This window comes from Neodiprion virginianus, chromosome 2, assembly GCF_021901495.1.
Source record: "Neodiprion virginianus isolate iyNeoVirg1 chromosome 2, iyNeoVirg1.1, whole genome shotgun sequence".
Classification (NCBI taxonomy): Eukaryota; Metazoa; Arthropoda; class Insecta; order Hymenoptera; family Diprionidae; genus Neodiprion; species Neodiprion virginianus.
Genome location: NC_060878.1, coordinates 20,806,359 through 20,878,447, shown reverse-complemented (window position 1 = coordinate 20,878,447; position 72,089 = coordinate 20,806,359). Strand labels below are relative to the sequence as shown.

Genomic DNA, 72,089 nt, shown 5'->3' with positions numbered 1-72,089 from the left:
CTGTGGTTTGATGGATATAAGTTCCTCATTCTTGAATGCATCAACGTACAATTTTTATATTGATAAAATACATGAGTGCGTCATAACTGTTGCCGAATCAATTTTGTTGTCTGCTGCAAATCAAGAAAAAAAATTAACGTGTGATGAAAATAATGTTGAAGATACGACAGATGTTACCGTGTCAGGTGATGGCACGTGGAAAAAACGTGGGTTTGCATCATTATACGGTGTAAGTACGATTATTTACATATTATTTGAATGTAAATCTTCAATCGCGTTTTTCTCGATACTACATTTTTGAAATCGGTAGTCACGATTTCTCGAAAACTTATGAACCGATCTCTTTCAAATTTTGCACACTTCTTCAAAATAACATTATCTCGTGCTTGAACGAAGGAATTTTTTTTTTATTCTAAGTAATTTTTCAAGGCCATGAAGGGTGCAAATTTGACTCAAAATAAGGGTTTTTTGTTTTCAACGCCGCCAAAAATGTAATTTTTGTTTTTTTTTTCCTTCGTCCAAGCACGAGTTTTAAACATCTACTAACATAAAATTTTTGGTTTTTGCATTTCAGACGAATCTGTCATGAGTTATCCTGACTACGCCGAGAGAACTTTTTTTTGAGGGGTCATAGCAGACGACGTGTCCACGACTTAATTTTCAATATTTTTCAATGAAAATTTCACAAACTACTTATAAAATATGTATCTTTTATGTGTTAAATTGATGGAATGAAATATTCTGTTGATTAAATGAAAAAAAATTTATAAAAATGTACCTATTTTGAGCTTTTGAAACCCACCTAACCCTTTAACGGTCATTGCTGGCCGCCATTGTCTCACTGCTCGCGTCTCCGCACGAACGGGCCTTTTGGCGTCTTTGTATCGCCTGACGCGTAACGAACACTTTTTGCGATATCTTGCTAATCGTTCCAATTATCACTGAATATTTTATTAGAAACTCATTCTCAATGAGTTCTTTTTCGCTGTTGGGCGCCAAAGTTATGATTGGGATGATGTACGCGGGATTTTTGATGGAAAATTAGAAGACTTTATTCTTGTTGAATCGTCCTTTTCACCATCTTGCTTTTCCAGGAATTTTCCTTACGAGGGCCGATTGACTCGCAGACAGGACCCTCAGGAACTCGGAAAACGCAGCAAAAAGAACGTGGGATCAACAGGAGATAAATGTGGGGCTCAATTCAACGATTTTCGGTTGCAACTTTCGATGCGTTGATCGCAGTGTATTAAAACTGCGCATAATCAATTTCTCTTTAAAATTACGTCGGAAAAGTGCGTGAAAGAACTTATTCCAGAACTTGTCGAAATCGCCAAAATATTCGCCAAAAATGCGAGGGTTTACCATACTTATTCCTCAGTTTTCAAACCGGAAAGTTTTCGTCTCAGATTCGATTTGAATGACCCTTTCCTGACCAATTGATCCCCCAGGAACTCAGAGAACGTAGTGATGAGAGCGTGTGATCAACAGGATCGAAATTGCGAGCAAGATTCTTCGTTTCTCGGCTGTAACTTGTAATGTGTTGATAGCAGCGTAGTGGGACTGTGCCCAATCGATTTTTCTTGCAGAGTTACGTCGAAATCAAGCATGACAGAATCTATTCAAGCACTTGTTCAAATCGCAGAATTTCTCGCTTGAAATCCGAAGGGGTTAGCCTTACTATTTCTTCAGATTTATAGCTGATAATTTTTGGAGTCAGGATCGATTCGAATAACCCTTGCAAGACTAATTAAACGCCCAGAAACTCAGTTAATGCAGCAAAGAGAGCGTGGGATCAACAGGAGAGAAAAAGCTAGCAACACTCAACGATTTTCGGCAGTGAATTGATTGCGTTGATCGGAGCGTATTGGAATTGCGCCCAATCAATTTCTTTCACAAAATTACCTGGAAATGCTCCACCAAAGAATCTATTCCAGCTTTTGTCCAAATCATGGATATTTTCGCCGGAAATTCATCACGGATCTTCAGTTTTGAAGCCGAAAATATTTAGTCTTAGATTCAATTCATATGACCCGTTTTTACGAATTGGACACCCAGAAACTCAGAAAACGTTTCGGAAAGTGCGTCAGATTGACAGAAAAGAAATGGTAATCAAAATTCTCCGTTTTTCGCTTGTAACTTTAGATGCGTTGGCCCCAGCATATTGAAATTGCGCCAAATCGACTTTTCTTGCAAAATTACGTCGTAATAGTGCATGAAGGAACCTATTCCAGCACTGGTCGAAATCGGAAAGATTTCGCCAAAGATGCCTTACCATTTCTTCCGTGTCAAAGGCGAGAAGTTTTTGTCTTAGATTCGATATAAATGACCCATTTCTGACTATTTGTACACCCAGGGACTCAGAAAACGCAGCTGGAAGAGTATGAAATAAACAGGAGAGGAATGGCGAGCGAAATTCTTTGTATTTCGGCTGTGAATTTTGATGTGTTCAACACAGCAGATTGGAATTGCGCCCAATCAATTTTTCTTGCAAATGTTACGTCCGTGATTAGAGTTACTCCTGAGTGGTAAGAGTAAACTGGTTGGCTTCGCTTTTAAGTTCCAGGACAACCGGAAATCAGGATGAGGATCGAATAACGTGGGGTTTGTTTGAGATATTACTAATATATTTATTTCGAGGAAGTTCAGATGACGGTAAAAACGAAGTGTGCTGTATGAAGCTATGTAAGAAGTTCAGATGTGACGTTGTTGAGAGTTAGAATAGAAGTGTCCCTCGAGACGTGAAACGTACGGGTGCAGAAAAGGTGTGACAATGCTAGGAGTAGGGAATGGAATTTGATGAGTAAGCGTGATAGTGAATAGCGTGAGACTACGTAAAGATAAGAGGATAGGACAGAGACCATGAGATTAATGTAAGAACTGTGGGAGAGTTAGCGAGTAGCAAAAATAGAGAGAAGTGGTATGTTGGACGTAAAACCCCCCCCCGTCAGAGGGAGCATAGCGGTAGGTATGGTCCCGAATATGGGAAGCAAGAAGGTGGAAATGTGAAACATGATTTTGAAGTATGTGCTTAAAATTAGTTTTACAATTTTTCTTATTACAGGTAGTGTATGGTTTATATTCTGGATTACGTATGAGCGTAAGGCATATAGTTATAATACTATGGTTACATGATGTTGTTTGAAGCAAGGCGCCTAGGGTTAATGCGCATGGAAGCGGGTTAGTACACTTAAGCCTAAACTACAATGATTTTTTTTTTTTGATTAGCTGGGTACTAAGTAATACTATATTTTTTTTTTTTCTTGATATATCGAGATACAGAGTTTGACCTATTTGTACAATGATATCGGTTATGAGTGTAGATATATTTTGGGCTAATTTTGAACTAAGGGTATAAGATCGTCACTACTATTATTTTAGTGCAGTAGTGTACACAAGTATTTATTTTATTTATGTCTGTTTGACAGCGCAACAGCAGATCTTGATAGCAATATAGTAATTGCCTATTTGTAATAAGGTTTTCGTAAGGTGGGTGGGTTTAAAGGAAGCGGAGGTGGTGTGTGAGGAACTGCATGATGGGTTTCTACTTCGTTGGGAATGGGTAGGACAGAAGAAGTAGGTGGGTGGGTAATATTGAGCTCGATTGGATTGTCATACCCTGTTTGTTGGTTGTACTGTGTTTGCTATTGAAGGGGTTAATGTGGGATTTTACTATGTATGTGCGATTTTCAGTTTATTAAGATGAACTATTTTTGTTTTGTTTAGCGTAAGGTATATTTCGGCGTTAACGTCATCTATTATTCGTTTGATGACATACGGGCCTTTATAATGATCTCGGAATTTTGACCTTGTTTCGTTTAATAGGTAGACAGTTTGTCCTACTTCAAATCGTTGTGGGTTAATCGTTCTGTCGTAGTGTTCTTTACTTTTCTGTTTAGCTTGTTTCAGGTTTAACGCGGCGCGTTTACGGATGTCTGTGAGATTCGCTATTAGATCGAGGAGGAATGTATCGTATGTATGCGTGGATGTGTTGCTTAGTATCGCATCTGTCGGTAGTTTAGCTTCCGAGCCGAAGATCAGCTGGTGAGGTAAATAATGTGTACTGTCGTGTTTTGCTGTATTATAGCAGAAAATGGCGAAACGTATGAATTCATCCCAGTCTTTACCTTCGTTGGTGTAATGTTTGATGTATTCGGTAATTACAAGGTGACTTCTTTCTAATGAGCCGTTTGATTGCGGTCTATAGGCGGTTGTTCGTAGTTGTTTAATTTTGAAGAGTTTACAAAGCTGTTTGATGACTGTGCTCATAAAATTCTGTCCTTGGTCTGTAAGTATTGCTGGAGGAGCACCGTAACGTGTAATGTATTCTTTTGCGAATGCTGCGCCTATAGTTTTGGCGGTGGCATCAGGTAAAGGGATGGCGTCCAAGAATTTTGTCAAATTGCATTGTATCGTCAAGAGATATTTGTTGTTCGATTTAGTAAGGGGTAGAGGTCCAACAATATCTAATGCCACTTTGTCAAAGGCCTCTGCGGGCGTGTCAGTGATTGCCATGGGTAATTTTGTTTTGATCCTGACTAGTTTTTTCCTCTGGCAACTGCCGCAAGATCTGATGATATTTTAAATTTGCTTTTTCATATTTGGCCATAAATATTTTTCTCTTATTTTATTGAAAATTTTTGTAACGCCTTGGTGTCCTCCGATCAGTGACTCGTGGTACTCTTTGATCATGTCTTCGCGTAGTCGTTCGTCTGGTATAATTGTAGTATTTCTACAAAGTGTTACTCGGATGTCTGCATCCGCAAAAATGTGATAAATGAGTTTTTTGAAGATAGATCGTAGAATATCATCAACTCCTGGTCCTGACATGGGGAATGATATGGACCGAATGTCTAGTCCGGACAAGATAATCCTCAAGTTAACTAACGTGTAGAAAATGTCGTCAAGTCTGCCCGGGTCTGATTGACGTGGTTTCACTACGAGGGTAAATATGTATTTGTTGTTTTTCAACAGAGTTTTAATTACGTCGGATATTTCTGGATTCTGGTTTTGAAAGGATTCCATGCTTATTAGATTTCCGTCTATCAACTGTTTTTCTAGTCCTTCTGTCCAACCACAATTAGCTGATACGAAATGAGCGTAATTGTCGCACAACATGAGAAGTCCGTCATTAGTTTCGGTTACGTTGGGTGTTGGTAATATGTCATTTTGATTTTGTATTAAGTAATCTAAGCAACAAAAGTTGTCATTGTCAATATGGGGGCGGTCCGATTTTCGCTCTTCGGGATTGTCGCGACGTTGTGAGCCTGAAGGTGGTAGCGTTGCCGTGGGTACAACGGAGGCATCGCTATCCGTGTCTTCAACAGCTGACTCCGGATCATATGTCACGAAGTCACTCTCCGAGATATCAGTTGGGTAGCGCGAGGAAGTAGAAGCCGGAGCATGTCTTGGAGCTGACCTAGTGCCGGTCCGACGCATAGGCCGACGAGTTACAGGGGGAGCAGGGATTCTGGGTGTTGATGCGTCTGCTTCAGATTCAGAAGATGTCGAGTCATAAGTCGGGTTTTGATAATTACAAACGGTGATCGTTATGTCGGAGTCTTTAAATATGTAATGGATCATCCGATTAACAAGGTTCCAGTCTAACTTATCTAAGCCGCAGCCTAGTCTTGGAATCGAGAGCGATTTGACTTTGTCTTGTTCTAAGCAATTCTTTAGATTTACTAGGGTGTTGAACAGTGTCTCTTCAGTTTGTTTCTGGTAGTGGTATTTTTTGGTTACTAGATTGTAAATGAGGCGGTTACCATGTGGCAGTGTCAATACGGTCGTTACTTCAGGGTCTAGTTGTCGTAGTTGATCTCGGGTGATTATTTTCCTATTGATTAGTTGTCCCGCGACTCCTCGTGATGTCTTGCAGTCTGCTGAGATGCAGTGGGCTAGGTTATCTTGTCCGTCGATGAGATTGGCGCGTATCTCTTGAATAAATTTACTATGCGTTGATGGTAGGTGGTTAAGATCTGTTACGAATTCCGTGAATCGAGGGGCGTAATTTCGTCCTTTACTGGTAGTGGCTTCGGGTGTCGGCTTATTCAGTGTGTCGGACTGTTCTTCACGTATTTTAACACTACGACCCTGGGGCTTACCGGAGTTTTGGTTTGATTCAGATGAGGTGAGTGGTTGAATTCGTTCCGTAGTTTGCTTGATCGTGTTATCGATTACGATCGGTGCCTCCGTTGCGCTGCTATTATCAGTCATACTGGCACTTGAGTCAGAGGTAACAGTAGAAGTCGAAGTGTCTTGTAATGCTTTGTTTCATCTTCGTGGGGAAGGGTTGGTGGATTCATGTGCAGATCCATGCGCTTGTATTGGGTCTTGGTCAACAGGTTTCATTCGCTTGTGAGCGCCGGTAGATGAAGATAGCGTATCCGGTTCGCGAGCACGTGTTGGGTGTTGGTGAGCTATTTTGGTGCGTTTGTTAGCGCTGGTAGACGAAGACAGCGTATCTGGTTCGCGAGCACGCGTTGGGTGTTGGTGAGCTACTTTGGCGCGCTTGTGGGCGTCAGTAGATGAGCATTCTGTATCGGGGCGTGGCCGTTTTGAGGTGATAGGTAGAATTCGGAAATTGTCGACAGGTGGATTTCTGGAAAGCGCGTCTGCGTTGGAGTTCGCTATTCTCTTTTTATGTTTAGTGACGTACGAATATTCTTCCAACTTCACTCTCCAGTGCATTAAACGAGAAGTCGGGTCCCGTACGTTTTTGATCCACTTTAGTGGTTCGTGGTCTGTTACCAGAGTAAAGGTTCTACCGTAAAGATAAGGACGAAAATGTTTGATGGCGTAAACGACTGCTAAGAATTGTTTTTCGGACACCGAGTAATTGATTTCGGCCTTTTGTAACACCCTAGATGCACACGCGATTGGTAAATCCTCGCCATCTTTGTCTTGACTAAGTATTGCTCCTATTGCATACTTTGAAGCGTCAGTTGTTAGGACAAAGGGTTTTTCGAAGTCTGGATACTGCAGTATCGGTTCTCGACACAGACTATCGCGTAGTGTTTCGAACGCAAATTGATGTTCTGCTGTCCATAGGAAAGGGCTATTCTTCTTTAGCAAATTATTAATAGGTCTAGCAATTTTTGGAAGGTTGGGAATGAATCTTCGGTAGTAGCCTATCAAGCCTGAAAATTGTTTGATCTGTTTAGGATTCTTGGGAACTGGGTAGTTTTTTATTGCTGATATCTTCTCCGGATTAGGTTTCAATCCATTTTGAGTGATGACGTGACCTAGGTATGCTACTTCTTTACGCAGAAATTCACATTTATCTGGCTGCAGGGTTAGTCCTGCATCAGACAATCTCTTCATGAGTTTCCGAAATTTGGTTTCGTGTTCCTCCAAGGATCGGGAGTAAATGACTATATCATCCAAATAGACAAACATATCTGTACCCTGTAATCCCGATAGAACCTGATCCATTAGACGTTGAAAGGTGGATGGGGCATTTTTGAAGCCAAAAGGCATTCTAGTATATTCGAAATGGCCGTGAGGAGTCGAAAAAGCGGTCTTTGCGCTGTGATCGGGATCCATTGGAATTTGGTGGAACCCGGAAGCCAGGTCGAACGTTGAGAAATATTTTGCGGAACCTAGCTGATCTAGGATATCGACGATATTTGGTAGCGGGTAAGCGTCGCCAATGGTTTTTTCGTTTAGTTTCCGGAAGTCAATGACCATTCACCACTTTTTTCCGCCGCTAGCATCTGATTTCTTGGGGATGATCCAGACCGGAGAATTGTAAGGAGATGAAGAATGTGTGATAATGTTCTGATCAAGGAGTTTGGTCACTTGTTTTTGTATTTCGTCTTTGTGTACTCTTGAGTGTCTGTATTGTTTGGTATGAATTGGTGCATCATTGGTAGTAGGGATCGTATGGCTGACTAAGTTTGTATGTCCCAGGGTGTCACCCGGGAGGAAAAATAAATGGTTGAATTCGATAGCAAGATTAACTATTAATTGTTTTTCTTCGTCGTTCAAATGATCCAATCGTAAGTTTTCTTTCAAAATCTCAAGGCGTCTCGAATCGTAATTTGGGGATGTGGGAAGAACGCGATTCTCGATCCTTCTTTGTTTTTCGTGTAAGACCTGTGCTAGTAAGACCTGTCCGCTGCTTGCAGTACTCGTATGCGTTAGGTGTGTTTTTGCACTGAGCGTGGCGGTGCTCGTGAGTTCATCGACTTCTTCTAGTGTTACGACTGGTCTTCTTATTTCCACAGCTGATTCGTTGGAATTTATTGCATAAACGTAAGCAAACCCTTGTTGGTTGGTAACCAGGGCCTGTCCCAGGAATATGTTAGCGCCTACTTCCAACTGTTCTATGAATCCCGTTTTTACAGAGGGATTCGAAATTTTTAGTGCAATCACCTGGGCCGTTCGTGGTGGTATCAATATGTAGTCTTCGTTTAGAAGTTTGAATGGTTTGCTAGTATTGTTCGGTATTATTTTTTCTGTATCGAAAGATATCGTTGCATTTTCGTTCCGTAAAAATATCGATCCTAAGATTCCGTCTTCTTGTATCGGAAACAGATCGTTGACTATATGGAATATATGAAGGTTGTCACCGATTCGAATGCTAGTTGTTCCTACTACTTTTATTGGCTCATGTATAGCACTGGTAACGTGGATCTGATCTTCGAGTAATTTACACGGAACATGCGGATGTATTGCTCCGAGTTTAATTACGTTTACATCAGCACCGGTGTCAACTATAAATGTGCTGGTTTGTCGTGTGAGTTCACCGGTGGTTATTCGAACCTTCGGTGTTTGTGTGACAGATGTTATGAGGATACGCGGTGGTGTTTTTGTGTTGGTTCTATGCTTGTTAAAGGGAATAACGCCGGTTTCACGAGAGATAAGGTAGTTGTTTTTGAAACAGATAGTCGCCTTTTCCGAACGTAAAAAGTCTGCACTCAGTATACCGTCTTCGATGATAGGGAAGGAGTTATCGACGAGATGGAATTCGTGGCGTGTATTAGCTAACTCGATGTAGAGACTTCCCATTGTTCTGATGGATTCTTCCGTTATCCCTGAAATCTGCCTAATGTCCATCTTTGTGACGTGGACTCTTGGGTCGATTTTATCAATTTTTAACAAATTAATATTAGCGCCAGTATCCATTATTAGTGTCACGTACCCATTCAAAGACTGCGGGCATTGTGTTCGAATCTGTGGAGGGCCAGATTCTAATTGTACGGAGCTGACGTTTGGTTTGGACGCTGCTCCGGTTTGAGGAAGGTCGATGCGTCCGCGCGGCCGTCCCTGAACCCGTTTAAATGGCTCGCGTTGCCTGAATATTCGCGATGTTGCTTTGCTTCGTATGAAACTTCCGGGTGGATGCCTGTATCGCAATTCTCGTTCGAGTAGTCTTGTGTTACGAAATTAACCCTGAAGTTCGATCGTGAAGGATTTGGTGTGTTATACTGTTGTGAGCGTTGACTGTCATCTCGCGTCTGGTCTAAAGGTTGGTTTGTCAGGTCTCTTGCTCGATATTGGGTATCGGGATTGTTCTGTTGTTGACGATTAGTGTTATTTTGGAAAACTCTTGAATTCTGGTAGAATTTTGGATTTCGGGGATATTGGGAACGATTTGAGCGGCAATTATCGTTTGAGTGGCCTTTGCCACCACACTGCGTGCAAGTTGTGTTGTTGCGCTGCCTCGTTCTGCACTCTTCTATACTATGACCTGCCTTCTTGCAGTATCTACACACCACTAATACGGAAGGTTGTTCAGGACAATATTTATCGATGTGATCGATTAATTTACATATACTACATTTTATATGGTTTTGTATTCCGTAGTTAGTATCACGGTATGAGGCTAGTTTAAGTCTATCTGATAATAGTTTTTCAGTCTTGGTGGCCGTGTCTATAGCCATTTGTAGGGTTTGTGGATTCTCATGAGCTACTCTTATTTCTAATTCGTCTAGTAACCCTTTGATAAATTTTAATCTTGTGGTTTCTTTGATATTTTTCTTTAGCACTTGAGCATCACTGATAGATTCTGAGGCATCTATTGATTCGCACGCTTGTCTTAACAGATGTTTCATTCTAGCACCGTAATCTAGAACGCTTTCGTTTCGCCTCTGTGCCGATTGTGCGAGGTCTAGCTGGATATCTGGGAGGTGTTGTTTAGACGCGTAGGCCTGTTTTAGGCAGTCTAGCAAATCTCGAAGAGAATCCGGATTATCTGACTCTATATATTTACTCGCGTCGCCTTCGATTTTCGTGCGAACGAGTGTGGAGAATAAATTCAGTTCTCTGGCTAAGACAGCTTGTTTTGCGCATTCTACTTTAGTTATGAATTCGGATACGGGCATATTAGTGCCATTGAACGTGGGAATCAGAGCTAATGCATCTTTAAAAGGCAGGTGCGGAAAAGTGCTTTCGGTAGCCATGTTGTAAATTTTAATCTAGGATTTGTCGACTTACAAGGTGAAGATGAAGAGGAGGAACGGAATAAAATGTTGCATTCTTCCGTGAGGATGTTGGTCCAGCGATTTCGTGTCTGTAGCCGGTGATGACGTCGGTGTGCGTTGTGTCGTACTAGAAGTCGTGAAGAATGAAGATGTCGTCGTAGTAGCAGCAGGAGATAGTCTTTCAGCAATATCGATTTGGAGATACGGATTTGTCTGTGACGTTCGTGTGAATCAGAGATCGTTGATAGCGTTAACGTAGAATATGGCTTTCAGAGTGTCTTCAACACTATCACACAGTGGTATTACTTTTGTATTAACATCACTGAGCTTGCACACTTCAGAACCGGTCTATCAGATGGCACTTCATGCGTAGCACACACGTGAAATTGTATCACTGGATTTCCGGAAAGCGAAGGCCACCGCTGCCACCAATGTTACGTCCGTGATTAGAGTTACTCCTGAGCGGTAAGAGTAAACTGGTTGGCTTCGCTTTTAAGTTCCAGGACAACCGGAAATCAGGATGAGGATCGAATAACGTAGGGTTTGCTTGAGATATTACTAATATATTTATTTCGAGGAAGTTCAGATGACGGTAAAAACGAAGTGTGCTGTATGAAGCTATGTAAGAAGTTCAGATGTGACGTTGTTGAGAGTTAGAATAGAAGTGTCCCTCGAGACGTGAAACGTACGGGTGCAGAAAAGGTGTGACAATGCTAGGAGTAGGGAATGGAATTTGATGAGTAAGCGTGATAGTGAATAGCGTGAGACTACGTAGAGATAAGAGGATAGGACAGAGACCATGAGATTAATGTAAGAACTGTGGGAGAGTTAGCGAGTAGGAAAAATACAGAGAAGTGGTATGTTGGACGTAACACAAAATTATTTCGGAATGCTGCATGCAAAAACCTATTCCAGCTTTAGTCAAAATCACGGAAATTTCCGCCACTAATGCCTTACAATTCCTTCAGTTCTAAAGCCGAAGAGTTCTGGACTCAGATTCGATTCAGATGAATCTTTGCTATCTAATTGAAAACTCAGGGGCTCAGAAATCGCAGACGAAAAAGTGTGAGATCAACAGGAGAGGAATGTCGAGCGAAATTCTTTGTTTTTGGGCTGTAAATTTCGATGCGTTGATCCCACTGTATGGAAATTGCGCCCGAACAACTTCTTCTGCAAAATTACGTCGGAGTGCTGCACGAAAAAATCTATTCCAGCTTCTGTCGGAGTCAAAAATATTTTCGCCAAAAATTAATCACGATTCTTCAGTTTTGAAGCCGAAAATGTTTGGTCTCAGATTCGGAATTATCACTCGCTCTAGCGTAGCGCGGGCGACACGGACTTCTTTCTCGCTCAAGTGCAGTGTGCGGTGACTTGGACTTCTCTCTCGCTTTCACAAGGTGCACGGTGACTAGATCTTCTTTCTCGGTCTCGTAGGGCGCAGGGCGACTCAGAGTTCTCTCTCGCTCTCGTCTGGCTTAAGACGACGCGGAATTCTCTCTCGCTCTCGTAAGGCGCAGGGCGAAATAGATATCTCTCTCGCTCTCGTGTGGAACACGGCGACTCCGACATTTCTCTTGTTCACGTGGCTTGCCTGGCGACTCGGTCTTCTCTCTTGGTCTCGTGAGGCGCAGGTCCACTTGGACATCTCTTTCGGTCTCGTGTAGCACAGGGTGACTAGAGCTTTCTTCTCGCTCCTGCAAAGTGCGTGGTGACTTGGTCTTTTCTTTCGGTCTCGTGAGGCGCAGGTCAACTCGGAGGTCTCTCTCGCTCTCATGTGACACTTAGCGATTCGAAATTCTGTCTTGCGATCGTTTGTAGGGGGCGACTGGTGGATCTAACTCGCTCTCGTAAGACGGGATGCGACTCGAACTTCATCTTGCTCTCGTGTGGTGCGCGGCGACTAGGACTTCTCACTCGTTCTCGTGTGGTTCGCTGCATCTCGGTGTTCTCTCTCGCTCGCGTGTGGAGCTCGGCGACTCGGTGTCCTCCTTCTCTCGCGTGTGCTGCACGGCGACTTGGATTTCTCTCTTGCTCTCGCAAGATGCGCGGAAAATCGGACTTCTCTCTCGCTCTCGTGTGGTGTGCGGCGAATTCGACATCTCTCTCGCTCACGTGTGGTGCCCGGTGACTCCGTCGCTTGTCTCGGTCTCGTGAGGCGCAGGGCGACCCATACAACTCTCTCGCTCTCGTGTAGTACACTGCGACTCGGAGTTCCATCTCGCTTGCGTGTAGTGCTCGGCGACTCGGTGTCTTCCTACTCCCTCGCGTGTTGCGCTGCGACTTGGACTTCTCTCTCGCGTTCATGTAGCACAGAGTGACTCGTGCTTTCTTCTCGCTGTCGCGAGGTGCATGGTGACTCGGAATTCTCTCTCGCTCTCGTGTGGTACACTGTGACTCGGAGTTTTCTCGCGCTCTCGTGTGGCGCGAGGCGACTCGGTCTTCTCTCTCGCTCTCATGTGACACTCGGTGACTCGAACCTTCCTCTCGCTCTCGTGTGGTACACCGTGACTGGGAGTTTTCTCGCGCTCTCGTGTGGTGCGGGGTGACTTGGTCTTCTCTCTTGCTCTCGTGTAACGCTCGCCGACTTGGACCTTTCTCTCGCTCTCGACTGGTGCGCGCCGACTCGGACTTTTGTCTCGTTCTTGTGCGGAGCTCGGTGACTCGGTGGCCCCCTCTTCTCTCGTTTGCTGCACGGGAGCTTGAACTTCGCTCTCGCTCTCGCGAAGTGCACGGAAAATCGGACTTCTCTTTCGTCCTCGTGTGGCACAGAGTCACTCGAGCTTTCTTCTCGCTTTCGCGGGGTGCGTGGCGGCTCGGACTTCTGTCTCGCTCTTGTGTGGTCCTCGAACACTCGGACCTTTCTCTCGCTCATATGTGATGCACAACGAGTCATACTGTTGTCGCGCTGTCGCGTAGATGCGTAGTGAATCGGACTCCTCGCTCGCTCGCGTGTAGCACAGGGTGAGTCGTGCTTTCTTCTCGCTCTCGTGAGGTGCGCAATGACTCGGACTTCTTTGTCGATCTTAGGTGGTTCGCTGCGACACGGAGTTCTGTCTTGTTCTTGTGTGGTACGGGGCGATTCGGTCTTCTCGCTCGCTCGCGTGTGGTACGCGGCGACTTGGACTTCTCTCTAGCTTTCGTGTGGTGCTCGGCGAATCGGACTATTCTCTCGCTCACATGCGATGCACAGCGACTCGAACTGTTGCGCTGTCGCGTAGATGCGTAGTGGATCGGACGTCTCGCTCGCTCGCGTGTTGTGCGTAGAAACTCAGATTTCTCTCTCGCTTTCGTGTGGTACGCTGCGCCTCGGAATTCTCACTCGCTCTCGTGTAGCGTGGGCGTCACGGACTTCTTTCTCGCTCGAGTTCAGTGTGCGGTGACTCGTACTTCTTTCTCGCATTTACGAGGTGCCTGGTGACGAGGTCCTTTCTCCCAGTCTCGTGAAGCACAGGGCGACTCGGAGTTCTCTCTCGCTCTCGTCTGGCTTAAGATGATGCGGACATCTCTCTCGCTCTCGTGCGGTGTGCGGCGTCTCCGACTTCACTCTCGCTTACTTCTGGGGCCCTGCATCTCGGTCTTCTCTCCCGTTCTCGTGAAGCGCAGCGGAAAATGGACTTCTCTCTCGCTCTCATGTGGCACATGGTAACTCGAGCCTTCTCGCCGGTTTTGCGAGGTGCGCGGGGACTCGGACTACTCTTTTGCTCTCGTGAGGTGCGCGGGGACTTGGACTTCTCTCTCGCTCTCGCGAGGTGCGCTGCGATTCGGACTCCTCACTCGCTTCCGTGTAACACCGGGTGACTCGTGCTTTCTTCTCGCTCTCGCGAGGTGCGTGGTGACTTGAACTTCTCTCTCGCTCTCGTGTGGTACACTGCGACTCGGACGTTCCTCTCGCTCTCGTCTGGTGCGCGCCGACTCGGACTTTTCTCTCGTTCTCGTGTGGTTCGCTGCAACTTGGTGTTTTCTCTCGCTCGCGTGTGGTGCCCGGCGACTCGGTGTCTTTCTTTTTCCTCGCGTGTGGCGCGGCGACCTTGACTGCTCTCTCGCTCTCGCGAGGTGCGCTGCGAATCGGACTCCTCACTCGCTTTTGTAAAGCACAGAGTGACTCGTGCTTTCTTCTCGCTCTCGCGAGGTGCGCGGTGCCTCGGACTTCTCTCTTGCTCTCGTGTGGTTCGCTGCGACTCGGTGCACTTTCTCGCTCTTGTGTAGTACGGGGCGACACGGTCTTCTCGCTCGCTCGCGTGTGGTACGTGGCGACTTGGACTTCTCTCCGGCTCTCGTGTGGTGCTCGGCGACTCGAACTTTTTTGTCGCTCGTAAGTGATGCACAGCGACTCGAACTGTTGTCGCGCAGTCGCGCAGAGGCGCAGTCGATCGGATTTCTCGCTCGCTTACGTGTGGTGCGTAGACACTCGGACTTCTCTCTCGCTTTCGTGTGGTACGCTGCGACTCGGAATTCTCACTCGCTCTCGTGTGGCGCCGGCGTCACGGACTTCTTTCTCGCTCGAGTGCAGTGTGCAGTGACTCGGACTTCTCTCTCGCATTCACGAGGTGCCTGGTGAACTTCTCTCTTGCTCTCGTGTGGCGCGGGACGACACGAACTTCTCTCTCGCTCTCGTGTAGCACATGGTAACTCAAGCTTCCTTTCCGCTTTTGCCAGGTGCGCGGGGACTCGGACTTTCCTCTGGCTCTCGTAAGGTGGGCGTGAACTCGGACTTCTCTGTCGTTCTCGTGTGGTTTGCTGCGACTTGGTGTCCTCTCTCGCTCTAGTGAGGTGCGCGATGAATCCGAATTCTGTCTCGCTCTCCTGTGGTGAGCGGTGACTCCGACTCCTCTCTCGCTCACGTGTGGTGCCCAGCAACTTGGTCTTATCTCCAGGTCTCATAAGGCACAGGATGACTCGGACATCTCTCTCGCTCCCGTGTGACACACGATGACTTGGACTTCTCTCTCGCTCTCGTGTGGCTTGAGCGACACGGACTTCCTCACATTCTCGTGTGGTGTGTTACGACTCTGACTTCTCTCTCGCTCACGTGTGGTGCCTGGCGACTCGGTCTTTTCTTGTGGTCTAGTAAGGTATATTGTGTATCTCGTGTATCAACATCTATACCTACAGTCAATATATGATGAGCTCATACTACAAATCCTTATAATCCGATTGTTATTATTGCATAAATTATTCCAAGAATTTCGAATGTTTCTTTTTTTCCTGATTCTTGTGAGATAATATGTCAAATTATTCCGAAAGCTGGTAAAATTAGAATATAAACTTCTGGGCGTCCAAAAAATCAGAATAAATGTTGATATAAGATTTGGTCTCCTCCGCCTGAAAAATCAAAAAAAGTTGTATTTATATTTCAATCTGTTAATAATATTGTAATTGCTCTCGCTAGTACTGGAAGGGATAATAAAATAAGAATAGCTGTTAATTTCACTGCTCGAACGGATGAAGGTATTTGTTCAAATCTTATTCCTCTTAGTCGTATATTAATTTTTGTCGAAATGAAGTTAATTGTTCCAAGGATGGATTAAATTGCAGCTATATGTGGAGAAAAAATTGAACAATCAACAGATGGTCCTGAGTGCCCGTGATTTCTTGAGAAAAGGAAGGTGAATTGTTCAACCGGTACCTGTTCCTGAATCTACTAATCTTCTTGAAATAAGTAAGATTAATTATAGTGAAAGTAGTCGAAATCTTATATTGTTTATTCGAGGGAAAGCTATATCTGGTGCTGCTGGTATGAAAGAAATTAATCAGTTTCCAAATCCTCCGATCATAATAGGTACAGATATAAATTTGATAAACTGGTGAATTCGAAAAATTAACGGCGGAGCCAGGAATCGAACCTGGTATCTAGAGATGCTTGACCGAAGCCTCACTCCACTAGACCACCTGACCGCCCTGACTATGATGTCGTTAATTCCTCTCATCACCAGTTAGTTCAAATTTGTTTTCTTGTTCTTTTGTGTGTGTGAATAGACAGTGTTCTTCCTCTTAAGCAGCAGATGTAAGAATGTATGTGAGGAATGTTTAAAATTTAGAATCTTACGCTTCTGATGGAAAGCCCGTAAGACAGTCAAAGACCGTCTAATAATTGAAATGCGGATATGCATTATCATTAATTACGAGAAAATTCATTGTTGAAGATATAAATTTGATGATTTTCAGAATTCACCAGTTTATTATACCGGACATTATAGGGTCCGTTCACGTCGACTATGCACTCGCGTGCTACTACTCCCAATGCAGGAAGTGTATGGAATAGAGAGGGATCGGTATTGAGGGAAGGTAAACGATTTAAGGTATATGATTGCTTATTAGTAGTCAATGCAACGGAGTCGGTCGAGGGAAAAGGGTATGGTCTTGGTTAAGAGGAAAAAGTGTCTTGCTTGAGCGCTAGGATGGATCTGCTTAGTTAAGGGCGTTGCCTAGCTAGAAAGCGCGGGCTACTCCGCTTCCCGCGTTAACCGTGGCGAGAGAGAGGGTAAAGAAACAAGTGAGACGGAGCAACCGAGCTGTCGCCGGAGTGGGGCGGGTGACGCGGGCTAGCCTCTTCCACCCGTCACGGGCATTCGGTTTCAAATACTTTTAAACAGCCCAGTGTATCGCGCTCGGCACGACGCAGCGCCTGATGAATAATAGAAAAAAAAGTAGACTCCTTTCAGATTCCACTTGAAAAATTTACTAGTAATACAGAATTTAATAAGGAACCCGAAGCTATTTTTTTTATAATTCAAAAACTTGTCATTAATGAGGTAAAAATCATCAAACATTTGAATTGTTTATAAAAATTGGGATTTTGAATGATGTTCAACATTGCATTTTTTTTATAAAAGTTTATTCGTTCACCTTCCGAATGCACTGTAAATGATGTCTTTACGTCGAATAGAACCGGATATATGCGAGCTCCTTTTGCATCAAAATTGAATGATTGTCTTGTAACTTTCGAAAACAAACATAATTCGGACGAACACCAAAATGCGTGTCGATTCTTTTTACCTTTATTTCATGTGGAAAAAAGTATGAATAGATTGAAAAATTACGAGGTCATTTTTTGATTGACGTGACGTAGAATTCCTTATACGTATGTTGATATAGATATACATTCTTCATATTTCAACGAAAATTATATTCACCGGCGTCCGTATTTCTACGCAATGCGATCACGTGACTGGTAAGAGTCTAATAGCCGGTATTCATAGTCAGGTTCGATTTGCAGGACTGTCTTGAGGCAGCTCAAAGCATAGCTTGATCGGCTGAGAGCTGTTCCTAATACAGTCTCGAAAATAATACGTAACTATTTACGAATACCGGCCAGACGTCGTCACAGGTCATTTGAAATTGAAAATGCAACGAATAGCTGTGAGCAAATTCATGATAAAACAACGAAAATATCATCAATCTCCCAGGTCTCACCACGTGGAGGTCGCTATCAAACAGAGACCCGCCTAACCCGTCCCTACCTCCCAACCATGATCGGGTTTGCACCAAACAAATACAAAATGATGAAAAATAATATAAAATGGTAAAAGTAAAATTGAACTCGTTTAAAATTAATAAACATAATCACGAAATCTGTATGAGAAGGATCTCATAGAAATTAAATTGAAACAGTATAAGTGAAACATGACAGTAATCTTGATAAAGAAAATTGATATAACAAAGCATCGAGCATTGTATACATTATATGGCTAAATAAATTCTATAGAAAGCGCAAGCTATGGAAAGTAGTACGTCACGAGTGCAGGTCACAGATAGTAATGAAAAAATAGGCTATAGAATATTTACATAATATATAGGTATACACGCAGTCTGGTCCGACTGCAGAAAGTATTCCTGGAATGAATAATCAGATATCTAATTATAACGATATGACTAGCAAATTTTTAGCACAGTAATACATATAACTAACTAAACATAAATCACACAAATATTGCACGTCAGCTATATACAAAGCTATTATATTTATGTACATATGTACATATATTTATATTACAGTCTTTTGTCATCTGTAGGTCGTGAATTTACTGTTTCTTACGCGCGGCCTTTTCTGGGCTTCGATGATTTGAGGGGGTTTGCGGATTGAGCGTTGTCGGGCGCGTCTAGAACCTACGATCTCGGGTTACAAACAAAAGTAAAAGAAATCTGCTCATTTATTCTCCATTTTTTCGGTCCAGAATTTATCGTCACGTTTTATTTTATCAAAAATCAATCCCTTTGGCGTCCAAACTATAAAATAGCACCACTTCCTATTTGTAATGTGTAGAAGACCTTGGACCTGATACATGTAATTATGAGAAAGCTCTAACTTGGCTTTTCCACCGATTATTGTCGTCTCAAATAATAATTCTGTATCCCAAAAATCTATCGAGCGAGCGCAGCGAGCGAGCAAAATTTTTAAATGTTCAAGCGAAATCCCACAAAAAGTACTGATATTTCCAAAAAGCACCTCTGGTGCAAAAACCTTTCGCCAAGTATATTAATGTGACAGCCACCCACATAACAGCCACCTACAAAACTGTCAACAAATTAGATACCGCTGCCAAGTATAATTTATTTAGAAGCTAATAATGATTTTGATATACTATAACTAATATGAAGACGAAAAAAAAAAATTGAAATCAAAATTGAAATTGAAAAAAAAAAATAATTTTTATTGAAATAAAAAAAATCGGAGATAGTGGTAAAAGGCGGGCTTTTTTAAAACAAGCACAAGAAAATACAAGTCGAGTTATATCAATGTTGTAATGGCAATATGAACATGGGCCCGCCAAGTACCAAGTACTCCAATTTTTTTTTTATCAAATTTTTTTTTTTTTTTTTGAATTTCAATTTTGATTTCAATTTTTTTTTTTTTTGTCATCATTAGTTATAGTATATCAAAATCATCATTAGTTTCTAAATAAATTATACTTGGCAGTAGTATCTGATTTGATGACAGTTTTGTAGGTGGCTGATTTGTAAGTAATGTGTGCATGTATGATTACCCCAGAATTACGTCAAGTTTATTTCTAAAAACAAAACGAGCGTATTTTAGTGGCCTAATACGTACGCGCCGTATTTACTTTGTATGAAAAATTCGGCCAGGTACATTGTAATTTTACCTTGGATACTTAGGTAGTCACAATAAGTGATAAGAATATTCCTTATGATCGACAAAGTGTAAACACTCATGCTAATTGCCGAATATCGATTTCGATCATTTAACCTGAACACGTAACAAATTGATGACATATTTTAGCGACTAATCCAAACCGGGCTAGTACCACACGTCACAATGCATTTTAGTTTATATTTTCGTATGTATGAAAAAACTAGAGAATGAATGTATACTGCTATTATGAACAGCACTATCGGCTCTTGAAAGTACCTTCTTAAATTAAAGCCCTGCGATTGTTCGTACTCAAGTGATTGAATCTCGAAGTCAGAGAGGATGCACCATCAATCATATAAATAATTCGATTTACCTCCTTTTTTCCCGAAATTTAGCCAAAATATTTATGCCGGGTCGTTTCTTCTTCTTCAAAGACACATTCCCTCTCTTCTTAGCCATCGCGGGAATAAATACTGATTCGAAATGATAAAAAACACTGTAGAAAAACACAAGCAAAAATAAAAGCGCGGAACACTATCCACCTGCCGAGCGACGAGGATTCGAAGGAGGGGAATTGTAGTGGGGGGTGTTGAGTCTACTCTCCTCGCCTGTAATTCGCATGGTCGTCGGCCAACGCAGTCGTGGCGCTAGCAGCCGCCCGCCTTTTGCGCGAAAAATTTGCTGTTTCATGCTTCGTGATTTTCCTTCTCATTTCCTCTTTTTTGAAGATACTTAGGTTCTTAGGGAGTCATTTTGAAGATAAAGACTAGATCTGTGTCGCCTTTTTCGCCGAATTGCGAAAAAAAATTCACTGTCCGCTGTGTTTCACTTCAAACATAACATACTTTCGTGTACGTTTTACGCAAATCTGAAAGCGAAATCGAAAATTCGGCAAAAAAGGCGACACAGATCTATCCTTTACCTTCAAAATGACCCCCTAAGAACCTAATTATCTTGAAAAATAAGGAAATGAGAAGGAAAATCGTGAGTCTCTGTTTGCGCGCGCTCTTCGAGGCATAGGCAACGCCCTTAAGCGGGATGTAGAAGGCAAGCTAGCCGCAAGTTACAGAAGAATCTGCTGACTCGCGGACGATAAGAGTAGACTACAGAGCGTAAGGTAACTAAGAGTGTGGGAAAGAAATGAGGAGTCTGGAGGAAGTAGCATGCCCCTCTTTGGGAAAGAACATTCGGTGAGGGTACGAAATAGGATGTTCAGAAGGAAGTGAAATGCCATGAAACGTACTGACTCACTTACAGAATATTACAAAAAAAAGTCTTAAAATCTAGCACCTAGATATTATTGCGCGTTTAAGTGGGTTAGTATACATATGAATGAAAAAAATTTCTGAATGACATCTTATCGTACTGACTCACTTACAGAATATTACAAAGAAGAGTCTTAAAATATAGCGCCTAGATGTAAGTGCGCGTTTAAGTGAGTTAGTATACATTTGGACAAAGTTTCTCTAAATGACATCTTATAAATGTAGTGCTATATATGATATATATTGTGTATATTACGAACGAAACTGATACAACATGCTGATGAATATATTATGGCTGGTGATTATTACGGGCAGGATAAGGCAATGAAAGAATATGATTGCTTGTAGCGGAGGGCTTAGCGCCAGACTTCGAGTGGTTCGGAGCTATCGATAAGGATTTGCTTGGGGAGCAATTGACGCGGCTGAGGTATGCCTAGTTTCGTCATTTCAATTTCCGATTGGGTCCGGAGCAGCGATGAAGAGCGAGGAGGGAGGTCATCGGGAAATGGTATTATTTCTAGGTGCGGGTGGTAGATGGCATGGCGCGTAGGAATTTGGGGTTTTGTACGACGCGGGTGAGGGATATGTTTGAGGCCGGAAATAATTTGTTGTGGTAATAGAATTTTAGGGTGGACGATGCCTTTTTGGCCGAAGGGGATAGCGTCTACGCAGCTGGACAGGTCAAGTTCGTATTCGTTCAAGCGTCGGTCCAGGTCAATTAGCCCGTTGAGTGTGCCAATTTCAATTTATTGAAATCGACGATTTCAGTTCTTCGGGGGGTAATCCAAATATCAGCGTCAATATTGTCAATTACACGTTCAATCGTATACACTCCTTCATAGTGGTCGTCGAATTTGGATCGGGTTTCATTTAGTAAATAGACCTTTGACCTGCTCTGAAATTTTGGCTGTTGACATTACGGTCGTAATACGTCTTGAAACGATGCTTTGCTTGTTGTAGGTTGGACGAGGCGTGTTTTCGTATGCTGGATAGGGTAGCGGTTAAGTCTAGAAGGAACGGATCGTAGGAACGAGTATACGCGCTGGCAGGGTTCGCATCTGTTGGGAGTCTGGCTTCAAAGCCAAAAATTAGTTGGTAAAGGGTGAAGTTAGTACCTTCGTGCTTCGCGGTGTTATAACAAAAAATTGCAAAGCGGATGTAATCGTCCCAGTCTTCATCAGCATCCGTGTAGTGTTTGATGTGCTCAGTCAGAACAAGGTGACTGCGTTCTAGCGATCCGTTAGACTGTGGGCGGTAAGCTGTAGTTCATATACGCTTAATTTTGGAAAGTTTACAAAGTTGATTGATGACTGTGCTCGTAGAATTTTGTCCTTGGTCTGTAAGTATTGCTCGAGGAGCACCGTAACGTGTAACGTATCATTTTGCGAATGCTGCGCCTATAATTTTGGCGGTGGCATCAGGTAAAGGGATGGCGTCCAGGATTTTTACGAATTGCATTGTATCGTCAAGCATTATTTGTTGTTCGATTTAGTAAGGGGTAGATGTCCAACAATATCTGATACCACTTTGTCGAATGCATCGACAGGCGTGTCCGTTATCATCAATGGCAATTTGGTTTTTACTCTGACCAATTTTTTTCTTTGGCAACTCTCGCAAGTTCTTATGGATTCTTGGATTTCTTCTTTCATACGAGGCCAAAAATACTTCTGTCTGATGCGGTTATATATTTTAGTGACACCTTGAGGACCGCCGACTAACGATTCGTGGCATTACCTGATTATTTCTTTTCGTAAACATTCTTCTATGATGACAGTCGTGTTTCGACAAAGCATGATTTGAATTTGAGTATGTGAAAATACGGGATAGAAGATTTCGGAAAACGCGGGGATCGAGAGCGTCTAAACTATCATCGGTTATCAGGAGGGCAAGAGACTTTAGGTTTGAATCGGCTGAAGCCGTTTTGAGTTTGGACAATAGCTAGAAGATATCGTATAGGTTGCTTTTACCTGAGCTTTTTGTTTTCAATACTAGGGTCAAAATACTTCGACTATTGTGCTTAGATTCAATGATGTCAAATTTTCGAAGACGAGGCCTCATTACTATTTTTGGGTCAACGATATTTTCGCTGGCAAGTTGGGCTGGTATACCCTTAATCCAAGCGCAGTCTGTCGATGTGAAGTGCGCATAGTTGGTTTTGAGCATCAAAAGTCGATCATTGATATCTTTGACATTGTCCGATACTGGTATGTCGTCCAAGTTGTCAATAAAATATGCGAAACCGTAAGGGTCATTATATTGATCGTCGTTAGTGTTGAAAGCACTGTCATGGTTATGGTCAGTAATTTTCATATAGGAGTCGCATTGTTGAGTGCAGCATATAGTATTCAGTGTCCGTGAGCAAGTCGGAATTGTCGTCGTCATCAGAGGTGGGCGGGGAAAAGGAGTGTAAGGGAGGGTTCGTCGGCCTGGAAGTAGCGGGGTGGTATCTCCTAGCGGGACGCGGTGGCCCGACAGGGGGGGGGGGGCATGATGACGTCAGTGGGTGGGGGTGAAGGTGGAATCGGACGAGGTGCTGCAGGTTTAGTCAGACGTTCCGATTCCTTTTGCAGATAGCGGCGGGGAGGTAACCCAGATGTGGAAGGGACAGGGTCAGGGGGGTGAGTATAAGCGGGTGTGGGTGTAATGCAGGGGCGCGCGGTAGCAGGAAGCGAAAAGTCGAGGCGGCAAACGGTGATTCTTACTTTCGAATTTTTGAAAACATAATGGATCATTTTGCGTACCACGCTCCATTCAATTTTGTCGAGTCCGCAACCTATCAATGGTATCGGGGAAGATGTTACGCCATCTTCATGCAAGGTTTTCCTAAAGTTAACCAAGGTGTCGAAAAAAACGTGGGGCAAAGGTTTGTCACTGTATTTGGGCTTTGTAACTAGGTTATAGATTTTCCGGTTTCCATGTACCACAGAAATAACGTCGGTCACAGTCGTGTCGAATTCTCTAAGTTGTTCGCGGTTTATGAATTTACGTTCTGTCAGTTCTGAAGCGATTCCTTCCGACATTTGGTAGTCAGCGGATATGCAATGAGCCAAGTTATCCTTTTGCTGTGATGGGTCAGCTTTTATTTCTTCAATACGTCTATTACGCATAAGAGGGGAAGTTTCGCTTTCTATGAGGAAATCGCTATAAAAAGGGCCCGGTAAATCGGTAGGTGGACCAAAGTCATCAGTTCCTAATTCAGTTTCTGGGGTCTGTGAGTCATCCGAGCCAAAGGAAGAATCTGAAGAATAGCTCAGGTATGGTCGTTTATGAGACCCAGAGTTTGTTGAAAAATTTGTTTCTCGATGGCGTTTAGGTTGGCGATGTACTGGGATCGGCGCCGGGGTAAAGCGAGGGGGTTTGAGGAGCAACAGGGTATCTTTATCGCTGAACTCATCGTCGGAGACATCAGAGGAATCAGAGGAATCAGAGGAGTATGTCATCTCACGGGGTCGTGAGATTTTGAAGTGTTTTAGCGGAGTTGGGTTCGTGGACTCGTCTGTGGTCTGTCTAGGGCGTCTGGGGTACTGATGAGTCTTTTTACTGCGTTTTTTTGATCTATCGCCAGGGGCTTCAGTCGTTGGACGGGGGCGTTTTGTATCGATAGGAAGCATTTGAGCGGTGTCGGGCGGTGCGTCCCTGTACAGAGCATCAGCGTTGATATTAGATTTTCCGGACTTGTATTCCGTATCGAAGTCGTACTCTGCCAGTTCTAAGCTCCACCGTAATAAACGTGAATGAGGTTTATTGACGCTTTTTACCCATTCGAGTGGCTCATGGTCTGTTATCAAAATAAACTTCTGACCATGGATGTAGGGGCGGAAGTGATCCATACTCCAGTGGGCGGCTAAAAATTCTTTATTAGGTACCGAGTAGTTTAATTCAGCGGGATTAAGGGCTCGGGACGCGTATGCTACCGGCAGGTCGGGACCGTCTTTATCTTGACTGAGAACTGCACCTATCGCAAATTTTCACGCGTCTGTAGTAAGAGCAAATGGTTTGCCGAAGTCCGGGTGTTGTAGAATTGGTGCTTTGCATAAACAATCGCGTAAGGTTCCGAAGGCGGATTGGTGTTTAGACGTCCAGATAAAAGGGGTATTTTTCTTTATTAAATTGTTAACGCATTCAGCAATTTTTCCAAAATTTGGATCAAATCTTTGGTAGTAACCTTAAAGGCCAAGGAATTGTCTAACATTTTTAGGATTTTTGGGGACAGGATACTCTTTCACAGCTATTAATTTACCAGGGTCAGGTTTTACTCCCGACTCGGTCATGAGGTGTCCGAGGTAAACGACTTCCTTGCGCAAGAATTCGCACTTGTCTGGTTGTAGAGTTAAACCAGCTGCGGTGAGTCGCTCTATTAATATCCGCAATTTTATTCCATGTTCTTGCAAGTTTCGAGCGTGAACAACTGTCATCTAAATGAACGAAGATCACGTTGCCTTGTAGGCCAAGGTGAACTTGGTCCATGAGCCTTTGAATGGTGGCGGGGGCGTTCTTTAGTCCGAAGGGCATACGAGAGAATTCATAATGGCCTCTCGGTGTCAAAAATGCAGTTTTCGTGCTGTGATCCGGATGCATGGGAATTTGGTGGAACCCAGAAGCAACGTGGAATGTGAAGAAGTATTTGGCTAAGTCAAGCTGATCAAGGATTTCCGTGATATCGGGAATGGGGTATGCGTCGCCGACTGTTTTTTCGTTAAGTTTTCTGTAGTCGATTACCATACGCCATCGTTTATTGCCGTCACTATCCGGTTTTTCGGAATCGATTCACACCGGGGAATTTATGGAGATGAGGAATGTTTAATAAAATTTTGCTTGAGTAATTTATCAATTTGGAATTCGATTTCGTTTTTGTGAATCTTGGGAAAACGGTATTGTTTGGTATGGATGAGCGTATTGTCCGTGGTAGGGATAGTGTGATAAGATAAATTGGTGTGGCCTAATCTATCACCTGGAAGATAAAAAAGATGGTTGAATTCTGTTACGAGCTGAATATCGATTGTTTTTCGGTGTCATTCAAGTGATCAAGATGTAAGCCGCTTTTCAGGACGTCCAATCTTTCTAACCTACTGTCAGTTAAGAGCACTGTTGCGGCCACGGGACAGGGTGTACTGTCGTCAGCGATAGGAGGATCGGATTGCAGTTGCGCAAGGTCAGTGGACTAGATAGGGGTGAAGGGGGGATTATTAGTCGGTCGCGATGTACGCCTGACGACAGAAAGAATTGATGAAGTGCTGAGGAGAGGGCCTGGGTGCGAAACGAGGGTTTTGGCGCGGGCATCGCTGTGGTGGTTACTCGGTGCAGTGGGCGTCACGTTGGGCATGACTGTACTGAGTGGCTCGTCGAAGTCGTCTAGGGTTACTGTTGGGAGTCCTATCTCTACGGCAGATTCGTTACAATTGAACGCGTACGAGTAAGCGATGCCGTTCTGGTTAACAACCAACGCTTCACGACATAGAACATCGTTGCCTAAATCGATGCGTTCAAGGAAACCTACTTTAGTGTCTGGGTTCGCAACTATTAGTGGGATGGCTTTCACGGTACGGGCCTGTATTGTAATTACGCGCGTTTTTCCGGGTGCGGACGAGGGTTCATCAAATTTATGAAAGTGGATTGGCGATGAGGATCCAAGCATCACCGAGTTGGAGTTAGAAGAAATAGTTGCTTTCTCTGTTCGTAGTAAGGGTTGGCCTAAGATACCGTCGTGCGGAATCGGAGAAAAGTCAGGGAATGAGTGAAAGGTATGGGATTTATTATCACAACGTATTCCAGATTTTGCGATAGTTTGAGTCTTTTTGTCTGTTATACCAGTCAGCGTCGAACTTTCGTCGGTTGTTCGTCGTACGAGGGGCCTAACGGAACTTTTTTTGAACAAGTTGACGTCTGCACCGGTGTCAATAATAAATGTAGATTTTTTCATTAGCTCGGGGGTGTCGATCGGAATCAGTGGAGGGTCAGCTGAAGCCATTATGAGGATATGACTCATAGATCGGAACGCTAGTTTTTTGCATTGCTCGCGGGCGCGTTCTCCCCGCGGGCGATGTTCCCGTTTAAATGTTCTTTGGAGCCTGCATTGCCTTGATTATTACGCGAAGAGGATCTACATCGGTCTACTGTGTGGCCTCTGTTATTACAATTGTTGCAGTCTAGTTCTTGGTTTATGTTGCATTCATTGTGGAAGTGGCCCATTCCGCGACATTTGGTACAATATCTTTTACTTTGCAGACGGTGACATTTCGTGATGGAGTGACCATGGTGGTTACAATATTGACAACTGCTGGGCAGAGCATTAACGTCGTCAGCAGAACAGGTGTTCGGATCAAGCGCTTGGGCGTAAGGTCTGGGTTCGGTACGAGGCGCTGGTTGATGAGCGTATCCAGGTGTAGGCAATGACATCAGGGGGGGGGGGGATAAAGGAGGCCGCGGCGGGCACCTGAGACGAAGGAGCAGTATGGGGGGGGGGGGGGGGGGTAACGGCAGGCACAAGGGTGTAGCGGGGGTGAAATATTGTGCAGAGAAGTGCATCTGACGGTTAATTAGCTCGGCTACTTCACCTTCGGCGATAGTAACGGCAGTTTCGAAGGTCGGTGATGGTCCGACAGTAGCGATTCTCCACTCTAATTCTGGCCGAAGCCCTCTCATAAACGATCTAGAGGTATCCCTCTTCTGATCATTCAAAAGAAGTGTTGCTAAGTCTGGTGGGTGCTTGGCTATGATCGCTGTGCTTATTTCTTTTGATATTGCTCGTATTCTGCAGGAATAATCTTCTATGCGCTTATATGGTTGTTATGTAATTCTATCCAATTGAGCAGATAACTTGCGTATCGGGATATCCGAATGGTATGCTCGACAGAGGGCAGTTATGAGGCCCTCGACGTCATTACAGTTAATGCCTATTAAATATTGAGAAGCGGGGCCTGTAACCTTTGATTGCGCAAATTTGGCGAAAGTTATTTCATCCGAATTTTTCGTAAGAGTCTCTACGTGACGTAATTGTTTTACAAATGAGTCAAAGGGCATGTTGTGGCCGTCGAAAGGGGGGATTGTCGGCCAGACATCTTTTACTGTCCATAAATTTAAACCGGTTTCGTTCGTTGGTGCCATGTTGAATTGAGCAGGGTATTGCAAGTAAAGGAATAAAAATATCAACTTAACACTAAAACTTAGAATAGACTTACAGGGCGAAGGTAAACGCAAAAACAGAATACAGCATGGTTGTAGGCAGTTGGACGCAGGTTAAACTAAAAGAGGCGATACACGTCATGCGTCGGCATGAGGAGGGTATAGATGAGGTACTCCGTGGCGTGTTGATAAATAATTGTGGTACTCCAGGTCTGCGGGCGATGCCACTTTTGGGTCCAGATTCTCGTCTGAACAGGGTTGCAGGAGTCCGAATGAGCGGGAAGGGTCCATTCAATATTTGTCGGTTCGAAAGGTGATGTGTTCAGATGCGGTGTGCGGCTTAACTTGGCTATCGCACTGGATTTCCACTCGATACACAGTTATTCGACGTCGTACGTATCGATGAATTTCAATAGTACCAAAATGTGACGGAGTTATTGAATTGGGGACTCTTTGTAGAGCCTATGTCCGTGGTGAGTTGAATAGGTTCTGCATGCCTATCGCAGTGCTTTGTGGGCTAGAGTTCGTTCGTAACACGGCTATCACTGATTGTTACGGTGTTAAAAATTTTGATTATCGAACACCTTCGTAGAAAACATGCAGCGCTGACGGGTAGGTAGGTCAACGGGCGAAACCGCTGCCACCACTCACTGACGTCATCATGGCCCCCCCTCCCCCTGCCGGGCCTCCGCGTCCCGCTCGGAGACACCCCCCCGCTACTTCCTTGCCGACAAACGCTTCCTTACACTCCTTTTTCCCTCCCCACTCGCATCTCCCGCCCACCTCTGATAACGACGACAGTTCCAACTTGCTCACGGACACTGAATTCTATACGTGCACTCAATAATTCGACTCATATATGGAAATGACTGACCATAATCATGACAGTGCTCTCAACTCTAACGATGATCAAATTATTGACCCTCACGGTTTCGCATGTTTTAATGAGAACTTGGACGACATTCCAGTATCAGACAATGTTAAAGATACCAATGATGGACTTTTGATGCTCAAAACCAACTATGCGCACGTCATACCAACAGACTGCGCTTGGATTAAGGGTCTACCAGCCCAACTTGCCGACGAGAATATCGTTGACCCACAAATAGTAATGAGGCCTCGTCTGCGAAAATTCAATATCACTGAATCTGAGCACTATAGTCGACGTATTTTCACCCTTGTATTGAAAACAAAAAGCTCAGATGAAAGCAACCTATACGATATCTTCAAGCTATTGTCCAAACTCAAACCGGCTTCAGCCGATTCAAACCTGAAGTCTCTTGCCCTTCCGATAACCGATGATAGTTTAGACGCTCTGGATTCCGGCGTTTTTCAAAAAGTTCTATCCTATATTTTCGCAGATTTAGAAATTCAAATCATGCTCTGTCGAAACATGACTGTCATCCCAGACGAATGTTTACGAAAAGAAATAATCAGATAATGCCACGAATCGTTAGTCGGCGGTCATCAAGGTGTCACTAAAATATATAACCGCATCAGACAAAAGTATTTTTGGCCCCGTATGGAAAAACAAATCCAAGAATCCATAAGAACTTGCGAGAGTTGCCAAAGAGAAAAATTGGTCAGAGTAAAAACCATATTGCCATTGATGATAACGGACACGCCTGTCGATGCATTCGACAAAGTGGCATTAGATATTGTTGGACCTCTACCCCTTACTAAATCGAACAACAAATATCTTTTGACGATACAATGCAATTTGACGTAATCCTGGACGCCATCCCTTTACCTGATGCCACCGCCAAAACTATAGGCGCCGCATTCGCAGAATAATACTTGACAGGTTACGGTGCTCCTCGAGCAATACTTACAGACCAAGGACAAAATTCTACGAGCACAGTCATCAATCAACTTTGTAAACTTTCCAAAATTAAGCGTATATGAACCACAGCTTACCGCCCACAGTCCAACGGATCGCTAGAACGCAGTCACCTTGTTCTGACTGAGCACATCAAACACTACACGGATGCTGGTGAAGACTGGGACGATTACATCCGCTTTGCAATTTTCTGTAATAACACCGCGAGGCACCATGGTACTAACTTCACCCCCCACCAACTAATCTTTGGCTCTCAAGCCAGACTCCCAACAGATGCGAACCCTGCCAGCTCGTATACTCGTTCTTACGATTCCTTCCTTCTAGACTCGATCGCTACCCTATCCAGCATACTAAAACACGCGGCGTTCAACCTACAACAAGCAAAGCATCGTTATAAGACGTATTACAACCGTAATGTCAACAGCCAAACTTTCGAAGCAGCTCAAAAGGTCTATCTACTGAATGAAACCCGATCCAAATTCGACGACCACTATAAAGGAGTGTATACGATTGAACGTATGATTGACGATATTAACGCTGATATTTGGATTACCCCCCGAAAAACGAAAATCGTCCATTTCAATGAATTGAAATTGGCACACTGAACCGACTAATTGACCTGGACTGACGCTTGAACGAATACGAACTTGACCCGTCCAGCTTTGTAGACGCTTTCCCCTTCGCCCAAAAAGGTATCGTTCAACCTAAGATTCTATCACCTGAACAAATTATTTCCGGCCTTGAACATATCCCTCACCCGCGTCGTACAAAACCCCAAATTCCTAAGCGCCATGCCATCCACCACCCGCACCTAGAAATAATACCATTTCCCGATGACCTGCGTCCTCGCTCTTCGTCGCTACTCCGGACCCAATCGGAAATTGAAATGATGGAACTAGGCATACCTAAGCCGCGTCAATTGCCCCCCGAGCAAAGCCTCAACGATAGCTCCGAACCACTCTGAGTCTGGCGCTAAGCCCTCTGCTATTAGCAATCATATTCTTTTATTGCCTTATTCTGCCCGTGATAATCTGCAGCTATAATATAATCATCAGCATGTTGCATAAGTTTCGTTTATAATATACACAATATCTATCATAGATACCACCACGTTTATAAGATGTCAGTCAGAGAAACATTGTTCAAATGTATACTAACTCACTTGAACGCGCACTCACATCTAGGCGCTATATTTTGAGACTCTTCTTTGTAATATTCTGTGAGTGAGTCAGTACAATAAGATGTCATTTCGAAATTTTTCCTATTCAAATGTATACTAACCCACTTAAACGCGCACTCATATCTGGGCGCTAGATTTCAAGACTTTTTTTGTAATATTCTGTAAGTCGGTCGGTACGTTTCATTGCATTCCACTTCCTTCTGAACATCCTATTCCGTACCCTCTCCGAATGTTCTTCACCAAGGGGGGCATGCTACGTCCGCCGGACTTCTTATTCCTTTCCCACACTCTTAGTTACCTTACGCTCTGTGGTCTACTCTGATCGTCCGCGAGTCAGCAGATTCTTCTGTTACTCGCGGCCAGCTTGCCTTCTACATCCCGCTCAACTAAGCAGATCCATCTCAGCGCTTGAGCAAGACACCAATCCCTCTGAACCAAGACCATACCCTTTTTCCCCGACTGACACCGTTGCATTGACTACTAATAAACAATCATATACTTTAAATCGTTTATCTTTAGTTAATACCGATCGCTTTCTATTCCATTCACTTCCTGCATTGGGAGTAGTAGCACGCGAGTGCATAGTCGATGTGACCGGACCCTATAATAGCCAAATAACACCTTCGCTGGACGTTGAGTAAGCTCCCATTACCGCTTATCGGAGCCTACGCAATCTACCCCGTAACAGATTGGTGTCAGCGGTTTTGCCCGTCCACCAACCCGTCAGTGGAGTGCTGCATGTTTTCTACGAAAGTGTTCAGTGCTCAAAATTTCTATCGCCGTACCAATCAGTGATAGCCGTGTTACGAACGAACTCTGGCCCACAAAGTACTGTGACAGGCATGCAGAACCTATTTAACTTGCCACGGACACAGGCTCTGCAAAGAGTCTTCAATTTCAATAACTCCGTCACATTTTGGTTCTACTGAAATTCATCGATACGTACGACGTCAAATAACTATGTAGCGAGTGAAAATTCAGTGCGATAGCCAAGTTGAGCCGCACACCGCATCTGAACACATCACTTTTCGAACCGACAAATATTGAATGGACCCTTCCCGGTTATTCGGACTCCTGCAACCCTGTTCAGACGAGAATCTGGACCTAAAAGTGGCATCGCCCGCAGACCTGGATTGCCAGACTTATTCATTAGCACGCCACGGAGTACCTTATCCATACCCTCCTCGTGCCGATGCATGACGTGTATCGCCTCTTAAGGTTTTACCCGAGTCCAGCTGCCTACAACCATGCTGTACTAAGTTTTTGCGTTTACCTTTGCCCTGTAAGTCTATTCTAGGTCTTAGTGTTGAGTTGATATTCTTATTCCTGTACTTGCAATACCCTGCTTGAATCAACATGGCACCAACTAACGAAACCGGTTTAAATTAGTGGTCAGTAAAAGATGTCTTGCCGACAATCCCCCCTTTCGACGGCGACAACATGCCCTTTGACTCATTTGTAAAACAATTACGTCACGTAGAGACTCTTACAAAAGTTTCGGATAAAATGACTTTCGCCAGATTTGCGCAATCAAAGGTTGCAGGCCCCGCTTCTCAATATGTAATAGGCATTGACTGTAATAACGTCAAGGACCTCATAACTGCCCTCAGCCGAGCATACCGCCCGGATATCCCTAAACGCCAGTTATCTGCTCAATTAGATAGAATTACACAACAACCACATGAGCGCATCGTAGATTACTTGTGCAGAATAAGAGCGATATCAAAAGAAATAAGCACAGCGATCATAGCCAAGCACCCACCAGACTTAGCAACGCTTCTTCTGAATGATCAGAAGAAGGATACCTCTAGATCGTTTATTGGAGGGCTTCGGCCAGAATTTGAGTGGAGAATCGCTACTATCAGACCATTACCGACCTTCGAAACTGCCGTCACCATTGCCAATGGTAAAGAAGCCGAGCTAATCAACCGTCAGATGCAATTCTCGGCACAATATTTCACCCTCGCTACACCCTTGTGCCTGCCGTTACCCCCCCATACTGCTCCTCCGTCGCAAGTGCCCGCCGCGGCCTCCTTTATCCCCCTTCTGATGTCATTGCCTGCACCTGGATACGCTCATCAACCAGCGCCTCGTACCGAGCCCAGACCTTACTGTCAATTTTGTAACCACTAGGGTCACTCTATCACGGAATGTCACCGTCTGCAAAGTAAAAGATATTGTACCAAATGTCGCAGAATGGGCCACTTCCACAATGAATGTATCATAAACCAAGAACTACACTGCAACAATTGTAATTGCAGAGGCCACACAGTAGACCAATGTGGATTTTCCCCGCGTATTAATCAAGGCAATGCAGGCTCTAATAAACATTTGAACGGGAACATCGCCCGCGGGGAGAACGCGCCCGCGAGTAAAGCAAACAACTAGCGTTCCGATCATCGGGTCATATCCTCATAACAGCTTCAGCTGACCCTTCACTAATTTTGATTGACACCCCCGAGCTAATAAAAATATCCACATTTATTATTGACACTGGTCCAGACGTCAACTTGTTCAAAGAAAGTTCCGTTAGGCCCCTCGTACGACGAACAACCGACGAAAGTTCGCCGCTGACTGGTATAACAGACAAAAAGACTCAAACTATCGCAAAATCTAGAATACGTTCTGATAATGAATCCCATACCTTTCACTTATTCCCTGACTTTTTTCCGATTCCGCACGACGGTATCTTAGGCCAGTCCGTCTTACGAAAAGAGAAAGCAACTATTTCTTTCGACTCAAATTCGGTGATGCTTGGATCCTCATCGCCAATCCACTTCCATAAATTTGATGAACCCTCGTCCGCACCCGAAAAAACGCACGTAATTACAATACAGGCCCGTACCGTGAAAGCCATTTCACTAACAGTTGCGAACCCAGACACTAAAGTAGGTTACCTTAAACGCATCGATTCGGGCAACAATGTTCCATGTGGTGAAGCGTTAGTTGAAAACCAGAACGGCATCGCTTACTCGTACGCGTTCAATTGTAACGAATCTGCCGTAGAGCTAAGGCTCCCAACACTAACCCTAGACGACTTCAACGAGCCACTGAGTACAGTCATGTCCAACGCTACGCCCACTGTACCGAGTAACCACCACAGCGATGCCCGCGCCAAAAACCCTCGTTTCGCACCCAGGCCCTTTCCTCAGCAACTCAATAATCCTTTCTGCCGCCAAGCGTACATCGCGACCGACTAATAATCTCCCCACCTCCCCTATCCAGTCCATTGACCTCACGCAACTGCAATCCGATCCTCCTATCGCTGACGACAGTACACCCTGTCCCGGTGCCGCAACAGTGCTCTTGACTAACAGTAGGTCAGAAAGATTGGACGTCCCAACGAGCAGCTTACATCTTGATCATTTGAATGACACCGAAAAACAATCCGTATTTCGCTCGTCACAGAATTGAACCATCTCTCTTATCTCCTAGGTGATAAATTAGGCCACACCAATTTATCTCATCACACTATCCCCACGACGGACAATACGCTTATTCATACTAAACGATACCGTTTTCCCAAGGTTCACAAAAACTAAATCGAACTCCAAGTTGATAAACTACTCAAGCAAAATCTTATTGAACATTCCTTATCTCCGTATAATTCCCCGGTGTAGATCGTTCCAAAAAAACCGGATAGTGACGGCAATAAACGATGGCGTACGGTAATCGATTACAGAAAACTTAACGAAAAAACAGTCGGCGACGCATACCCCATGCCTGATATCATAGAAATCCTTGACCAGCTTGACTCAGCCAAATACTTTTCCACATTCCACCTTGCTTCCGGGTTCCACCAAATTCCCATGCATCCGGATCACAGCACGAAAACTGCATTTTCGACACCCAGAGGCCATTATGAATTCTCTCGTATGCCCTTCGGACTAAAGAACGCCCCCACCACGTTTCAAAGGCTCATGGACCAAGTCCTCCTAGGCCTACAAGGCAACGAGATGTTCGTATATTCAGATGACATAGTTATTTACGCTCGAAACTTGCAAGAACATGTAATAAAATTTCGGAAATTAACAAAGCGACTAACCGCTGCTGGTTTCACTCTACAGCCAGACAAGTGCGAATTCTTGCGCAAGGAAGTCGTTTACCTCGGACACCTCATGACCGAGTCGGGAGTAAAACCTGACCCTGGTAAATTGATAGCTGTAAAAGAGTATCCTGTCCCCAAAAGTCCCAAAAATGTTAGACAGCTCCTTGGCCTTTGAGGTTACTACCGAAGATTTGATCCAAGTTTTGGAAAAATTGCTAAATGCCTTAACAATTTAACAAAGAAGGATACCCCTTTCATCTGGACGTCTGAACACCATTCCGCCTTCGAAACCCTACGCGATTGTTTATGCAAAGCACCAATTCTACAACACTCGGACTTCGGCAAACCATTTGCGCTCACTACAGACGCGTCAAAATTCGCGATAGGTGCAGTTTTCAGTCAAGATAAAGACGGTTCCGACCTACCGGTAGCATACGCGTCCCGAGCCCTCAAGCCCGCTAAATCAAACTACTCGGTACCTGATAAAGAATTCTTAGCCGCCTACTGGAGTATGAATCACTTCCGCCCCCACATCTATGGTCAGAAGTTCATTTTAATAACAGATCACGAGCCACTCAAATGGGTAAAAAGCGTTAAAAAACCTAATTCCCGTTTATTACGGTGGAGCTTAGAACTGGCAGAGGACGAATTCAGTACGAAATACAAGTCCGAAAAATCTAATATCAACGGTGATGCTCTGTGCAGGAACGCACCGCCCGACACCGCTCAAATTCTTTCTATAGATGCAAAACGCCCCCGTCCAACGACTGAAGCCTCTATCGATAAACCAAAAAAACGCACCAAAAACACTCATTAGTACTCCAGACGCCCTCGACAGACCACAGACGAGTTCAACAACCCAGCTTCGCTGAAACACCCTCAAATCTCACAACCCTCTAAGATGATATACTCCTCTGATTCCTCTGATTTCTCTGATCTCTCCGACGATGAGTTTAGCGATAAAGAAACTCCGTTACTCCTTAAACTCTCCCTCGTTACCCCGGCACCGATCCCAGTACATCGCCAAACTTAACGCCATCGCGATACAAATTCTTCACAAAATCCTGCGCCTCATAGAAGACTACAACTGACCTATTTTTCAAATTCTTCCCTTGGCTCGGATAAGTTACAGATCCCAGAAACTGAATCCGGAACTGATGACTTTTGTCCAGCCACTGATTTACCGTGCCCTTCTTATAGCGATTTCCTCATAGAAAGCGAAACTTTTCCTTTCATGCGTAATAGACATATCAAAGAAATAAAAGCTGACCTTTTACAGCAAAAGGATAACTTGGCTCATTGCATATCGGCTGACTGCCAAATGTCAAAAGGAATCGCTTCAAAGTGACAGAACGTAAATTCATAAACCGCGAACAACTTAGAGAATTTGACCCGACTATGACCCACGTTATTTCTGTGGCACATGGAAACCGAAAAATCTATAACCTAGTCACAAAGACCAAATACAGTGACAAACCTTTGCCCCACGTTTCTTTTAACACCTTGGTTAACTTTACGAAAACCTTGTAAGAAGATGGCGTAACATCCGTCTCGATACCATTGATGGGTTGCGGACTCGACAAATTAGAATGGAGCGCGGTACGCAGAATGATCCATCATGCTTTCAAAAATCCGAAAATAAGTATCACCGTTTGCCGCCTCGACCCTTCGCTTTCTGCCGCTGCGCGCCCCTGCATTACACCCCCACCCGTTCATACTAACCCCCCTGACCCTGTCCCTTCCACATCTGGATTACCCCCCCCCCCCCCTTACGTCATCTGCAAAAGAAATCGGAACGTCCGACTTAACCTGCAGCACCTCGTCCGATACCAGGAACATTGGAACATCTATACAATGGATTGAGACTTATTGAAAAGTTCAGAGAAAACATACAGATAAATTAATAATTAATTATATAATTTAATGTTTTCAATTTTTAAAAATAAATTACCCATTTATTGAGGAGAATGATATATTGAAATTGATAACTTTGTTTATCATCAAATTATTCAATTTAATTACTTCCATTTGTGTTCAACTATATTAATGTATAATTTATGTATTGTAACCAATATTAATAATTTTGTGTGTAAGGGTTGAAGAATAAGTGAGATTAGATTGGTTACCCTACGGCGCAGTTACCAACCTGAATAATGAGATATTTGGAGATAATAAGAGAAAAAGATATGATTGTTGGGCGCCAGACGCACATGCGTCAGAAAATAGATAATTAGAGAAAAAGACATAGATAAAGACATGATCAGGTTCTACGACGGTTTTGCACAGCTTGCTTAGTGTAGACAAGATAATAGTAGAGGGGAGGGGTTATATCCAATAGATAAAATAAGAAACAGGTGAAGTAGAAATAGTATCGAATATATTGGCTGAGAAACGATAAATCTTAATAACAAGCAAACAACTAAAGAGATTGAGATACAATTAAGACAGATGACATAATTAATTCACAGCCGGAGAAAAGTTAAGCGAGTGATTTTATAAATAACAGAACGATTTCAGAATAAACGAGAGATATGCGTAGGCTCGCGATACTATGATTCGAGATTATAATTAACACGGTTTTATAATGAATAGGCAGAACAGAGAAAGATATACGGTACTGAAATTAAGCATTGATCAAGCAAACCATAAAATATGAGAAGCGATTATGAGGAACATGCGAAATACAAAAAATGTAATAGTTATCACATTACCAGAATTATCAGAGATATGACAGAGGCAGGGAATCATTCCCAGGCAGCACACTTGCTTCATTCACGTAGCTGCCTGATCACAATGAAAAAGTCAATGATACATCTGGTTTTTTACATAACTGATATGTCATATGTGCCCTACAAGGTACGTTGACCTCACTGTAACGTAACTGCTACGTGAAAATTTGATGTAAAATCCACAGAACAGATGTTACGTAACATTTAGGTCTCTAAGCATTCGTCTTTGTGTGGTCCAAAGAATTGATATATCTGTTACGTAATGACGTGTACATAAATAAAATATATCGCCGTTAACATTACCGATATGTATCAACGGATCTATTCTAGTGTGTTTCAAAGTATTTGTATCCTCGTTACATAATTCGTTTTATGTAACGATTATAGACCATTGCGAACGTATTTCATATGTTCCAGCGGATCTTTTTTTGTGTGTTTCATAGAATTGATATCCTTATTACATAATTATGTTTACGTGAGCAAAATCTGCAACGTAATTATATATATGTATATATGCGCATGGTAGTAGTCTGAATGAAATTTCATACAGTCGGTAAACACTGACTACATAGGTATAACGCCTTTTAAGGTAGCTAAAAGGGAATCGCCTGTGGACACCGAGAACTATAACAGCATTCAGCATTCGAAAATTTTTGATTCCTGCTTGAATTTCGAGAGTTTCTGTCATACTGCGGCGTGCCTATCGAATCGCAATCTAAGGATGAAGAATGCAAAACAGTGACTGCAGTATTCGAAACCGTATACATATCGACGGGCCCTAATGAAAAAGAGCCAACTCGCTAGGCTGGTTAGAAAAGAGCCAACTCGCCGGGCTGGTTAGAAAACCTCGCCAGGCTGGTTAGAAAAGAGCCAACATTTCGGCGAGATAGCTATTTTCCAACCGCCCGACGAGTTGGCTCTTTTCTAACCAGCCCGGCGAGTTGGCTCTTTTTCATTAGGACCCGTCACCGGCGATACGTACGAGTATACCGGTGGTCCTAAAATGGTGTATAGTATAGTAAGTCCATAGCGGTGCGCTGTACATAAAAAATTGGACTGGAAAAGTACAAGTGAAATTGTCAGACGCATGGGAACGAAGTTGTAATGTAATATGAGGCCCCACCTTTATTTTTTACTTTACGTTATTTTTCATTGCTTTATTTTTATCACATTAGATTACAACTGCGTTATATGACTTCGTCCCTATATGTGTCTGAGAACAATTCCACTTGTTGCTTTCTATCCCAGCTTTTCGTGTGGAACACCGCTACGGGTTTACTATACTGTAATCGTATTTTTTACCACTCTAACCTCAAAATCGCGACTTCGTCTCGATCTCTATAATAGGCTTTCGTGATAAAACATACGAGTCGAAAGTCGTATGGATAAAGTTTTTTGACTCGTGCGTTACAGCACTCGCCTTCGGTTCGTGCCGAAAACCTCACGTCTCGTCAAACCCTACTGAAAATCGAATCTCGGCATGGGATCTAATGTGCGATTTTATATGAGATATCATACGAACCTAAATAAGATCTCATATTGTCTCACATAAGATCTCAATAACGAATTTGAACACAGGAACTGAGTGAGATCTCATATGAAATGTCGTGTGAATTTTATATCAGATATTCTCATATCACATCTCACCGTACGAAAAAAACCTATGTAATGTAAACCTGTGTATAATTGTCAAAGAAATTAATAAAAAAGGGGGTTATTGTATGGAGAATGTCAACTTTCTTGGCTTTCATGCTATTCTTGAAATGTAAAATTGGATCTGCTATGAAAGTTAGTCGTTCATTTACACAACCACACCGATTTAATTTATTTTTAATCCTCAGCAGCAATCATCCAATATGTACGTAAAATAACACATATCATACAAGCAGTGCCATAGCTGAGTGGCTAGGTAACAGATTGTGGAACTAGACGGCCCTGGGTTCAATTCCCGTGCGTGTGTAAATTTTTTTTTTTCAGCAAAATTGGGTGCAATCATGCATTACGTAGCACATAGTGAGGTCATTTTCTCCATATTTGACAATTATACGTAGGTTTATATTACACAGGTTTTTTCCGTACCGTGAGATGTGATATGAGATCTGATACAAAACTCACACGACGTTTCATCAGATTTCATTCGGTTCCTGTGTTCAAATTCGTTATTGAGATCTTATAAGAGCTGATATGAGATCTCATTTAAGCCAATATGAGGTCTTATGTGAGCTCGTATGATATCTCATATAAAATCGCACATTAGATCCCATGCCGAGATTTTCAGTAGGGAAAAGACTTATGCATACTCGTTATGTACTAATACGATAATATAATATTTGATATTGCGCGCCAAGCGGATATCGGAACCGAACGTAAGGATGAGAATGCAAAACAGTGACTGTATTAATATATGTAATCGTAATATATATCCGAGTATTTTTATTCTAGCAAAATTCTCGATGTAATATTTGGTCGCACATTTTCATACAGTGTTTCACCTATCAAACGAAACACAGGCATAGTATAATTAATAATACTAAAGCCATTATTGTATATAGTCGTAGTCAATAAGTGTGACTTCCGCTTCCGACAGCCATATTGTCATCATCAACTCGGCTTGCAGCATGGCTTGCAGGCATCATGGGAGACGTCTTCCCCGCGCCCGCCTTAGACGGTGTGATCCGCGGCCATCTGATGTCGTATCAAAATATAATTAACTAAATATGTATTATTCCACCCAGTGTCATACAAGTAACAACATACAAGTGAAGTAGTGTTATGTGTACAAGACTTGAGCCAGTATCAGGTAAGTGCACATTTTACCCAAATTCATTCAAACTTCTGCTGCGCGTCTTTGGCATGACTTGTTGCGTCACTGCCGTGCGAACTTCTTTACGAAACTGGTAGCCCGTGCATTGAACTTCTCCTGAGTAAGATAAAAAATGCAATTCTTTCCACAAAATTTGCTCTCGATTATTTTCTTTCGCCACCTCATGATTATCAGTGTAGCACGTTTCATTGCCAACTCCCGCTGCCCACTGCTACATTCGGTTTCATCATCCTAGCATCCAGCTATTCGATAAGGAGTTTTATGACCAGCCACGCAAATAGCTACCAACCAAAATAGAACAGTAACGGTAAAACAGTAAACATTTAAAAAAAATAGAGGTGACTAATATACTCATTTAGTTATTTTCGAATTTCTGGAAACAAGCACCCTCATTGAAACTCTAACACTTTGCCCTTGTCTTCACTTATCTGAATGACATGGCCAGCAAGTTTACATGAAGCTGAAGTTAGCGGCCACTTCTTTTGAAGAGAATAATACGGTACAGTTAAATATGTTTACGGTACTAGAAAAGTGTTAAATTTTCTTGAGATTTGCCTGGAAACCCCCTTGCGTAGGGGATTGGCGAATGGCGTGCACTACTTTCCACGCGGTAGTGGAATGACTGCGAGTTAGTGCATAGATATAATCTGCATGGCGTAGCGTCAACAGTTTTGAATCTAGTTGCAAATCGTCCTGTGAGTCAATGGCGTTGCAAGGCAACTGTCTTGAAGTAAGATAAAAACTGACGATGAGAATTATAGTGGAAATACACCAGCTTCCAGAGAGGGTTTAGTAATCAACATTAGTGCACTTGGTGGACTAACTTGGGCTACTAGCTTCAGCTTCATCAAGTTTACAAAGGTGCAAATTAAAAAAGGCTTTGCTTCTTTGGTTTATTGAGATCTGATTTATATTTAATGAAATATTTGTGCTTTCTCGATCCGAATATTTTGTACAAATAAGATAACAATTTTTGTTGCCACATTGCTGTGAATGCAAGGTATATTTGTGAACCATGGACTATGTCTGATCCACTAACTGCCTCTTATTTCCTTGATACGTAAATAAAAAGGATAAGGATTGCGAACTCAGGGTGTCTAGTGCTCAGGGAGTCTAGTGCTCAGGGAACATCTTTAAACAAGAAATTGATAGGCAATTTCATGTTCATGGAGGTTTCAGGAAATTCCCAGAAATTCGAGTTATTTCTGGAATTTCGGATTTTTTTCTCTATCTAATATGATTTTTTACCCTGGTTTTGTCAACACCATATAATGCAAACATTTAATTTTGATAGTATTTTATTTAGCCACTGTGGCAAATCTGCTCTTCTTAACTGATGGCATTATTGAATACAGTGCTATATTTGTGCGCCATGTGAGTTCGATTTACTCATCTACATTACACAATCTAGTCATTTAAGTAGTAGAAGTGGTGTTTTTATTCAGAAAAAACCCTTATAAATCAGTGAAAAATTTGGAATTTTCAGAGAATTTTATATTTCTCAGTCACTGGACACCCTGTACACTGGACCAGAGTCCTTAGTTCACAAGTATAACCTTAATAAATTGACCGATAGTAATGCCTGAATGTCACAAAGAACCCTTATCTTTTATTTACAGATTATATGTGTGTGTATATTGTATATACTCATTGAGATGCCTAAGGTATTGAAAGATTCTCGGTATGTGACGAGAAGGCAACGAAGACGTCAAATTAAAGAAGAGTATCGGAAACTCTGTAATACCAATGACAATTCATCGATTCCTCGCCATATCCCAGCAACAGTTTGTACTTGTACAGATACAAAGTCTAATACAGCTGAGTTCAACAATGGTGGCATTACTGCAGACGTACAGCTTGATCCAATAGATTCCAACAATATTGCCTTAAGTGAACCTATTCACGAAAACCTCAATGATAATGTCAACTTTAGTGACAGTAGTGGTGGTAGCTTGCCTCAAAAATGCAAGCCGGACCCTAACATTGATAAATCAGACTTACGGAATGATCTTCGAAACTGGGTTGTTAATTGTTGCATCAATCATAGCAATGTTAATGCTTTATTGAAAATTTTAGTTAAACATGGACACGACGTACCTCTAGATGCAAGAACTTTACTTCAAACTCCTCGAAAGCTGGAAATTATTGATATGAGTCCTGGGCATTATTATCATTTTGGTCTAGCGCAAGGTTTAGTAAGAAGTGTTGCCAAGTATTATTCAACTGAAAATTGTCCGAAAGAATTACAAATCAACATTAATGTCGATGGACTTCCCTTGACAAAAAGTTCAGGCAGCCAATTTTGGCCTATACTAGCATCTATCGAAACAGATTTTTACACCGAACCCTTCATCGTCGGTCTATATCATGGTAATGAGAAGCCTCATGATAGTAATGAATTTATGAAGTACTTCACCGAAGAGTGTGATAGGATCATTGATGCAGGTTTGAGTATAGGTAATAAAACAGTTCCCATTAAAATTAATGCATTTGTTTCCGATACACCTGCGAAATGTTTCATTACTGGAACCAAAGGGCATAACGCTTATTTTGGCTGTGGGAAATGTGTGCAGGAAGGAGAATTCATTGATAATCGAGTGACATACCCTGAGACAACAGCAAGATTACGAACTAACGAATCATTTAGACTGAAAACCAATGAAGAGCATCACAAAAAAACATCTATCCTTGAAAACTTATTTATCGACATGATATTAGATTTTCCAATAGATTATATGCACTTGGTCTGTTTAGGTGTAATGAAAAAACTGTTACAGTTTTGGATCAAAGGAAACAAAGATGTTAGAATGACAAATTTTCACCGTAAACGAGCGTCAGATCTATTACTATCATTAAATAAATCCATATCAAAGGAATTTTCGAGAAAGGCAAGACCTTTGGAGGAAGTAGATCGGTTCAAGGCTACTGAACTACGACAGTTGTTATTATATACTGGACCAATAGTATTTCTCGATAATTTGCCGAGTGACAAATACAATCATTTCCTATGCTTGAGCGTTGCGATTCGAATTTTAGCGAGCCCTGAATACCACATAAAATTGAACGATTATGCCAGACAACTGCTACAGTATTTTGTTGAATCTTTTCCATTACTCTATGGTCACCAGCATGTGTCATACAACGTGCATAATTTGATACACCTTTGTAATGATGTAAAGTTGAAAGGGCCTCTAGATAAATTTAGTGCGTTTAAATTTGAAAATTATATGCAAAAAATTAAAAAGTTATTAATAACATCCAGCAAGCCTTTAGCACAACTTATAAAACGTCATCAAGAAGAATGTAAAATCAACGTCCAATCTGAAAAATTTGAATATCCAATCATAAAATATGCAAACATTGAAGAGACCAGTAATGGCAAAAAAAACATTCAATCTATTCGGTATCGTGATTTTTTTATAAGTACAAAAATTCCTGACAATTGCTGTTGCTTAAAAGATGGTGCAATTATCGAAGTATCGAGAATTCATCTCGAAAATAAAATAATATATCTAACAGGTCAGAAATTTTTAAACCCGAAATCATTCTTCAAAATACCATGTGAATCTTCAAAAATTGGAATACAACTTGTTGATAGACAGCATCAACTTGTGAAAGTTTGCATTTCCAACATTAAATTGAAATGTCTAAAATTCAAATTAACCGATAGTGAAAATGTGGTCACTCCATTGTTGCATCATTCATAACACGTAAAGTAATTATAAATATCATAGTAAAAACACAACGTCATTCTTAAATTCACGATTTATCTATTTTAAATTTCCCGCTTAGTCCCGCGTGTCACAAATGTTCGCGCTCTCGCTTTTTCTACAGATTTCCGGGCTGGCTGGTGGCCATATTGTTTTATTACGCATTTCGGTCGTAGCTCCCACGTGTCCAAGTATTGAAGTTTCGCATTAAATAATTTAATTACTTGAAATACATAGATCGATTGATCTCGATTAGTGTTATTGCGTCCAGTGCAGTCAGTGCAGTTAGTGTTGTACGCAGTCATTACGTCATTCTCACGATATATTCGGACTTCAATAATCAACCGACTGATCAGAATTGGTTCTGCCGGTTACATCTACACAATCTATAGGTAATTTTATTTGAATATTTTCCTATATAAATCGAATATCTTTTTTCATCGATGCGTCTATTTACACGGTTCCGTGATCCTATTTAAGTCACGTAAACGGGCACGTAACCTAAGTAGAGTTACGCTAAATCTAACCTAAAAATTCACAAGTTATGCTTTGCGGGTGACAGACACCGGCATCGTGGCTTCTATCGCGCGCGCGTGTATTTTCGACATCAAAGATTTCGAACTCATTTTAACCTCTTCTGCATGATATTTTACTCAGATGTAAAACTTACACGTGAATTGCGCGACTGATTGTGAGTGTCCCTCAACCATGTGGATAGCCGCCTCGTTTTGGGATGCTCGAAATTTACGTATACAAATTTTTGCAATTCTGTACATAACCGTCCAACATGCGATAGCCAGACACAAGCCGCAAAATATACGTAGTTGGTGATCGCTTTATCGCTGTTAATTATGATTAGACGAACACGCTATGATAATTCATCAACTGTCCTCTTTTTCCATTCAAGAAACATGCCGTTGCCCTACGCTGTTGTATCTTTTTCAAATGATGATTCTGACGATGAACAAGTGACATCTGAGGTCCCGAGTTGTTGGTTAACTCCCAACAATACAAAATGCTGGTGGCCTAAGACAAAAAACATAAGTGCATTCATGGTTAAAAAAGTATTGCCCGATACTGAAGATCCTAAGTGGGAATTGTACGACGTCATATTCGAAAACTATTTTGGTAAAGTTTCTATTTATTTATTGTCTTGAGCAATGATCAAGATAGGCAAAAATCTGTCGATTAATTATATCACAGTCGATGTTTTAAATTATATCATCGTAAACTTGCTCGATTTAACAGTATTGTTGCGAATACAAGTCAAGGTTTTTTCATGGTGGATGTGCTCGAAAAACTTCTACTTTACTTATATGCTGGTTTTCTTTAGAAGGTATATACAGAAAATAGTTGCTTAAATGAAGCCTTGTATTCACAAAAATACAGATGATTATCAGGTCATGCGTAGTTGGGTAATAGTTAGAAAAATTTCCTGAATACCATACCAATAAACATTAATATTAATTTTAATGTATTATGTGTTTAGTATTTGCATTATTAGTACATATTTCCGATACCGTAGTTGTTTTACTACCTGAAGTTCTGAATCTTCATTTGAACGAAAATTTAAAGAATTTACCATGTTATTTTGTCAGCCAAAATTCGGGAAAAATTGAAACCTGATTTCAACAGTAGAGTTTAATTTTTTGACACTTCAAGTTTCAATTTATGGAAAATTTTAGTAAAAACCAGCCTAGTATATAAACCTGTTGCAATTTTCGTTTTAATAAAGGTTTGGAATTTCAGGCATGTAGCTTTTATTCCATGAGAGTATTAATATTGTATATTATTAGTCCAATGAATCTGAAGATATTGCCTTCAGGTCACACATTTGATTGGGTGAAGAGCTACAGCTTGTTAATTATAAACAGCAGGTGTCTATAAGACCTGGAAATCTGGAAAAGCTGGAAATGTCAGGGAATTTGTACTGTCTGGAAAACTCAGGGAATCTTGTCTCATTTCACTAAGTCGGGAATTTTTTTCGAGTCTTCCAACCTTTTAAATCTCAAATTCAACGCCTCAAACATCAAAATTTGTTATCACGCTTCCCAATGCATGTCTTCACAGTCATGGGAAATTGATAATATTATTATAAAAGTACAGCACTATTTTCAGATAGGTCTCTAACTGAAGTAGCACTGTCATGATCTACTAATACTTTCGATTGCCTGTGACTAAACAAATGTTACATGCAAAACAATGGTCAGGGAAAAAAATTAATTTGGTACTGAAACACCTAGAAAAGTCAGGCAATTTCTGATTTCAGATTTGATGGCAACCCTGATTAACAGCAGAGATAGTGGTATTTACATGATCAGATAAAGTAAACAAACATATAATTATTTGGACATTTACCAATAGCTTGAGAGTCCCAATAACCATATGTTTTTTATCAACTGGATTGGTCAAAAACGTCAAGTTACTAGGACTGTCCAGCATTAGGTTCATGTCTAATGATTGGTTCATTTACCTTATTTGCCGTGATTTTCAGACTCGTTTCTTTAAAGAGAATTAATGACCAATATATTTTCAATTTTCGTTTTGTTCTCAATTTATGAATATATTTTTTGTTTACATGCAGAGAGTTTGGAAAAAGCCAGAAAAAAAGCTGAGAGTATTTCATCAAGTGATGAACAAAATATACCAGATAGAAAACGGATTCAAAGAAAAAAGAAATCTATGTCACAAAAAAAAATTATTGGAAATTCAGACAGCGAACAAGAAATGTCATGCAGAAACATGCTTAAAAAAATTCCTGATCTACCACATAATTACGTCACTAACAACAGCATGCAGTTCGATATTGAAAATATTCCTGTTATTTATGAAGAGACCGATGAACCAAAAGGTATATAAATCCAAAGTCATGCAGACAAATATTCATCTTCGTACATACAATGAACACATGATCAGGACTAGTGTAATTTGTCCCATTCTACATTTGTTTTTCTAATCCATTTCAGGTTATCCATTAACACAAACTAACATGACTTTTGACTGTCAGGCACCCACATCAAAGAAATCAGGTACACATTTTTGTATACAACAATTATTCAACACGACTGTGGTTTATGAATGACGTGACAAACACGTAGAAAATGATCAAAATTTGGAGTGTTCTAAATAAAATCGCCACTTGTAATTTATAATGATCATTATATTGGTAGAAATTATTCTCATGTGCTTTTGAGCCTTTGATGATGTTCATGGGTACTCTACATTGAAATAGGCGAACCCATAATTTTGTCATTGAAAGATTTTGTTGCGTAAATCAGTTTTGAAGCTAAAAAGTTATATGAAAATTTATGTGCTGTTATATTAAAAGTCACAAACTGAAAGTCACGAGTTTTTTGTATTTTGATAATTATATACGTAGTTTATTATAACATCTTGTATTAATTTGCTCACAATGTTCAAAAAATTAATTCATAAGAAAAAAAGAATCTACATTTTTTTTTCTCATCATCTTTTCTGTGTCCTTCAATCTTTGTATAACAAAAATTTGAATAATTTATTGAAATTTGAAACTTTCCGGAATTGATTATTGCCCGCGAGAATATATGTTTATATGAGATATGTTTTCCAATAAAAATTTCCTGAATCAGAAGATACATAGCTAAAGTATCCAGCATCTTGGAAGCTCGAGAGCCCATGACTTTGATGCCTGAAATAGATTAGTCTCCTGGTATTTATATTTCGAAAATTACTAGTAAATGAGTATTCCAGAAATGGCTTTCTTAAATGAGCTAAGACCTGGTACACTATTGCATTTGAAAAGTGAACATACTGTTTAAACAGCAATTAATTAAAATCAAGATTGTACAAGTTTCTGGTAATAGTATAGCCCCCCCAGTGCACTTCCAATTTTTGGCATTATCATCTATCATATTACTGCAGTTTTACTATAATTAATGTAACCTGATGAGTAATCAAAATACTTCTGAGATACGTGTAGTGATTAAGTTGACTGATGACTTTCATTCTAGACTCCATTTCAATTAGAACACTGAATTGCAGTCCAGTAAAGACGTTTTGTGCGTTTACAATGACATCATCAACCGATAAGCCTCACGAAACATTAACACAAAATGGTAATTTCTTTCATTCTACTTACAATTATAGTGTTCGTTATCGATTTTGTAGAAGCAATAAGTTACGTATCAAGCTCAGTTGTGAGCAAATAATCGTGCATACACAATGCACTTTATACGTTTCTCACACTTGCGTATTCTCATGTTCATATATACTCTTTATTGTCAGATTCACTTAAAACCACACGCAACGTCCCAAAAGTGTTATCGCAGCAAGTACTTACCAAAGCTCCAATTGAAACAGGTGATGTCAACTACATAATATCATGGCATGATATTTCTTGGTCTAAAACACCTTTAAAAAAATCCCTGTAGTCTGTATTAGTTTGTCAATTCGAAAAAGTTTTTGGGGGTTCGAGGCATTTTGCGTTTATATAGTTAGATTGTACCTGTTGGGTACTTTTCAGGTCCTTTTCCTTCTCTTTACTTGGAACACGCCTAGAAGCCGTAGGCCTTGAATCACACAAAAACTTTTTCTTGCCCTTTTACGAAAATACTGCCTTTGTAGCATGTATTTCATAAAACTGCATAAAAATATCGATATTTTTATCTACAGAGCAGAGATTACTTGTAGCACCAAGTTCATCACTACCAGTATATGATGCAATAACTACCTCTTTGCCATTGTACACATCTAACAGATCAGATGCGTATACACAAGGTACCTACATTTGTGACCATCTCATTGTCAGTATAGCACCGAGACTGTAACTACAAAAGAAGAATTAATGTAGTTGTAAACTGTATGTGTATACGACTGTCAGTGCCACCAAACTTGTGATTCAGAACTAGTTTTGGAAAATTGGCATATCTGTTAACAATAACATGAGGTTGATTTCCCTGTAGTTAAATCTCGGTGCCATCATTCTGACATTTCTAAATTTGTTCTAATATTTCATTATGGTATTTTATAGATAGGTCCGAGTCTTTGGTACGAATTATTGAAGGTTTGTATTATCCTCTACGTAATGAATTAGTGGTCAGATATGACAGTCTTATTGAGTAGCAGAATAATCAATCGTATTTTCCTACAGATAATTTTAATAAATTATTCAAAAAAGTTGCTGAAATAGCAGTAGAGGTAAAATCTTTGACAGCAAGTTTGAATAAATTACAAACAAGATTTCATGATGACACCGACACCCCTGCAAGTGCTGAACTGCTCATGATCACAGATTCGTTACCATTTCCTACAATTGATAAACTGAAGGACTTTGAATACCAATTGGAAATAAATGCTACCCTAAAATCTAGTGTGGTGAGTACTTGAATAGTGTTACTCTTGTTAGCTCGAAAATTTGATATTGGAATGACAGTAGAACCCTTGAGTTTATGGTAGCTCAAATCGAGAACGATTCTTTAGGAAGGTCTTAGATTAGAAGACTCAATGTTTGAGAGAAACAATGTCAAGAAGCTAACCGTTTCTATTATGTATTAAATTTGTACAAACGTTATCAATGTGGTAGCAGTTATAAATCCCACTGGATTTAAGAACTCGCAGCCCATTACCCAAGAAACACAGAATAATATCAACTCATAAAGTGAAAGTCAGTACACAGCTTCAGCTGAACGAAAACGTTGTGAAGCCACAGACCGGACGTGAAATATCTGTCTGAAGTTTTGATGGATCGAACTTGATCCGCAATTCAAATTTTCGTTGACTTAAAATACCAAAAACAAACAGCTAATTCAGATTAATTGTTAATCCCAAGTCCACGGTTTCATTCCTGCAAACAATTGTCTAAATTAAGTTCTTTGCTTTTCGACATTTTGCATTAGCGAGAATTTGAGAATAATAAGTTTGATCGACCAAAATTTCGGAAACATGGTGAAATCATTTTTGCCTCCTAATTAGGTAATTGAAACAGCTCTTATTTGATTAAATCAATTGGCTTCTTGAAATTTTCTTACTGTATATTTTGATTTTCAATTTTCAGAAGAAAGCAACTATTATGACAAAGTACGGCCATTTTGGATCATGCTATGTATAAAATTACGTGTTATATGTATTCGTTGCACTTTTTGCTATTGATTTTCTCCCTACATTGAAGCGTAAAACAATTTGAGAAATTTCATGATAATTTCTTACGTCTGTTTAGAGGTTTTTTTTCTCAGAATATATGCGAAAATGAAATCCCAAAATTATATAAGTATGAAGAATGTACGAACTAATTTATTCTTCAATTTTCTTGAATTTTATGTCATAGAATTGATTTGTTGACCATTTTGAATAACCGTAGGGATCATATTTCAAACGAATTGGAGGTAGCGGAGCAAAAGATACTACATTGCGTATTCTTCGAAGAGTTTTCTCAAATGCAGTGGCTCAGAATTGTTCCTGGTTGGGCCTACGTGATAATTTTTCAGTCCAAAATTTGGCTATAATAAAGATCACCAAAGGTATTAATTATCAACAATCAAGTAATAATCAATTCATATGATAAGAATCTTAAGATTGAACCTCAGGCAATTTTTTTTGCCACTCATGTACACACATACAATTGAATTTTACGGACAGCATTCTTAGTTATTAGAACTTACATCAAAGTGAAGTACTCATAATCTTGTTGTAATGTTGCTGTGCATGAAGTAGCACTGGATAGCTAGTGAGTGCCGAAAATTATCACAGAGATGAAACGATATTACAAGTGTGTCAATAGCGGCCAATTGCACATTGCACTAGTTTTCAGATTTTTATGTCTCTATAAACAAATTTTTCTTTACATTCAGCAAGGTTAGAGATTGTGTTACGTTATTTCATTTCAATGCGATCTGGGAAGTAATTTCTGCACAAAAAATTCGGTAGAGAATTTAGTTCGCTAAATTACGTATATTGGGATAGTGGCAAGGGGCGAGAAAAAAATCGCATGATGTTGAGTCTTAATTATGTATGTAAGTACAATATATGCTAGCAATAGTTATTGCTATTGCAATTAATCTTTGCGATACCACTAAAGTCTTCTTCACTTTGTAATGCCATTGCAGAAAAATTTCACCGCGAAGTGGATTTATCCAATGTAATTCATCTGATTCAGACTCGGAATGTTCCTTTCCCTTATAAAAATTAGATCTATTTTTATTTCCTAGATGCAGTAATGGTGAATTATAACATGACGGACAAAGAATTTGAAGAAACTTGCAGTGAGTGGTTCCGTCAAGGAAAACAAAGATTTATCAGAGAAGAGAAGGCGAAGGCCAAAGCACGAGCATAGAGGAAGCACGAGCAATCGCACAAGTTCATACTGTAAATTAACCACAGTTCAACGAATTGGAGTCAATCTTATATTTAATTTCAATTTATTCTTGTTTTACAACTTACATCTGTACTGGCTCAAGTTAATTCATGATACTCACCTACAAACTGCAATTCATATAGATTTTTAAGTTCATTTGATAGCTTTCATACCTTCATATATCTTAATCTTAAATAGTTTGAAGCTAATTTCATACCTCGAATGTTTACGGTGCAGTAGTTTCACATCAAAACCACAATTGTATCATGTTTACCATGTACTTTGTGGTTTTGTAGTAAAACTCCATACTAACAGTATAAATATTGTCCCACTTTCCGGTGATGTGAGCAACATATTCGACATGGAGTTGGATAGAAAAATTATAAACAAACTACACGGAAAAATGATATAACGGTAGTTACCTTGCGAAGCCACTATATATAGCCTATACGTTCATTTTGAATTTACGTATTTTTGAAAGGATTCCAATTCTTGTTTTATCGCGAAATATAATACCATATAATACAGCCACAAGTTACATTACAGGCACATCAGTGTTGACTTGATTCCACATAGGTTATCTATGTACCTAAGTAATTTTTTGTTTAGTTCCGTATACGTTTCATAACGTAAAAGTCAGATACTGGTTGTAGTATTACTCTTTTTAAATGTTCATTATCATATGATATGTAAAGTACAAAATACCCTGGTGGGAATTTCTACGAATTTCTAGGGAAATTGGAACAGTTTTCATTGAAAATTATTGTTTTTTTTTTTTTGTAGTTTATCAACAAATTGTAGATCCCGTGGTTCATTTGAAAAATTGTAGATTTTTGTAGTGATTCAGAAAACCTCGTTTTTGTCAATCAAATTGGAAAGAACTATAATTTTTTTTATAAAAACCTAAACTTTAATTTTCCTTGAAATTCGGACTGATTAAATTTTCAGTTACGTTCTTATGGCAATTTTTTTATTTACTTTTTCCTATGGGCCGTTCGAGTCCTCAGCGCTTATTATAGATTGTGATTGATATCTACTATAGTACCTAAATATTGTTACTTATGTGATACTACGGGTGAAATTGTGAGATTCTTATGATCTCCAAGAACCATGTTAAGTAGTGTGTACTTATTTCTCGCTGTAACACGTTGAATTTTGATATTCTATTACCTGTATTATATTAAGCAAAATACGTATAACGGTATTGTATACCCGTTTCCCTATTGTCACTTGTATGACACTACATCTTGATTTTCTAGATTCTAGTACCTTTGTTATTTTGTTATATTACTCATTTCTAGCTGGTTACTTTTATGACACATGGTATTTCGATATTCTGGGTGGTAATAAATAATCTTTTCCATATATATCCTCGTATTTATGTGCTTTTTTTAAGCAGCGTGCACGTGCGCATAAAATGAATCGCCGGATGTTACACGGAGTAACAGATACGTATTAAGTACGTTTATTCAATGGCTCTGATTTGGATGTATTACGCAGCAGTTATGAATCTGAACTGTCACTACTATATACAACTGCGCTGGATGCAAAAAATAAGAACATAAATGATACATAACGGACTTGCAAGGGCATGAATCTCATCCATATCTGTGATATCTTTGATACGTATCTCTGTTCTGTACCTGTTACGTAGCTGCCATAATGGTTTGTGGCGGACATAATAGAGTACATGTACGGTACATGTAGAGCACATGTGATGTAGCTGTGATTTCGGAAGGAACAAGATTCAAGTATTTGTTACGTTACTGGTATATGAATGTGCTGCCTGGGTTAATAACGAAGTAAATTCAAGTAGAGAATGATTACAAATTATAGAAACTAACAGATAATACAAAGTCTCCAGTTTGCGGTGAGTGCGAGAAGGAAGGGAGATAATATTCGGTACGATGAAAGACAATTTCGGAATTAAGACAAATAATACTCAAGAGAATTGATACGCAACATACGATAAACCAAAGAGACTACAGACAACTACGATCAGCGGTACTAGCGGAGAAAATAATGAAAAAGATGTTATTGGATACGGCGCAATACTCCGAAGTCAAAAGAACGACGAGCGAGACCGCGCGGCGATGTAAGATCGCTCACGCGGTACACTCACTAAGATAAATTAATCAAAGATAATAGGTAAGGAAACAGTTATGAATTAATCAGAAAAAATATAACAAAACAGTAATGCTCAATAGCTAAGGTAAGAATTGATAACTCAACAGAACACGCTGCTATACAGCGATATTAGATATTTAGGTATTCTAGAAGATAGAGATAATAAAATAAAGCAATAGTCACTGACAATGCGTAAGTAAGAGTCAATCAGTCGCGAAGTTACTTGAAATAAGGAATAGAAATTGACAAGATAAGAAATAGTAGAGAATAAGGTACGAGCGCAGGTGGCTTACGCAGACGAACTGCATGAGAGAGAGAGAGAGCGAGAGAGAGAGAGAGAGAGAGGGGGAGGGGGAGGGGGAGGGGGAGGGGGAGGGGGAGGGGGAGGGGGAGGGGGAGGGGGAGGGGGAGGGGGAGGGGGAGGGGGAGGGGGAGGGGGAGGGGGAGGGGGAGGGGGAGGGGGAGGGGGAGGGGGAGGGGGAGGGGGAGGGGGAGGGGGAGGGGGAGGGGGAGGGGAGGGAGAGGGAGAGGGAGAGGGAGAGGGAGAGGGAGAGGGAGAGGGAGAGGGAGAGGGAGAGGGAGAGGGAGAGGGAGAGGGAGAGGGAGAGGGAGAGGGAGAGGGAGAGGGAGAGGGAGAGGGAGAGGGAGAGGGAGAGGGAGAGGGGGAGAGAGAGAGAGAGAGAGAGAGCGGTACGAGGAATTTTCATAGCGATAGCAACAACACGTCTGTTATTATTGAAAACTGAACGTTGAGTGTCAAGACGAGCGATGATCCTGATTTTCGTCGTGCTGCTATCACGTGATTCCGCCTCAAATTTGCGTTATTCTAATTGGGCCAGCAGGTCGTGTAGGTCTGGTCTACAGGTAGGCGGCGATAATCCCTCTCCGCTTGTTTGTCCTCTTCCTCGACGACAGGTATCGAGGTATCGGGACGTCGGAAGGTTGTCGGAGATGTTTACCCTAAGCTGTGCTGTATCGTTGGTGAGAGGGGAGGTCGTACCGCTCATCTGTTGCGATGTGAGGTATGCGATAATATTGCGTCACCGATCCCTTGGACTTGCGACCGATTGTACTTCACTTCTTGCTTTACTGGTACTCCCCGTTCTAGCTATTTCGTTTGCACTGCATCTCGGCCCTCGCTCATCGGAGCCCTCATGCCGGAACGATCTTGTGGTTATGGCCCTCGACCCGGATCCGCACACTATATCCACCAAATGCACGTGGTCAGCATAGTCTAGCCTATTCCACGTCACAGCCCTTCGATAGGACGGTTCGTGAAGAGAAAACCGTCCTCTATTTGATAGACAACGACTTAGTAGGTGTCATGGTCGGTTCAGCTCCAGGCTGATAAGTATCGTCGACGGGTAGTTTTGTTGTGTTTTTGACGCACAGCCCTATACACCGTCTGGCGATGCATCCGAGAGGTAAAAGCATTGATTCGTGGTTCGGCTCCTGGCCGATAAGTCTTAAATAGTTGGAAGTACTGTTTGTGCATCACGCACGACCCTGTTCACAACTGAGATAGGCATTCATCGGGAGTGGTTTCAGCGGTATTCGTTCGTCTGTAGTCAGTGGTGGTCGCTGTTGAGCTTGTACGTGACCCCTGTCAGGCAGTATCCTGTTATCTTGAAGCGGAAGTCTCGTAGATGGCTCTCGTAGCGCGTTACAAAATTAGGAAATAGAATAGAATTAGCTTAATAAAGAGAATTTCACTTGAAAATAACTAGTCGTTCCTTTTGGATTATTGGCCTTAGACGTGCTTCGGTTATTCTTAGCGATATTCGTACGTAGGTAAGTGCGATAATTAAACCATGTGACGGTGTATGAAATACCACGTTACAGTATATATGAATCAATTTCATCAAATAAGAGGATAAGGAAAAAATTGATCATTCATGTTTCATTCTGATATATATATATATATATATATATTTTATAATTTTTAATTCACTTTTGAAGACAGGAAAATTTTTGAAAAAAAAAATATTTCACATGATAAAATTTGCCAAAAATGAATATAATCATCAAGAAAATCTTATATATTTTCTGATTATTTGCTCACATGATAATTAGAATAAGAATATCATTTATTAAAAAGAAGCCATTCAATGTACTCCATGTATTGTTATTTGTAGCATCTATACAATGGATTAGAACCTATTGAGAAGTTTGAAGAAATCATACAGATAAATAAACAATCAATCATTCAATTATATATTTTGAATTTTCAAAAATTAAGTATCCATCAATTTAAGATAAAAAATTAATCGAGATTATTTGTTTTTTTTTCATCATAAATTATTCGATTCAATTGCCTCCATTTGTATTTAATTATATTAATGTATTATTTATATATATATTGTTACAAAGGGTGAAATCACCCCTTTGGCCCCTCTTTAATGATCTAGTAGTCGGCATAGATAAAAGACGTTTATAAACCTCTTATGTCTTTAAAAAGAATAAGGTTGCTGCGCCAACCAACATTATTGTAAAAACAGTCTTGTTTCAGACTTTAAACGAGAAACACGTATATTGCATTAAAAGCATTTATCACGATATTTTTGTTCCCGCCTTTGATTTGATAATAAGTAAACTCGCGGATCCATATTTATCAACGTAACGCCTAAAACGTTACAATTGGTGTCAGAAGCGGGATCTTGAGTTCTTATTAATCAAGTTGATTCAGTGCGTGAAATAGTGAAATAAACTATGAGTAGCGGTCGTTTAACACGCTCTCGTCGTCGGGAAAGTGGCGGTGAAGAACATTCTATCACCGAAAATCCGCGGCTTCCCGAGTCTATTTGTGCACCTTCAGTGGACTCTTTACCTGTCCCTACGATGGTCTCAGTTTCACAAATCGACCTACTAAAAATTATGAGCCAACAACAAGAAGCCGCCGAACGTTATCAACGGCAGCTTCTGGATTCGGCAAGACAACACCAACAACAACTTGTCCAGTTGCTTCAAGAGCAACGAGAACAGCGAGAAAGGGAGCTTGCCTCTCAGTTGGAGCAGCGGAGGCTAGACAGAGAAGCTCAAGAGCGTTCCGAGACTAGTCTACACGAATTGCTCCGGACGACTGTGGCGGCTCTTCAGTCCGTTCATCAGATGAGCGGCACTGAGGGACCAGCTGTTACACCGCAGGGTTCCAGAGTTGTTACTCCGCTTCCCTCTCCTGTTCCCTCTCCTGTTCCAGTTCCTACTGTTCAGGAGGTCCAACATCCAGGTCGAACCCAGGATGTTCCTGAATCAAGGTCTGTGCCTTTTATTAGGAGAGTAGATGAATCTCCAATTAGTAGAATGAGAGTAAATAATGAGGCTGGTTTTTCCGAGTCTTTGACTCAAGTTCGGCCTCAATGTTCTCATTTTAATCAATTAAATAATTCGAGATTTCCTGAGGTTGTTTCTCAGATTAATGAGAAACCTCTTTATCCTTTAAAACCGCCAATTTTTGACGGAAAAATTCCATGGGCGGATTATGAACGCCAGTTTAATACAATTGCTAAACATAATCAGTGGGACTCCGCCATGAGGGCCCACAGTCTTGCCTCCTGTCTTCGAACGCCGGCTTTGAATGTTTTAACGGCGTTGTCTGAGGAAGAAATTTCTGATTATGGAAAACTTAGTTCTGCATTAAAGTTGAGGTATGGAAATGACCACTTAACGAAACTGTACACGGCACAGTTACAGACAAGAAGACAAGGACGAGACGAAGACCTCGCGTCTCTTAGTCAGGACATTGAACGGCTTTCTCGTATAGCTTTGCCGGATCACGAACCGTCTCGAAATTTATTAGCAACGCAAGCTTTTTTGAATGCGATTAATGATCCAGAGATTAAAATGGCCGTTGGAACGTCAGGCCTCACTTCTCTGCGGGAGGCAACAGCCAAAGCCCTCGAGGTGGAGGCAATGAGAAGGCAATATTTTGGGCTAAACAAGCTTCGTCGGATTGAGGTGTCTGAAAACGCCTCAAGAAGGCGAAGTTTTGAACACTCGGAGGAGTCAAAACCTCAAAATTATAAAAATAGAAATAACAGTAACAATTTTAAATCAAGAAATCGAGGTTCTTTTCAAAACCAACAAAACCAGCGTATAAATAAAAACGTGGTCGTGACAAGTCAAACTAGCTTGACTTGTATATTTTGTAAAAAAACAGGTCACGACGCCAATCATTGTTTTCTAATTAAGAAAATTAGTGGAAAACCGATGCAAGGTTCGAATCCAAATTCTTATAATTGGCGTAAGAAAAACATAGAAATAGGGGAAGCAAATCCTCAATTGAGTTCTTCAACAGGAACTTACCCAAAAAACTAATTTCAGATGATTTGTCAGGGCGGAAATCTTCGCAGATTGTTGGTAGTGAAAGCCCTCTTAGAGAACAGTTTTTAATTAGAAGTCTACGACAGTCTGGTCTTTACGCGCGCGGTACTGTAAATGGCGTCGATTGTCTATGGGTAATAGACACGGGCGCGGAAGTAACCGTAGTTCGATCGGATCTCTTTAAATCCGATGACCAGATTGTTCCCTCTTTTTCTCTGCGAACAGCCACTGGAGAGACGACCCCAGTTTTGAGACAGGCTACTGTCCAAATTAACCTTTTTGGGTGTATCGACTCTCCACACAAGGTTTTTAGAGCAGATATAGAGGATGAAGGTATTTTGGGAATAGACTCTCTTACAGCTCATAACTGTGTTATCTCGACTAAGAAAAATTCACTAGCTTCAAACAATCGCGAAATAACTCTTTGTACGAATAGGAATGGAATTTATTGGACCCCTCCTAGAATTCGGGAAATAGAACTTTCGGAGGATGATTTGCAACAACATTTTCCTTTACATTTACAGAGCCTTGTTGAGAAATCTTCGATTTCGTTAAATTCAGTTCAGGTAGAATCGTTTAAACCTCTTTTGCTAGAATTTAAAGATTCTTTCGCCAAAGATAGTGGTGATAAGGGCCGATGTACTTCTGTCAAGCACAAGATCGACGTCGGAGAGAGTTCACCAATTAAACAAGCTCCTCGAAGACTCGCTCTCAACGCCCGAGAAGAGGTTAAGAAGCTTGTGGAAGACATGCTAAAGAACGATGTTATTGAACCATCGTCTAGTCCCTGGGCCTCACCAATCGTCCTTGTTAACAAAAAGGACGGATCCAAACGATTTTGTATCGATTACAGGAAGCTGAACGATATAACGAAGAAAGATTCTTACCCTCTACCCAGAATTGACGAGACACTCGACCTGATAGCTGGTGCAACTTGGTTCAGCACCATAGATCTTCAGAGCGGATACTGGCAGGTCGAAATGGATCCTCTAGATAAAGAAAAAACAGCTTTTGTTACGGGTTTAGGAGGATTATGGCAGTTCAAGGTTATGCCGTTTGGTTTGAGTAATGCCCCGGCTACCTTTGAACGAATGATGGAGGCTGTTCTCCATGGGCTCACGGGCAAAATATGCCTCGTTTATTTAGACGATATAATCGTTTTTGGCAAGAACTTTGAAGAAGAAGTTCAAAATCTCAGACAAGTTTTCGCTAGGCTGAAGCAAGCAGGTCTGAAAATGAGCCCGAAAAAATGTCATCTGTTCCAGAAAGAAGTAGGCTTCCTCGGACATATCGTTTCAGCACAAGGTGTGAAGACCGACCCATCCAAAATAGAGAAGGTTTCTTCTTGGCCGACACCTAAGAATAAAGAACAAGTTCAAAGCTTTTTAGGCCTTTGTACGTATTACAGAAGATTTGTAAAAGGTTTCGCTAGTATAGCTAAACCTCTCCATCATTTGACCGGAATCAAGATTCCTTTTGACTGGACCCCGGAATGCGAAGAGGCTTTTAAGAAATTAAAAGAAAATCTTATTTCTTCGCCGATTTTAGCTTATCCAGAGGTTGAAATTCCTTTTATTTTAGATACGGATGCATCTCTTTCAGGAATAGGCGGGGTTCTGTCACAAATTCAGGGAGGTCAGGAGAGAATGATAAGCTATTTCAGCAGAGTTTTGAGTAAAACCGAGAGGAATTATTGTGTCACTCGTAGAGAGCTTTTAGCTGTTGTTAAGACCGTAGTACATTTTCATCATTATTTGTACGGCAGGAGATTTTTGATACGTACAGATCATGCTTCTCTCAGGTGGCTACTTTCGTTTAAATCTCCCGAAGGTCAGGTAGCTAGATGGTTAGAAAGGCTCGGTCAGTACGATTTTGATATTCGTCATCGAGCAGGAATTCATCATGGAAACGCCGATGCTCTCTCTCGAAGACCCTGCGAGGAAATGCCAGAGTGTAAACAGTGTGCACGATTAGAGAAAAATCGTGACCCCTCTCTTATAATACGGAAGATTTCTTTCGAAAATAACCAGGAGGAATGGAGAAAATCGCAACAAGAGGACGATACTTTGAATCAAGTGAAGTCTTGGAAAGAAGCAGAAACTCGCCCAGACTGGCAGGATATATCTTTAGCCGAGCCAGATTTGAAAATTTATTGGGCTCAATGGGACTCTATTCTTTTAATTGATGGAATTTTATACCGAAAATGGGAATCTGCAGACTTGAAAGAAATCAGGTGGCAACTTTTGGTTCCCAGGTCACGAGTTCCAGAGATTCTTGCTCTTTATCATGATTCTCCTGCAGGCGGACATTTCGCTTCAAATAAAACTCTAGGCAGAATTCGCAACTTCTACTTTTGGCCCCGTTGCCGGATGGACGTTGAAGATTGGTGTCGAAGATGTCGAATCTGCACGGCAAAGAAAGGACCTCGAGCGAAGGGACAAAGCTCTCTTCAAATTTACAACGTGGGAGCTCCATTTGAAAGGATAGCTATGGATATTCTTGGACCTCTCCCGATAACTCATTCTGGAAATAAATATGCTTTGGTTATTGCTGATTATTTTACTAAATGGCCTGAAGTGGTTCCTCTCGCTGATCAAGAAGCCTCTACTGTAGCACAGGCATTCGTTAAAGAATTTATTTGTAGACACGGAGTTCCTCTAGAACTTCATACTGATCAAGGCCGAAATTTTGAGTCAACCTTAATGAAAGAGGTTACTCAGATCTTAGGGGTTAGAAAAACTCGTACAACTCCTTTGCATCCGCAATCTGATGGCATGATAGAGCGTCTGAATCGGACTTTACTACAGTATTTGTCGTCCTTCGTAGAACAGAATCAGAGAGACTGGGCCTCCTGGATCCCTTTCTTCCTCTTATCTTACAGATCTGCGATTCATGAGACGACGAAACAGACGCCAGCCCTCATGCTTACTGGAAGAAATCTTCGACTTCCTTCAGATTTAGAGAAAGGCCCTGTTCCTGTGCAAAGACAGCATCAAACAGATTATGCCTTTTCATTACAACAACGTTTAGAAGAAATTCATCACTTTGCTAGGAATAGAATTTCTATGGCTTCAGATAAATTGAAAACTCGTTATGATATTCGAGCCAGAGATTTAAAATTTAATCCTGGAGATTCTGTTTGGCTTTTTCAACCTCGAAGACAGAAAGGACGATGTCCAAAGCTACAAAGAAATTGGGAAGGCCCTTACTTAGTGGTTAACCGGATAAATGATGTTGTTTATAGAATCCGAAAATCTCCTCATTCGCGTCAGAAAGTGGTTCACTTGGATCGTCTTGCTCCTTTTGAAGAGGATCAACCTGGAACAATCTCTCCAACACGAGGGACATCCTTCGAGGTTAGATCTTCAAACGAACACCCTTGACGACTGTGATCGACTTGACCTTCTTTACAGTCGGTCATCGATTGGGAGAAGAATTTACCTTTCGGAATTCGTTTGAGTAAAACTCGACCGCTTACGATTATTATAGAAGGAAATATCGGATGCGGAAAAACAACTTTCACTAAGAGGTTTTTAGCAGATCGCCAGGTCTGTACACTTTTAGAACCTCTTGAAGAATATCGAAATGTAGCCGGAATTAATCTTTTAGATTTGATGTATCAGAACCCAGATCGTTATTGCTATTATTTTCAGCATTTCGCTCAAATGGTTATGTTAGATAGACATCTGCAGACGACTTCATTGCCTGTAAAGGTGATGGAAAGATCGATATTCAGTAGCAATTGTTTTGTAGAAGCTCGTCGAAGGTTAGGTAATTTTCGCGACTTCGAATCTCATTTATTGACAAAAAAATTTTGATCTTCTCATTCGCTCGTCTGAGCTCAGAGTAGATTTGATTGTTTATTTGCGAGTTTCCCCAGAAACTTCTTTTGCTCGAGTTAGTTCCCGTTCTCGTGAGGAAGAATCGAGTATTTCTTTAGAGCTACTCAGAACTATTCATGAGGTTCATGAAGATTGGCTAGTAAAACAAACCTTTTCTTCTTTATCGGCTCCTGTTTTAGTTATCAATGCAGAAGCTACGGCCGATCAAGTTTTTAAAGATTTTTGTACTTCTTTAACAAGCGTGCCGTCCGGAGAGCAACAACGATGTTTTCAATGAGAAGTTGTTTGTTTTCAAGAGATCTTTTGTTTTCCTGAAGGTTTTGTTTCCTTCTAGAAATTTCTTCTTCAGAATCGAGTTTTGTGTCGGATAGGCTTTGGTTTAAGGAATAATGTGAAAAGAGCCACGATTATTTTTCGAGGTCGATGAGCGATTGCTTGATTTTCACATTTTATTAACCTTAAGTGTCAGTTTTTGTGAGCACTTTTTCAGGTGATTTGACACAGCCTTCTCCTTCCAATCTTCCCCGATTCCTGAGGATGACTGGTGGACTTATTTTGAAGAGATACACAGAAATGATTCAGATAAGATCGTTTCTTTTCTTTTGAATACGTATTCAATTTACTTTATTCAAGTATTCTCCCAAATTCACTTAGTGAATTTGAATTGTTATACCATCACTCACATTTGTCCTTCCAAAACTCTAGGGTGAACTATTCCTAAAGAAGTCACCCCACGATTTCCTTATTTTATATGAAGAGAAGTCTGTTTTCGTCTTATTTGGACCTGGAATTGTCGGTTCCCGTTTCGGTGTTTTCATCCGAACCTGTTTCGGAGGGATCCTTCATGAAGAAGATTGAATTTCTTCCCGACATCAATCTGGGCCGTTGCGGATAACTTTGAATTCATGAAGCCACATAACACTTAATAACACTAACCTTTATAAAACATGGCACATAAATTTTTGAGATTATTTAACGCTCAACTATCTGCTCAAGGTTTTCTGTGGTTTACCTTGAGACTGTGGGCAAATGCCAGATAGTAAAAAAGGGAGTTCTTAAATTTTTAGAGCCACAGCTCCAACTCACCTTTGAGCACTGACTACTAGACTATTTTTAAAATTGTTTTATCTTTTCCCGAGTCGGGACGACTCTTTTCCTCGGGGGGGAGTAGTGTTACAAAGGGTGAAATCACCCCTTTGGCCCCTCTTTAATGATCTAGTAGTCGGCATAGATAAAAGACGTTTATAAACCTCTTATGTCTTTAAAAAGAATAAGGTTGCTGCGCCAACCAACATTATTGTAAAAACAGTCTTGTTTCAGACTTTAAACGAGAAACACGTATATTGCATTAAAAGCATTTATCACGATATTTTTGTTCCCGCCTTTGATTTGATAATAAGTAAACTCGCGGATCCATATTTATTAACGTAACGCCTAAAACGTTACAATATATATATATATATATATATAAATCAATTTTATTAAATAAGAGAATGAGTAAGAAATTTATTATTTATGTTTTATCCTGATATGTATATATATATATATACACCTTATAATTTCCAATTAACTTTTGAGAAAAGAAGAATTTTGGGACAGAAGAATGATTCACATTATTGAATTTCCGAAACATGAATATAATTATTAAAAAAATTTTATATATTTTTTAATCATCTGCTCACATATTATTTGGAATGAAAATATCATTCATTGAAGAAATACCATTCAATGTACTTTATGTATTGCAATTTGGAGAATATATACAATGGATTAGAACTTATTGAAAAGTTTGAAGAAAACATACAGCTAAATGAATAATCAATTATTTGATTTCATGTTTTTAATTTCTGAAAATTAATCATTCATTAATTTGGGAAAAATAATTTATTCAGATTAATTATTTTTTGTCAATTAATTATTGAATCGAATTACCTTTATTTATGTTGAATTATATCACTGTATAATTCATATATATATATACATTGATTTTATTAAATAAGAGGATGAGGAATGAATTCATTATTTATGTTTTATTTTGATTTATATATATATATATATATATATATATATATATATATATATATATATATCAAAATAACAGAAATAATATATTTCTTCCTTATCCTCTCAGTTAATAATGTTATATATATATATTATAATAGTAAATATTGTGATTTTCAATTAATTTGAAAAGAAAAAATTTCCGAAAAAAAAATATTTCACATCAATTAAATTTTTGAAAAATAAATAAGATTATTGAAAAAATTTTATATATTTTTTAATTATTTGCTAAAATATTATTTAAAATGAGGATATTATTCACCAGAAAAAATGTCATTCAATGTACTTTATGTATTGTAATTTAGAGCATCTATACAATAGATTAGAACTTGTTGAAAAGTTTAAAGAGAACATACAGATGGATAAATAATGAATTATTTGATTTTATATTTTCAATTTTTGAAGATTGATCATCCTGTTACGTCCTCCAGACTTTATATTCCTTTCCCACGCTCTTAGTTACCTTACGCTCTGTAGTCTACTCTCATCGTTCGCGAGTCAGCAGGTTCTCCTGTAACTCGCGGCTAGCTTGCCTGCTACATCCCGCAAAACCAGGCTGGTCCACCCCAGCGCTAAAGCAAGACACCTATCCCTCTAAACCAAGACCATACCTCTTTCCCTTGTCCGACTCCGTTGCATTGACCACTAATAAGCAATCATATACTTTAAATCGTTTACCTTCCCTTAATACCGATCCCTTTCTATTCCATTTACTTCCTGCATTGGGAGTAGTAGCACGCGAATGCATAGTCGACGTGAACGGACCCTACAATAGCCAAATAACACCTTGGCTGGGCGTGGAATAAGCTCCGATTACCGCTCATCGGAGCCTACCCAATCTACCCCGTAACAATCCATTATTTCAAGAAAATAATACACTTAGATTATTAATTTTTTCTATCATTGAATTATTCAATTTAATCACCTCCATTTATATCAAATTATAGTAATGTATAATTTATATATATATATATATATATATATATATATCTCTATCTAAAAAAAAAAGTTTCGAACGAATAAACAGGTAGAAGAAGATTATAATAAGAATAGTAAAAAAAAACTATAATAACAATAGTATAAGAAAAGATTATAATAACAATAGTATACGCATGAAGTTGGCGGTGGGTTGAGATCCCGAAAACAAAACAAAAAGCATCTAGCAAACCCTTTGACAGCTGTCGTCGGCTGTTTATGATAGTCTTTGACAAATTTCTTTATAGGTATCTGTTTCTGACGCGCAAAAAATGAACATGCAAACGAAAATTATCAAGATCATTTCCGACAGGAATTGTCTTTTTCGCGCGTTGGCGTATTGTGTATACGGCACTCAAGATCGACACGCAGAGGTGAGACTGAGTATCGCTTCAAATATAATGGATAATTGGTCTACATTTTCGGGTTTTATTACAGGTAATGAGTCAAACCGTGCTGTGATTAGGTCACCTGGTGATTACGAATCGCATACTTATGAATAAAAATCGAATATACGGTGGAGAAGCAGAATTAGCTGCAGCTGCGGACATTTCTAAGATATGTTTAATCGTGTATCGTGAAGAACAAATTCATTCACACCGGATCGGATCACAAAATGAAACACAATTCTCGCTACTCTTCACTGGCGAGGGAGACAGTGGACACTTTGATGTCTTGCAGAACCAAAATAAAATCCAGATAGTGAGTAATAAGTATGAAAAGTAACAATCAAATAATAGTAAATCTAAATATATCACCAAACAGTCAAAAGGACAGCCAGGATTTACGATGACAATGGAGAAAGAAGGACTTTCAAGCAGCAGACAAGGCGATGGAGATGGTGGATGGTCGGAAGTATCACAAAAGAAAGAGGAAAATAAAATTGTAAGTGCGAAGAACCAAATAAGCCATAGAATAATATCCATCAAATATTCGTATAACCAGGTAAGAGGACGACCAGGATCGATGTTGACCACAAGAGAAAGAGGTGTTTTGCGGAATGAACAGCAACGCAAATATAGAGAAAAAAATAATATAAAGAAGGTGATTTTGGAGAATAACCGGCAGAGCGGTAGTAAAAATAATTCAACGAAGGGTGTCGAAGAATTAGAAGAATCGATTGTGATTATTGATTTGGAAAATAAATCAAGAGAACGACCAACCAATGTGATGGACATAGAAGAGCGAAAAATTAGACGACGAGAACACCAGTGAAAATATACGAAAGCGAACGAAAAAAATCATACTGGCTTTTCAACCAACGAACAGAAAGGAGGAGTTTCAAACAGCAGACAAGGCGACGGAGACGGTGGATGGTCGGACGTATCACAAAAGAAAAAGGAAAATAAAATTGTAAGTGCGAATAACCAAATAAGCCAGTAAATAATAATAAACAAATATTCCTATAACCAGGCAAGAGGACGACCAGGATCTATGTTAACCACAAGAGAAAGAGGTGTTTTGCGGAGTGAACAGCAACACAAATATAAAGAAAAAAATAATATAAAGAAGGTGATTTTGGAGAATAACGGGCAGAGCGGTAGCAGAAATAATTCAGCAAATCAAGGAGATAGATCGATATCAATAGAGAAGGATCACCAATTTCCAACCAACGAATGGAAGCTTAGATTGATGAAAAACAGAAAAGTAAGCACAGAAGGAATTGAAGTGGACAGCAACTGCAGACCTGTCATCAAATCAATATGAAGGAATTCGCCTGTCTACTAGACAATGCGTAAGGAAATAGTGAGGCGCGCAGCGCCGAGACGGGATTGGCGCGCGAAGCGCGCAGGGGCGAAGCCCTTAGTATATATACAGGGTGTCCCTAAATTGCCTCCCACGGACTAGCCAGCATGATACCTCGTTAAAATCCAACCGAGAATTTCTTTTTCTGAAGCTCATCCGACGCATGGTTTTTGAATTATAAGCGATAGCGCTAGGCCAATCAGAGTGCAGCATTTCATCTAGATTTGCCGCCAGGGAAATTGCTGTGTTGTTCGACTCGGTAAATTATTATTATTCGTTTACGAATTAAATATCGGCACCTCCCCTCTCTTGCTGCTGTACCCCTTATGCTTGAGGATGCGCTTCTGTTTACTCACACAAGTGTGCGCCCATGAATGTGCGGCCGGCAGCGTGTCCGCGGCAACAATACCGAGGTCAGCGCCCGAGAAGGGGTACAACAGGGAGAGAGAGGAGGTGCCGATATTTAATTCGTAAACGAATAATAATAATTCACCCAGCCGAACAAAACAGCAATTTCCGTGGCGGCAAATTTAGATGAAATGGTGCACTCTGATTGGCCTAGCGCTATCGCTTATAATTCAAAAACTATGCGTCGGACGAGCTTCCGGAAAAGAAATTCTCGGTTGGATTTTAACAAGGTATCATGCTGGCTAGTCCGTGGGAGGCAATTTAGGGACACCCCGTATAATGGATTGGAACTTAATAAAAAGTTCAAAGAAAACATACAAATATATCTCATCAAAGGAGAGGATAAGGAAGAAATTCATTATCTATGTTTTATTTTCATATGTATATTAAAACGTTTCGAGTTTGTTCGCGGGCTGAATTTCGTCATAATTTCATACGTAATATGTGAGGTGACGTGGAGATTTCGCGCAAGCTCGAATGTTATATTAATTTTACGAATTTCCTGTCTCTTGGATAGAGCTGCAGGATTTGGTCTCTAGACTTGAGAGGAAGGTGAAGAATGATTACGTGACGATTATTTGATGAACTTCTGAAAGAGCTTGAATAATTTGACCGTTTTAACTTGGTTTTCGAGATAGCCTCAGAAGTTGTTTCCTCACCATCACGTGCAATGGCACGAGTGGAATAAACCCATCATCACAGCCCGTGTAAACGGTTGAGGGTCAAACTTGATCTGTGTGTGTAAAGCACGCACAGATCAAACGCTATGAATGGTTGACTCGTGATGCGAAAAATTTGTTTCCAGAAAGGAAGTGTTTAAATAATAAGTGAATGTTTCGTTCCCGGGAGGCGGGATGAGAGACAGGATGTGAGGTTTTGAATTTATTTTCCTTGTGATCTGTAATAAATTTGTGGTGATTTAGGAAGGAATAGCTCTTTCTTATTCAATTTGATAATAATTCGGTTTACCTACGGCAAGACTGAATATTATTTGCGTGATAGCGTGGTCGTCAGAGGGACGGCATTCGACAATGCAGAATCGTTGCTGACAGTTTGTTTCGATATTAATAATTATTGGTTTAGTTAGTACTAAGCCAGAATATTAGTTACGTGACAGCATAGTAGTCAGAATGACTTGGATAATAGTTCGGATTCCCTATGGCAAGACTGGATATTATTTGCGTGGAAGTCAAATGAAAGTGAATTCTACGCGAACATGCCGTCACCTGTATCAAGACATCCAGTCGCAATGACAGAGACTCTCTATAGGTTCAAGTGCCCCACCTATGGGTCAGAGGATTGTGGGACGATTACCGTATCTGACCTATGAGGTCAGACGCAATGCTGTTCTTCACTCAGGCGCGGCTCCCCAATACCTAAGGACTTTTATTGAAAACTGATAAAATGTTTATTACGTTGAATGCCCCCCTTGATGGGGAGTAGTGTTTGAGGAGTCCTGGAAGGACGACTCCACGTCTCCTGATCGTGGGTCGTGTCTATATCTGACTCCTCGGAGACGTGGGATGCTCCGTCAATATATGCACGGATAGGTCCTCACGTTTGACGATTCGTTCATCTACCTTGGTGTATGATACAATAGATGATAGATCTTGAGCCACATTTGCGCTCGTCCTTTATACTTTCTTATTGTCTAGTTTCGCGGTTTTCGGGGAGAGAGATTGGCCGTGTCCCGTGAAAAAGGGGCACGGTAAATCGTGTGATTTGGTTGGTTTACCGGTATGTGGTGGTGTCATCGAGTATGTAGTGAGGATTTGGGCTTGTCACCATCAAGCACAATATTTGGGGGCACGCGTTGAACTTCAGGTGCCGGTACTCTAGCCAGGCGTCCCGTCACATCGCCCTTTCAGTTTTCTTTCACTATAATTTTTTAGTATAACCTTGGAAGGCTCATGCATTTCGGGGGAAAAAAAAAAAAACTTGTTCGTCTTTACTTATGTATTTCGAGGTATGGTACACCGTCCCGTAGGGATTTTACCGCGCACACGCTTACGGATGGTGGCCTCGTTGACTCCTTCCGGCTGCACGGGTCCACGTTTTTTTATTTTGGGGATCTGGATCACCTGCGTGTGATCACGAACGATATTCCCATATCCCGGGTAGGACTTGACCTGCCCTAAATCCGCGATATTGCTGAGATAACCGGATCCCTTTTTTTTCCCCCGGTGTTATTCGAGACGGAATGAATTTAAGAAAAATCTTCGTCGTTGTCCCGTGATAGCCCACCGATTCTCGTGTCCCAATGCCGCGTTCTTGCTTCAGTTTCTCCTCGTCTCTTTCCAGGTCATCAAAGTAACATCCCTCGGTTTTGGTTTTGCCGTGAATTACGTTTGATTTTATTGTAATCCCTTTTCCTAGTTGGAATTTGGGTAGGAGAGTATGTATGATGTCTCTCGCACCTTTGCCTTAACATAATACGGACCCTCATAAAATGGTAGAAATTTTGCTACCGTTTTTGTTACAGGATTCAAGATAGCTAAGGCCCTAGCTAAGACGGGATCGCCGACTTTGAAATGTCTGAATTTGTGTTTTTTTTTTTAATTTTTCGGCACTCTTCTCTCTTATTCGCGAGATATTCTTGTGCACACGGAAGATGAGGTTTTCATGTAGAACAGATGTTTTTTTTACATTACCCAGTGAACACATGACCTCCATATGACGTCATAGATAGGTCACATAGAGATCATCGACCTTTTACATAGATATGACATAAAAATGACTTTATTGATGACTCTGATATGATTTCATGTAGTATGACATCATTATGACATAGTGCTGACCTAAAATTCGACTTTTATATGACGTCATGATTGTGAGTTAAATATTACGTAAATATTATGTCTTATCCCTATCATATGTGTGACGTCACATCAAAGTCATAAATTTATATATTATTAACGTAAGAAATAAATCATACAATTACATAAATTACAAGTCATAATCTGACGTCAAAAGGATATCATAATACCGTTATATTCTTACGTAAGAAACAACTCATACTTTTACGTACAATTGATGTACGATGAACGTCATACTTCAGCATCAGCTTCCGGTCATTCTTTTACATACGAGTGACATAATACTAATGTCACGACGGTATAAAAAAAAACGATCAACGATACTTTTCTATCTATGTTCTATGTTGTATCATGTATTGATTTAATAATTCATAAGTGGAATTTCATATGACATTTCTTAATTTTTACTTTTATATTTAGTGTCCAAATTTAACTTACCGCAAATTCTCTTTAAATGCAAACATTAAATATATTTTTAACATTGAAAATATTAGGATATTGTCATAAATAAAATATATAAACTAATTTCAAAATTAATTATCATATTGTAATAGAGGTACAGTAACAAAATAATCACTATTTATAAATGAAAAATATAAACATTTTGACTTTACAAGGTCTGTTGTAACAGTTTTTAATTTAGGATTGATACTTTTTTTTACCAAATAAATATTCAATTGTTTAGAGTCACAGGGTTTTACAAATAGCGATTCAAATTGAAAAAAATATTCGCCTTTTATTGTTACTTGATCATTGGTATCATTTATGCGCTTAATCAATAAAATATTATTATTAGACAATAAACAGCAATTTTCATTTTTTTTTTAACTCAAAGTGAAGCCCTTAAACTCTAAAGAATTAATTTTACCATTATCTGATTTTCTAATCACTGGATATGATGGGAAAATATGTTTCTTTAGTGGCAAATCATCTTCTTCATGAACACGGTTAACTACCTGTTCTAAAGGTTTTGGTGCATCCTTAACTTTACTTTTGATGTTTGACATAAAATTTTCAAACTTGAAAGTACTAAAATTATCTAACGGCCCAAATTTTTTGCAATCCTTGGCAAGATGTACTAAATTATGTACATTGTACGATATTGAATTCTGACCGTACAAATTTTTATGCTCATCAACGAACCACCTCAACAATTCATCAGCATAATCGTTATACACTAAGTATCTTTGAGGATCACATAAAATTCTTATAGCAACACTTGGAGCCATAAAGTGATTATAATATCGTGTCTCAATATATTTTTTAATATGATTGGACCTGTATATAATAAAAACTGACGACATTCTGTGAATTTCCACTTTGCAACGGTATCTAACAGTCTCGGCTGCCGTGCAAATTCAGATGGAATACAAGTTTTGATGGCTTTTAGCGCTTCATCAACATCTTCTTTTTGATCCTTTGTCAGTCGATGTGCCTTGGAACCATTAGCCAAACGAATTACATATCGTTTTGCTACACCCAAGCATACTAAATGCTGATAATCTAGTGGAATTTGAGATACCATCCCAAAATTTAAATCAAGCAGTAAAGATTCACCCAAGTGATGTTCTTCTTGCAGTTGATTTTTGAATGATTCGTCTGTACGAAGCGGACTATTAATCTCTGGAAAATAAACATAGTTTCCCCATTCTCCTTGTTGGATACATTTGGAACAACCAAAGTACCCACTATGAGATTTGGTTAAAGTTAAATATGCTCTAGCTGGAGCATCACAAATTATAGCACTGAGTCGTACATTTATAGTCCTGTCATTGATTTTCAAACCTTCATTTTGTATATCTTTCATGTCGTCAACGAAAGGATTTATATATACATTAAAATTATTTGACTTAGAGTGACCGTGGAAAAGTCCCACTAAGAATGGTTCAGTATAAAAGTCATCCTGAATTGCAGCCAGCAAAGGCCAAAATTGACTGCTAGACGACTTACTGAAAGACATCCCATCACAATTCAGTTGAATCAAAATAGTTGTAGGGCAAACATTATAGTATTTATTCAGTGAGCGAATTAATCCATGGGCGATTCCAAAATGGAAATAAGAACCCCCATTGCCATGAATAATCTTTCCTGTTATATCACGAGGAGTTTTCATCAAAGTACGAACGTCTTTCTTCAGTTCATTTTGGTGCCCGTGGTTACGAAAAATACTTATTAATTTATTAGCAGCTTATTGCGAAATACTATTTTCAGATAACCAAAACCGCAAATCTTCA

At 40.6% G+C, this 72,089-nt stretch overlaps 3 protein-coding genes across 9 annotated transcripts; 2 read left to right on the top strand and 1 right to left on the bottom strand.

The window, feature by feature from the left end:
- Window positions 1–26,777: 26,777 nt before the first annotated feature.
- LOC124297756 (uncharacterized) lies at window positions 26,778–27,176 on the bottom strand. Its single transcript, XM_046749067.1, has one exon. It carries the CDS (start codon window positions 27,174–27,176, stop codon window positions 26,778–26,780), a length of 399 nt encoding a protein of 132 aa, XP_046605023.1.
- Window positions 27,177–40,289: 13,113 nt separating this feature from the next.
- Window positions 40,290–44,230, top strand: LOC124297754 (uncharacterized). The gene is made up of 2 exons (XM_046749066.1): window positions 40,290–40,499; window positions 42,143–44,230. The coding sequence occupies exon 2, from the start codon at window positions 42,179–42,181 to the stop codon at window positions 44,228–44,230; it is 2,052 nt and encodes a 683-aa protein (XP_046605022.1). The 5' UTR covers window positions 40,290–40,499; window positions 42,143–42,178.
- Window positions 43,411–52,927, top strand: LOC124299387 (uncharacterized). 7 transcript variants are annotated; one of them, XM_046752602.1, is made up of 12 exons: window positions 43,411–44,625; window positions 45,141–45,361; window positions 46,503–46,538; window positions 46,818–47,084; window positions 47,200–47,262; window positions 48,223–48,327; window positions 48,497–48,571; window positions 48,884–48,988; window positions 49,242–49,274; window positions 49,362–49,585; window positions 50,568–50,727; window positions 51,415–52,927. In XM_046752602.1, exons 2-12 carry the CDS (start codon window positions 45,145–45,147, stop codon window positions 51,537–51,539), a joined length of 1,410 nt encoding a protein of 469 aa, XP_046608558.1. In that variant the 5' UTR covers window positions 43,411–44,625; window positions 45,141–45,144; the 3' UTR covers window positions 51,540–52,927. The 7 variants fall into 7 exon arrangements, with proteins under 7 accessions (XP_046608558.1, XP_046608562.1, XP_046608560.1 ...); XM_046752606.1 differs by having other exon boundaries at window positions 51,396–52,927; XM_046752604.1 differs by lacking the exon at window positions 46,503–46,538.
- Window positions 52,928–72,089: the final 19,162 nt, after the last annotated feature.

Bases quoted from the DNA above. Each gene is read 5' to 3' on its own strand.
- LOC124297756 (XM_046749067.1), bottom strand. From the start codon at position 27,176: ATGTCATTGCCTACACCTGGATACGCTCATCAACCAGCGCCTCGTACC.
- LOC124297754 (XM_046749066.1), top strand. From the start codon at position 42,179: ATGCCTAAGGTATTGAAAGATTCTCGGTATGTGACGAGAAGGCAACGA.
- LOC124299387 (XM_046752602.1), top strand. From the start codon at position 45,145: ATGCCGTTGCCCTACGCTGTTGTATCTTTTTCAAATGATGATTCTGAC. The intron at 46,539-46,817 runs GTATTTACATGA...GTTTACATGCAG, and splicing joins GATTAACAGCAGAGATAGTG to AGAGTTTGGAAAAAGCCAGA. The intron at 49,586-50,567 runs GTGAGTACTTGA...GAATAACCGTAG, and splicing joins CTACCCTAAAATCTAGTGTG to GGATCATATTTCAAACGAAT.